The sequence below is a fragment of the Pelodiscus sinensis genome, chromosome 24 (genome assembly GCF_049634645.1).
Source record: "Pelodiscus sinensis isolate JC-2024 chromosome 24, ASM4963464v1, whole genome shotgun sequence".
NCBI classification, from domain to species: Eukaryota; Metazoa; Chordata; order Testudines; family Trionychidae; genus Pelodiscus; species Pelodiscus sinensis.
In genome coordinates, this window is record NC_134734.1 from 5,974,281 (window position 1) to 6,044,502 (window position 70,222).

Here is a 70,222-nt window from a genome sequence, read left to right on the forward strand (position 1 = left end):
TGCCCACTCTGTCAGAAAGGAATTTATCCTTTGGTCAGATTGGCAGAGACCCTAGTTGCTTTGTGGTTTGTTTGCCTTCTTCTGCAGTGCCAGGCAGGGTCATGCGCTGGTTTGGATTAAATGAAGCAAATGGTGGATTCTTTGTAACTGGAAGTCTTTACATCATGATTTCAGGACGTCAGTGGCTCAGCCAGAGGTGAGGGGTCTGGTACAGGAGTGGCTGGGAGAGATTCTGTGCCTAAGATGTGCAGGAGGTCATACTAGATGGCCTCCAAGTCTATGAGCCTAGCAGAGATGGGCAAAGAATGGATGTTTGTGGTTCATTTACAATTCTGAAAAGTCGGGGGGGAAACCTCTTCTGGCTGGACTGAAATGGCTTTTTGTTTGTTTCATTTTTTGGCTCATTGAAAAGTTGAACAAAAATGGCTGGGCCTTGAAATGAATAATTTCACTTGCATTTTGACCATTTATAAATGTTTGGGGATTTTTAAAAAATAAAATAAAAGGAGATTTTGAAATTAAAATGGAAACAATTTGCTTTAAAAACTTGAAGACAAAGCCCTTTGGTTTTGTGCTCCGTTTTTTTTTATGAGCAATTTGGCAAAAACTGACACAAATGTGTGGAATATTTTGTTGTTTTCAATTCCGCGGCTTTGGCCAGGTTCCCTTGGATGCTTTTGACAATTCAACCCTGACAATAGGTAGCTAGAAACGCTGCACACGCGTGTCCAGACTGAGCTACCCAGAGCTGGCAAGTGGCGTGCCTGATTCCCTCACACAGCTCTGCACACATCAGTCCAGGATTCAGCCACACCTATGGCCTGCAATGGTGAGTCCCAGCTGCCTCCAGCATTCTCTGTGGTGGGAATTCCTGGTGCCATCTAACGTGCAGGGACCAATGCAGCTTCCAGGTTGGCTCGCACAAAGTTAGAAGCGCGGCTAGAAGAGAAAACACGTCTGGGCATGAGCTGGGGATGGTGCCCTGGCTGCTCCCTTCTGTGTGCCCTGCCTGGGCAGTCTTAGCACCCTGGCCTGCTCTGCTGCTCCACTCGCCCCCAACTCTTTCTGCCTGCTCATGCCAAGCAGGGGAGGCAAAGGGTCTGGCATTGCTTCCCCCCGTCCCATCCCAGTACTCCACCAGTTAGAGCCAATTAGGGAGGCTGGAGCTCCCAGTTCTTGGCCTAGGTGGTGCTGGCTGGACTGGCCCTGCCCCTGGACCCTCTTTATGAGCTCCCAGGTGCCATATTCTTTTGCCCCCCCCTTCACCCGCCATCTGACCCCTGTGCCCAGCTGCCCCCTTGACACTGGTGCTATCTTGTTGCCCAGCCACTCCTCCTCCTTTGCCCCGTCTCCTGTTTCGTGTGGGGAGCTGCTGAGAACAGCCACTCCCTCCACCCCTCAAATCCCCCAGCCCAGCCCCCCAGGAACAGATGGGAGGGGCATAACCAGGAATGGGAAGGGAAACTCCACTCACATGGCTCAGTTTGAGGGCAGGGCCAGGCCCTGCTAGGTTTTGCGGAGGGCAGTGCACCCTCAGATCTTTCCCATCCGTGTGCAGAACAAATGTGCACGTGCACTGAGGCCTGTGCAATGTGCACCACAAGCAGAAGCATAAACCGAGTTGGGGGTGCTCTGCTAATCAGCCGGGCGGCATTTGGACCTCTCCTGGGCGGCCGCACAAGCGCCCAGCTCACAGGGGATAAAGGGACAGCAGTGCCTTCCAAAGCCAAGCCATCCCATCACCTGCTCGGGGGTCGGGAACCTTTGATCTGCCGCCAGCCATCGAACCACAATGAAACTCTTTCCTGGGGCTCTCTCATTCAAGCTAAAAGCAATGCAAGTTCAGGGACTTTTTGAGAGAGAGAAATACGAGACATTCAATTCACCTGCCCAGGGGTGAAGGGTGGAGGCTCATCTCCCCTCCCCTCCCCACCCCTGCCGCAGGGTGAGCCGGTGCTTATGGCTCCAGCCCTGCGGGGAAGGGTGGTGCGGGAATTTGCTACAAACCGGATGAAATTAATCAACAGGCCGGCTCTGGCCCACAGGCCTGCAGGGTGGGGGAGCAGAGGGCTGTTTGCGACATTTGCTGACAGAGCAGGCTCTGATTGGTTGCCCTTTCCCACTGGGGCAGAGTCCTGAGGGAAAAGGCAGCCCATCAGAGGGGCGAGTGGGGCACATAGTTTTCCCACCGCTCTGGAGAAGGGTGTGAAAACCCAGATTCACTAAGGAGCAAGCCATCAGGTTGGCTGGTCTGGAAGCCAGTGGTATGACTGTGCCTCAGTTTCTCCCTCAGTATGTGGGATGATGCCCTCCTCACTGACGCATTTTGATTATCTATGTGTAGAGTACATTATAGGCGAGTGGGCTGAGGGACTGGCTATAGATCAATTGATCGATTTATCCATCCCCATACACCCCTTCTCTCTCGCTTGCTCTCTCTCGCACTCACACACAACAGCCACTTTCAAAGAACCGTATGGGAGCTAAATCATGTAGTCAAAACTTAGGAATTGCCACACTTAAGGTAGCTTTGTGTAAACTTAATTCAGCCCCCTTTTGCATACGCATTATCTGATGCAGCCGTTACTCTCCTCTCTGGCAGGGGAGGCATCAGTGGGTTGGAGCTGGGACCCAGGGGTTCTGGTCTTGACTCTGGGAGAGGAGTGTGATGTAGAGGTTAGAGCAGGGAGGCAGTGTCTAGGGGTCAGTACTTCCTGGTTTTGCCGCAAGGAGGTGTGGTGGCTCATGGTTAGAGCACACGGGACTAGGAGTTAGGATGCCTGGACTCTAGATCTGGCTCTGGGACAGATGTGAGCTGTAGCAGTTGGAACGGAAGGGGTTGGGGTTCTGTTCTTCTGCAGTTTTGTGCCTCAGTTTCCCACTCAGTACAACTGGGATGATGATACATCCCCTTCTGGCGGCAGCAGGCCGAAGGTCGATGGACTGTCACTACAGGCTGTGCTGGGGGCTCCAGCTATGGTTCTGTTTCCCCAACACTTCCTACTACAAGACCCTACTATGAGTTGCTTAGAACTTTGCCAAACTGAAATTGCCCATGCTGGGCACCTGCCCCAGGCTGGGCACCTGCCCCAGGCAGCTTTGGTTTTGAAAGTTACCCTGAGTCACGACTAAACCAGGTCAGACTTCTCTGACTAAGAAATGAAGGAACAAGTCCTTGGAGTTCCACTGGAATGAGAAATTGTGGAATGAGGTGTAACAGTTAACTCGAACTAAGGACTTAGTTCGAGTTAACATTTGACTGCCGTGTGTAGCTGCGGGCAGTTAGTTCGGACTAAAGGGATTAAAAAATGGCGCCCGGACGGGAAGATGCAAATCAAGCACGGGATATTTAAATCCCGGGCTTCATTTGCAACTCCGAATGCCTACATTAGCCTCCCTAGTTTGAACTAGGGGGCTAGTGTAGACATACCCAATGAAACCAGGTATAATTGTCCATGATTGTGGAATTAAAGACCCTAATACATATACACCAAGGGATTGAATTAAGATTACAAAGGCAACCTTAATGTTGGCATTTCCTAACATTTTGAGGTTATGACTGTGCAAACATAATGTTCGGGGGGAGGGGGGAAGGTTGGAGGCTAAGTGGTGGGGGAAGGTTTGGATGTAAGAGATGCCCTAGGGTAGGCGGGTGTTCTAAAACTGGCTTGAAACTGTGTGTATTTTCTCAGAGTAGGCTGCCTTCTCTGAAGCTTCACAGAAGATTAGTTTTTATTGCCTTTGAGTTTTCTGTAAAGTTTTTGTTTGGTTTCTCTATGTATATTTCTAATTCAAATCCTTTGAAATAGCACTCTTGCTAAACGCTGTCCTGGGGCTCTTTCTTTGTTGATACATCTTTTAAACAAGTTATCGCTCCATGCAAAATTGACCAGTGAGATTTATCTAGAATAGATTTGGGGTAACCAATAAACTGGAGGCGATGGATTTCTGATTGCTTTTAGACATTTTTCATTGAAAAGGGAGCTTCTGAGAACAAGTGGATAGATGTTAAATGCTCATGCATCTGAATGTTACATGCGGTACACATAAGCAGGAGAGGCCCTATGTGCAAAAGCATAATGAGTGTATGCTCGTAAAATGGATAAACTTTGTGTGCAGAAGCATGTGCAATACAAATAACTTAAGCATGATTCATAAATTCAAGGTCTCTTGCAGTCCTGATCTAGTCAGACCTCCTAACTAGCACGGACCACAGAATCTTACCCAGTAATTTCTCCATCTGTCCCATGATGTTTTGTTAGACCAATAGTTTAACTTATAAAAAAGTCTGTAAGTGGTGGATAGTCTGGCCCATCCCTAGGTCATTCTGCTCCCTGTTAAAATGTTAGGCAGGCCTTATTTCTAACCTACATTTGTCTTGCTTCAGGTTCTAGCTCCAGGTTCTAGCTCTGTCTTCTAGAGAAGGTCCTCACAAACCATGACGGAGTCACCTCTTAGCCTTTGTTTGATATATGAGACCGATTCCCTTGCTCAGGAAAGATCATAGAATCATAGGGCTGGAAGAGACCTCAGGAGGTCATCAAGTCCAGCCCCCTGCCCAAGACAGGACCAATCCCAACTAAAGATGAGTTCCAACTGGAGCACAGGATGGCTGGGAGGGTGAGCAGGGGAATGGAGCCTATCTGAGAGTGGAGACACAGAGGGTATGTCTACACTACCCCACTAGTTTGAACTAGCGGGGTAATGTATGCATACCGAACTTGCTAATGAAGCCCGGGATTTGAATTTCCCGGGCTTCATTAGCATAAAGCCGGCGCCGCCATTTTTAAAAGCCTGCTAGCATGAACCCCGTGCCGCGCGGCTACACGCGGCACGGGGTTCGCACTAGCCGGCTTTTAAAAATGGCGGCGCCGGCTTTATGCTAATGAAGCCCGGGAAATTCAAATCCCGGGCTTCATTAGCAAGTTCGGTATGCATACATTACCCCGCTAGTTCAAACTAGCGGGGTAGTGTAGACATACCCAGAGAGCCTAGTTTCTTTAACCCAGGAGGTGAGGGGATATGACTGCCCTCTGTAGATACATCAGGAACTAAACACCTGGGAGGGGCAGGGGCTATTGACGCTAAAGAACAATGTTGGCATGGGGACAAATGTGGATAAAATGGACACGAACAAGTTTTGGAGATTCATCAGTTCCACCTACTCAGAGGCTCAGGGTTCCATGCAGGGAGCTGACTGATTGGGTGGGGCTGATGAATCACTGGTGAAGCTGTGCTGCTCTGCAGCTTACAGGGACACTGCCCAGGAGATCCTGTCCCTGGGTATGTCTACACTACCCCCCTAGTTCGAACTGGGGGGGTAATGTAGTCATACGGAGTTGCAAATGAAGCCCGGGATTTGAATTTCCCGGGCTTCATTTGCATAAAGCCGGCCGGCGCCATTTTTAAATGCCGGCTAGTTCAGACTGCGTGCCGCGCGGCTACACACGGCGCAAACTAGCTAGTTCGAATTAGGCTTCCTAATTGGATTAGGCTTCCACGAGGCGTACAGCTAGTTCAGATTAGGAAGCCTAATCCGAACTAGCTAGTTCGTGCCGCGTGTAGCTGCGCGGCACGGGGTCCGAACTAGCCGGCATTTAAAAATGGCGCTGGCCAGCTTTATGCAAATGAAGCCCGGGAAATTCAAATCCCGGGCTTCATTTGCAACTCCGTATGACTACATTATCCCCCCCCCCCAGTTCGAACTAGGGGGGTAGTGTAGACATACCCCCTGTGTCTCTAGGTATAATGAATTATATGCAAATAAGTTTGAGCAACTATGTGAATGTCTGTCAGGCCAAGATTTTATCCTACAATGGGAAAGAGGTCTGTTGAGGTGCCATTGCTGATGGATAAAATAATCTGTCTTCAGAAGCTCTCCTTCTAAAATTACATTTGAATTTAAATAAAAATTCACAAAAAGAAACACATTGTTTTCAAAAGTTTTCTGGGTCTTGGAATTTTTTTTCAAAGAAGAAATTAAAAAAATATATTTAATTTCAAATGCAAACATTTTGTTTCTTGTTGGTATTTCAAGTAGAAAAAGAATGGAAAAGGGGGAAATTAGTCAAACAGGCAGGGGGAAATTGCCTCCAAATGAAATAACCTTTATGCTAGGGTAATTAAAGCTAGTTAATTTCAAACATTTGCCCCACACTACCCAAATGATTTAAACCAAACCAAAAATTATCCATGGACATTTCTAGTTAGGTCAAAAAGACATTTACAATGAAATGGGTTGGACCTAGTCTCCCTTTCACTCCCTTTATAGATCAGTTCTCACCCCTTGCCCAGACTCTGGCCCATGCTTATGCATTAATAAAAACTTAGGAATTAAGACACAAAAAACTTGTGAAGCAATTAGAGACGATGACCCCAGACGTTAACCCATCAGGTGTATGCAGAGCTGATGTCATGGTGGATTAGAACGAGCAGGTCACTTACCAGCCAGAGAAGTATCTTGCCTTTGTGTGTCAGTCACTGTGGACAGAATCAGAAAAGATGAAGAATCCCCACTGAATGCCCAGCTACTACAGCCTGCTGGTCCCAGGACAGAGTTGTCCCTATACTCTGGCACTGCCCAGGGTTTATACAATCAGCCCAACTCCACACCCCAACTACTGACAATCATTGCTAGGCACTGGCTACCAGCAGCATCAGCAGAGCTACTCACCATCCTAAAAAGTCTCTGGCCTTCCAGACATCAACAACCTCCGCGATGCTCCCCACGACTCGCCCGCTGGGCAGCCGCAGGTCGTCAGAGACGTCGTCGTTGAAGTTCCCGCAGGATGCGCACAGCTTGTTAGCCAGGCTCTCGCCGACCCGCACTGTCACCTGCCCGCCGGGGCTGAACAGCACCTGCACCCCCGGGGCCTGGACCACAGCCACACCACCCTGAGACTCGCTCACAGACACCGCGTCAGAGACCTTTGCCGGGAGTCGCACCGAGCGCCCGTTCACCTGCAAAGGGGGAGGTCAGAGAGCTGGGGATGTGGGAGTGACTGAGATGGAGCAAGAGGACTGAGCTAGAGTCCATGGGGCAGGTTACAAGGCAATGGCTCTAGAGTAGTCCAAGCTGTAGACGAAAGTATGATTTAGTGGATACATCTGCAGGGGACTCCGGGGCATTATTCCAGGTGCAGGGTGGGATCTGATGGTAGCCAGGACTCCTGGGTTCTATTCCCAGCTGTTCAGCTCACTCCCATGTGACCTTAGGCAAGACATTTTATGTGTTTATGCCTCAGTTTCTGCCCCATTTAATGGTCAAAGCAGGTTGACACCATAGCGGACGCACTCCTTGCATTCATCACAAGCAGTAGGGAAAGGTACTTTCTGCCAGAGCTAGAAAGATACAGGGCCCTGTCCTTTCCTTTCAGCAGACCTAGGGGGTCTCTATTTTCTAGAGAGGGAGGGAAATTGTTTCACATCCCATGAAAATAATTAAGATTTTTTACATTTTTTTTGCCATTCTGAAATGGGAAGAAAAGTCAAAATGTTGGAAAAAACCTGCTAATCTGAAAATTGTTTTGGAGCAGATCAATTGAAATGTTTCATTTCCACATTTTTGAAATGATTCATTTTGATTTTTACATTTTTTAAAACTTTTGTTTGTTTAAATTACGTAACATTTCTAAATGAGAAATTGTTTTGAAGTGAAAAAAACAGAACTTGCCATTTAGAATAGGTCAAAATGGGACATTTTAGCAGTTTCTTTGCACATTTTTCAACGTTTTTTTAAATCGGGAAATTTATTGAAATTGATCCTCCCAAACAGATTCAGTTTTGATACATTTATATTTCCTAATGAAAAACATTTTGTCAGAAAATTCCCAACTAACTCTGGTATTTTTTCCCTGCTACCCATTATGTTAGCCTCAGGTAAGGGTTATGGGGATTAATTCATTAATATTTATCAAGGCCTTGGAGACACTAGATCACAGTGAAGAGTTTTCACTCATGCTCTGACTGAGGTAGGAAATGTTTGTCCCCTTGGCTCAGAATGTTCTAACCCAGCCCCGTCTTACCCAGGTTCCCATGTTGTTGTTCACAGTGATGATAGCTTCTCGGAAAAAAACAAAGATGCCCGCACCAGCTGGTATTCCATCACTGGTGCATTCGCTGATGTCTACCACCACCTTGAACCAGGAAGGGGAGCTCTCGTCACAGAGAGAGGCCACTTTGTACATCCCACTGTAGAGGAGTTTCCCTTTGGCACCATCAAAGGTCGTGAAGTAGGCACCTGGAGAGATTATGCACCGGCCTTCCTGCTTCACGCAGCCATGCATCCCATCCCTGAGGACACAGATCTCATCCGCGAGGCAGCTGGTTTTCTCACAGATGAGCCCCCCTGATGGGTGGCAAGTGCATTTCTCTGAGCAGTCACTGGAAATGACACTCTCCTGGGACTGAGGGAAATTCCAAAATAAACAATAAAATAACCAGTGTTCCAAACTTTCAGTCAGGTCCAATATTAACTTCCAAAGACCAACAGCAACTGCAACAATGTCAAAATGCCTAAGGGAAGTCTCCCCAACTGAAGACCAGAATGGGAAATACAAATGATAATGATAATGACCAAAAAGAACAGAAAGACAAAGGTTAAGAGAGGAAGACCCAAGAAACAAGGTGAAGACGATAAAGGACAATGGTGATGATCAAAGAAACAGAAACTTTGAAGGATGATAGTGCCAATCAAAGAGGACACCAATCAAGGAAAGAAAGAAAAGACAAAGGATGCCTGGCAGATCAAGGAAACAATCAACTCCAGGACAACAGGGACAGGGACAGAAAGAAGGAAGAGACGAAGGATGTCAGTGCTGACCCAAGAGAGAAGGAAAAGACAATGGTCATGACCCATGAAACAAGGATAGCCCTTTTTCTATTTATTATGGCAGTGCCATGGGGCCAGTCAAGAATGATGGCACATTGTGCCAGAGACACTCTGCAAACACCTAATGAGACAGTCCATGCCCCAAAGAGCTGAACATCCAACAAGACGAGGCAGGCCAAGTAGACGGGAACATAGAGAGGATAAGAGCAGTGACCAGAGAAAGAAGAAAAGCACAGCGGAAGAAGATTTGATCGATCACAGGCAAGAAGGAAGGTCGGGGTGACAGATCATGATGATGGGACATGGAAATGACTTCTGAAGAGAAGGAAAAACATGAATGAAAATCAAAGACCAGGGGATGAAGATGAAAAAATTAAACCTCGGTCTGTTATACTGACAGGCTGTGTTCTACATGGCGGAATCCCCTGGAAACAATTAGGAAGCTCGTACTTTTGACCAAAAAACAGGACTGTGTAGCACTTTAAAGACTAACAAAATGGTTTAATAGGTGATGAGCTTTTGTGGGCCAGACCCACTTCCTCAGATCAAATAGTGGAAGAAAATTGTCACAACCATATATACCAAAGGATAAAAAATAAATGAACACATATGAAAAGGACAAATCAAATTTCCGAATAGAAGGGAGATTGAGGGGGGGAAGGGAGGGAGGTAAATGTCTGTGAGCTAATGATATTAGAGATGATAATTGGGGAAGCTATCTTTGTAATGGGTAAGATAATTAGCGTCTTTATTCAAATTTGAGTGTAAAGTGTCGAATTTAAGCATGAATGACAGTTCAGAGGATTCTCTTTGAAGTGAAGTCTTAAAAGGTCTTTGAAGCAGGATGCAGGTAATCAAGTCGTTGAGACAATGTCCTTTCTGGTTGCCTCTAATATCATTTGTCCTTTTCATATGTGTTCATTTTTTTTTTATCCTTTGGTATATATGGTTGTGACAATTTTCTTCCACTATTTGATCTGAGGAAGTGGGTCTGGCCCACGAAAGCTCATCACCTATTAAACCATCTTGTTAATCTTTAAAGTGCTACACAGTCCTGTTTTTTGTTTCAGCTGCATCAGACTAACACGGCTACATTTCTACCACTATACTTTTGACCAATTCAACTCTGTTATTTTATTTTAAGAGTCCAGAGGCACTAACTGTATAGAACAGCAAGAACCCACCTTGATGTAGCGTCCACTGTACATGCAGCCACACCCGTCCATGGACACGCACTCCTCCCCATCGAACATGGAGCCGGCATCACACTGGCAGCCCTCAAAGCACTTCCCAGTGCACTGGGCAGGGGCAGACAAGCCAGCACAGGTGAAATCGCAGGACCTGGTGCACAGCTCGTAGTGGCTGTTGGCCGGGCAGGCCAGGGCTGAAGAGAGAGAAGCAAAAGAGAACGAGAATGGAGAAAAGGTTTTTACAATAATTTCCCTTGGAGACATAGTCACATTTTCTGCTGGGCTACGTCTACACTGGCCCCTTTTCCGAAAGGGGCATGGTAATTTCAGAGATCGTAATAGGGAAATCCGCGGGGGATTTTAATATCCCCCGCGGCATTTAAATAAAAATGTCCGCCGCTTTTTTCCGGCTTTTAGAAAAGCCGGAAAAGAGCGTCTACACTGGCCCCGATCCTCCGGAAAAAGCGCCCTTTTCCGGAGGATCTTATTCCACCGTTGATACAGATGACATGGCTACAGTGGGGCCAGAAACACCCCAAGATTTAATAAACCACAAGTTGCCATCAGAAAAAAAAACTTGGTGGGGGGGCTAATGGGCTGGAAATAAAGCCAGTGGGAAGACCAGGACTACAGGTTGCTCTGGGCACTCACGGCAGAAGGAGGCCGTTCTCCAGGCTCTGATCCTGGCTCCGGCAGCTTGGCAGGCGGCCGCGTAGGCCTGCAGGCTCTGGCAGAGGGTCTCTCCCATCCCGTTGGCGGTGCACATGTCATGAAGACAGTTGCTGAAGTACCTGGCAGGGCTGATCGTTGAGTGGCAGTCTCTGAAGGGACCTGAGGTGGCTTTGATCAACCCACAGGAGCTCTCCGCCTGGTACGGCGCCGTCTGGGCTGCATCACACACGGGGCACCTGTCACCGCAGCCATCAGAGCACGTGGCACCCTCAACGGGCACCTTCCAGGCAGCGATAAATTCACTCAGACTTTGCGTGCTCGTTCCATTGGGCAGCAGGAAGTCGTCATTCTTGTCACCATTGAAATTGCCAGCCAGACCACACAGGTGTCCCCTGTAGGTGCTGGGAATGGACACTCGGAGGTAGGTGGCAGAGTCAAAAAAGACTCCCAGGCCAGCAGCAGACTGGAGAATGATGTTGTTCCCCTCCTGGTTGAGCCGAAGTTTCCCATCGTCTGTAGCCAGCGGGAGGGTGTAGAGCTCCCCGCCAACCTGTGCCAAGGAGAGACAAATTCACCCATCACTGGGGGGGGGGACTCAGCAATGTCCTGGTGTTTTTACACACGCGCGCGCGCACTCTCTTGGGGATATCCTTCACCAAAAATATTACAAATCTGCAAAACTTTGCCAGTGTTATTTGTCAATAAATAGCTAAATGTGGAGGCTCCACAGTGCCTGTGCGGAGGTAGGAGATCACTCTGCCTGCCCCGTACATGGACTCAGTGTTAAAGTTGTGCCTGATGCTGACACAGCATAAGGACCAGGACTGCCCCAGAAACACCCCGGGGCCCTGCCCCTCCGTGCCAAGCACACTAGGTGTAGGCAGGCAGGAGCAGACCTGCAGGATCCAAGTGTGAAGGGGCTTAGTAAAGGAAGATCCAGGTAGGAGTGATAGGATTCTGGGTGGGGCAATTTGGGTGCAGGGTGGCTTGGCGGGGGGTGCAGGGGAGAACTAGATGAACAAGGTCTTGTGGGGGTGTTTCTGGGGGTAGACAGAAAAGGTGCAGGTACTCGCTTGGCGGGGTTTGGATCCAGATGCTGGCTTCATAGGGTTCAGTGGGGTGGGTGTCTGGGTGCAGGAGGCTAGTCAGGGTGAACCAGATGCATGTGGGATTGTGGCTGATTCGGGTGGGGTCTGGGTGCAGGAAGGCAGCCTGGGCGGAGGGGTGAAAATGAGATGCAGGGGGTGGGGCTGAGTGCAGGGGTCACTGGATGCGGAAGGTGAGGCTTGCTGGGGTTTGGATTCAGGTGAGGGGGGTCAGTGTGGGGTTCTGGGCGCATGGAATGAAGCTCCACAGGGTATAAAGTGTGCTGGGTGCACAGGGCTTGGGCAGATGGGGGAGTAGTTCCCTGTACAGTGACCTCTCTCCCCCATGGCTGAGGAGACAGGGGACAGGAAGGGGGGTAGGGCGTACACTCTGTGGTCACTCCTTGCAGGGGGAGAGGAAGTCCCACCCTTCACTACCCAGCCAGGATCAGTAGCTGAGCCTGGCACAGGTAGGAGCTAGTGGCCCCTTCCCCATCTCCGCACTGATTTATTACTCTGAAGGGGCCTGAAGCGATGCACAAGCACTAGTAGGGAGCAGCACACGACCGCTCTTGCAGCTTGCCTTTGCTTCTTGATTTGCAAGTCATTTTTCCTGTGGGGAAGCAAAGAAATCTGCAAGGGACATGAATTTGACACATCCACAGGGGTGCAGAATTCCCCCAGGAGTCACACATGCATATGAGCACACGCACACACACACACACAGAGAAGCGTGCACACACAAATATCGGGGTCACAGGTGTTCACTAGATTTCAAGGAGACTAATCTCAAGCAGGGACTTACCGCCACTTTCCACTTTCTCCCCCTTTTCAGGGTGACGGTGTAGCCATGAACAGAGACCACCACCGCCCTTGTCCGAGCCACGCGGCCATTGCCAGTGCTGTCATTCTCCACCACCATGGAGAATTCGGCCAGCCGGGGATCACTGCTGCACACCTTTGTTAAAGTGTAAGCACACGAGCCCTGGACATCAAAGGCCCGTCCATCAAAGGAGACGTAATGAGGGTCACCAGATACTTCGCAGGTTCCGTACTCCATGGCGTGGCAGCCCAGGACTCCGTTCTCCACCCTGCACTCCTCACTGGCTCTGCACGAGGCCTCCTGGCACTCGACAACCCCGCTGTCTTGGCACCGGCACCGCTCCCGGCAGGAGGGGTTGGGGTAGAACTCCTCTCCCCTCCGGTAGTACCTGCCGTGGTGCACGCAGCCGCACTGCGCGACGGGGACGCACTGATCTCCGCTGAGGATGAACCCAGCATCGCAGAAACACCCTTCAGCACAGGGCTCCTCACACCTGTCCGGACCCAAGGGGCTGTGGCAGGTGGCAGGGCAGCCGCTCCCACAGAGCTCGTAGTGAGAGTTGCGGGGGCAGGTGGGGCCTGCAGGAAACAGGATTGAACATGCAGATCTGTCAGCTCCAAAAAGTTTGGGAAAAGAAGCAGTGGCTCCAGCTCTGGGAGGGAAGGGGGGTCTTGCTGGTTAGAGCAGGGGGTTGGGAGCCAGGACTTCCGGGTTGTTTCTCCAGCTCTGGCAGGGAAGTGGGATCTAGCTGGTTAGTGACGGAGGTTTGGGGTCACCCTGCCTGGGCTCTGTTCCCAGCTCTTGGAGCAGAGTCTGATAGAGCAGAGTGCAGTCAATAATAACCATATCAGTTTCCAGACAAAACATGCACATGGAGTCAAGGCTGAGAATACACAGCAGTAATTTAGGGTAAGAAGTGTTACAGAGGTGCTGCAATGATCCTACTACCGGGCACTGTAACCTGAGTTAAAATTAAACCGAAAAGCAATCCAATGGGGGCATAGAAATGAATAACTAGATCTGTTCCCTGTGAGCTGAGCACTCAGGAGTCTACCCAGGTGGCATTCAAGTGCACCTGGCTGATTAGCAGAATGCCAATGTGTTTCTACTGGTAGTGTACATAGGCACGTGAAAAATTATTCCACCCATGGATGGGGGAAAAAAACTGCACATGGACAGAAAAGATTAGAGGGAACATCGACAACTAGGACAACCAAAGTATTTTAACCTGGCCACTTCACAACACCATGACTAGCCAGTTGTTGTCACGGCTGTGGTCTTGTATTAGACATATCTGATTTTGGAAGACAGTCAATGTTTTTTCTAACTCTGGGCAATTTTATGCCCCCAGCAAGAGTCTGAGATTCTGAATTTTGTCCCTTTTTGAAATAGTGCAAAAAGCTGAAAGCGTTGGCATTTTCAGAACCTGTTTTGATGGGGTCCCTTGAAAGATTCTGCTTTGATCATTTCAAAATGTTTCATTTAGATTCTGAACTTTAAAAAAGATTAAACATGTCTCAGTGTAAATCAACTAAGATTTCAGACACAAAAAATCATTTTGACTCAAGAAAATAAGAAAGTTTTGATTTTAAAATGTTAAAACAAGATGTTTTGATAATTTCAGCATTCTGTTTCTTTTCTTTGTCTCAGCTTGTTTGGGGTTTTTTAAATCAATTTTCTAGCAACCAAACTCTTTTTTGGAAAATTCTGGACTAGTTCTATTTTTCACCCTTCTTTTGACGCCATGAGGTAAAGGACTATCAGGAAGAAGATTTTGGTTTTATTGGACTTGGGTTAGCTCTCAACTCACGGCTGAAGGTTTAGATTTAGTCACAAGGTCAAACTGCCATATTGGCAAAAGAGATTAAAGCATTGAGCAAGTCTAAGAATTAAAAGACTTTCTTATAAATAAGTAAAAATTGTTAATTTCAAATTTGTTTTGGATGAAATAGTGTTGTTGTTTTCTCGTAAACCAAAAGCTTTCACAAAAAGTTCTGATTTTTTTTAAGTCTCCAGTTGTTTCATCAAAATTGAAAATGTTAAAAATGAAATGTTTGAATGCAGTCTAAGGAATAATGTCTGGCTCAAGGTCTTTTCCCCCCATTTGTTTTCATTTTTTCCATAGTCCACTTTTCCAAACTTCTTCCACTTTCAACAAATAGAAAAAATGGAATCTGTAACTTGTCAGGTACTGAAATTTTCAAAGTAATAAAAGGAGAAAAAAAGAAAAGTGGACAAGAGAAAAACAACTTGAATATTTTTTTGTTTTATTACCCCATAACAAAAAACAGACTGAAAAAAGGAGATCAAGGCTGTGTCTAGACTGCGGTTTTTTTCTGGAAAAAGGTACGCAAATTGCGAATCACAATTTGCATACTTTTTTCTGCTTCTTTTGTTAGAAGAGGCTTTTCCGACATTTGGCCTGTCTACATGGGGCCAAATGTCAGAAAAACCTCTTTTTTGGCACATTCCTATTTCATGAAGTAAGGTTTACAGAGATGCCAAAAAAATGTGTCTGCTCTTCTGAAAAAAATTTGGAAGAGCAGATACATTCATTGGATGCAGCAGAGTTTTAAAAACTCTGTAGTGTAGACATAGCCCAAAATAGAAGGAAAAATGGAATTTTGAAATGTCCAATGTGCTAATAAAAATCACAAAGAAAATGGGAAAAAACAGAGAATTGTTATGAGCCCTGCAAAATGCAAACAAACATGAATATATTTAGGCTAAATGTCCCCAGGCCTCCTGTTTTTCTGCCTATGACACTTGGGTGAGTAGTTCTGACGGCATTCAGGAGACAGTGCTGATACATGGCCTTGCTGGACGGTTTGTGAGTGTTAGAGCCCTGCAAACCAACAGTTATTTGCTTTATATCTGTGGGTAGCCATAGCCATGGATGTGGCTGTGGATTTCTGTGGCTAATTTTTGGATCTGCACAGAGTTCTACTTACAGCAACATGTTCAGGAAGCGACACTTACTGCAGAAGGAGGCCGATCTCCACTGCCCTGTCGGGATGCCCTGGGCCTGGCAGGCCGTCACGTAGGCGCTGATCGCGCTGCACAGAGTGTCACGGTGACCCTTGTACTGGCAGGTGTCAAAGACGCAGTCGTCGAAGTAGGGGGCGGGGTCGACAGCCCCATGGCACTGACTGAACGGCCCATCCCCTCTGGCAAGGACCCCGCAGTACTGCTCTCCCCTGTAGGTTTGTCTCTGAGCCTCGCTGCAGACTGAGCAGTCCCCGGTGCAGCTAGCCGAGCAGCCTGGGACCTCCCCCACCTTCCAGCTGTCGGCGAACTGAACCTCATCAGCTGTCCGAGTTCCATCCTTCATGGTCAGATCATCACTGGGGTCCTGATTGGCATTGCCGCAGAGCCCGCAGACGGCGCCGGCGTAGCTGCTGGGTATGATGACCCTGGCGTAGCTGTACCAGTCGAAGCTCACTCTCAGGTCAAAGTCAGTCTTGATGAAACCATGGACGCCACTGATGTAGGCCTTGAATTTGTTCTGGTGGGAGAAGGGCAGGTCCACAAAGACACCATCCACCTGGAAAAGACACGGTGAGTCACTGGAGCATAGATGGAGCAGACAGCCTGGCTCCAGAAGTCAGCGTTACAGAAAACTCTGCACAGGGAGGGAGATGGGGATTGATTGTTCTCCATGTCCACTGAAGGTAGGATAGGACACAGTGGGCTTGAACTGCAACACAGGAGATTAGAGCTGGATATAGGAAAAAACTTTCTAACTTGAAGTTGAGCTAAGCTCTGGACCAGGCTTCCAAGGGAGGTCCTGGAGCCCCCTCATTGCAGGCACGACGCTGGCAGATCAGGTGCCAGCTCATGCCAAGGTCCCATGTTGGCATGTAGCTGGAATCAATCTGGCTCTCCAGAGCGTTGGTGTCGGTAATGAGGTATTAAGACTTTAAGGATCTGTTTAGTATCGAGGCTTTATTGACTGCTTGTCATTTGCTGCCTGCCTTAATCCCAGCCATCCAATCCGGATCCCATACTGCAAGGCAATATTTGCAGTGTGAGCCCCTATTATCGTGTAAACCGCCAGACATGAGAGAGAAACTAGCACCTGTGAATGCTGGTTTCCACCTGAAGGTGCAGCCAGCAGGAAGCACCGGGGAGGAAGGAGGCCACGTGGTTCGTGGCTTCTGCCCCCCGGAAGCACCAGGGAGGAGGGGGTCGAGTTGTGCCCACCCCATGGCACCAAAGAGGGGGAGAGAAGGAGGAGGCTAGCAGATGTGGGCGAAGGGGCATCAGGATGCAGCGTGATGTGAGCATGTCACTCTTCCATCCTGCAGGAAATTTTTGTATATATATATATATATAGAAAGAGAGAGAGAGAGAGAGAGAGAGAGAGAAATACTTCCACCCCAAATTTAATAATTTTCGTGCATGTCTCCCACTGAAAATGGATCATTTTTCAACCAAATATGTTTTTACATGAAATTCTTCATCTAGTACAAACTTTACTTGGGGAAGATGGAAACCCCCTGGATTATGTTTCCTGGATATAGACTGGGCAGCCAAATTTCAGCCCTACAAATGATCCCAATCAAGACTCTGCGTCCCTACCTGGATCTTGCGAGGATGCTCCTGGCTCAGGCTGATGGTCACGTTGTAAACCTCTAAGGTCACAGTTTTGGTGAAGGACACGGCCTTGTTGCCCCGATTGTTATTCTCCACCTTGACGTTGAATGGGGTGAGCGTGGGGTCCTGGGAGCAGAGAGCCGCGAACTGATAGATGCAGGTGCCTTGGAAATCATACTTCTTTCCGTCGAAGGTGGTGTAGTGGGGGTCTCCAGTACCTATGCAGGTGGAGTACGTGGTTGCCTTGCAGCGGTAGGCACCATTCACCATGGCACATCTCTCACTGGCCTTGCAGCTGGTCTCCTGGCAAAGCACCATGCCCAGGCTGGGGTCACATCTGCACCGAGAGCGGCAGTTCTCATCGGCCCAGAACTCCTCGCTGGGTTGGTAGTAGTGGCCGTTGTAGTCGCAGCCACAGCTCCCCACGGGGACGCACTGCCCGGCGCTGAGGACGTAACCGGCGTTACACTGGCAGGTCTCCACGCAGGGCTCTGGGCAGGAGGAGGGGGCAGTTCGGTCGGAGCAGCTGGCTGGGCAGGCATCACCGCAGGCCTCGTAGTGGCTGTTCTCAGGGCAGGGCAGGGCTGGGAGGGGCACAGAGAGGGGGGAACTAAATAACCTGCCTAGAGCCAGTGAGAGCTACTGACAGATCCATGCATGTGAGCAGCCCCCAGTGCATTGTGCACCTTGCAGGATGCTGTATGGGCCACCAGGGATGGGCCAGGGAATGAATTCCCAGCTGCAGACAAGGGAAGGCCGGGCACAGTATTCACTGCTCTAGTCTCTGCCTGTCTGCAGCCAGAGCGCTTGGCACTGGAGACCAGGCAGATCTCACAACTAAGGAGAAACAGATTTGGTGTAGGGAAGGGGCTCAGTAGAGGGAGCTAGGGCCACAGGAAACAGTTGTGATAGATTCAGTGGGGGGCAGGGCGTGGGGCAAGGAGCTCAGTAATGGGCACCATGCTGCAGGGATCCAGGCAGAGATTCAGCAGGAGGCGCTGTGCTGCAGGTGGTGGGGCTGAGTTGGGGCTCCATTCTGCAGGGGATGGGGCAGAGGGCTCAGTAGTGTGCAGAGTGCTGCAGGGAGTGGGGCAAGGTGGGGTAGGGGGTGCTGGGCTGTAGGGAGCAGGATGGGGGCTCAGCAGGTGGAGCTGGGCTGCATAGGGCTCAGCAGGGGGTGCTGTGTGTCAGGAAGCAGGTCAGAGGCTCAGCGGGGGCACTGGGCTACAAGGGCAGAGGGCTCAGTAGGGGGCACTGTGTGTCAGGGAGCAGGATAGGCTCAGCAGGGAGTACACCAGGTGGCAGGGTGGTGCCCAGCAGGGGGCGCTGGGCTTTAGAGAGCAGGGGACCTAGCAGGGGGTGCTAGTCTGCAGGGAATAGGGGGCCCAACAGGGGGTGCTGTGCTGCAGGGAGCAGGATGGGGGCCCAGTAAGGGGTGCTGGGAACAGGTTAGGAATTCAGCAGGGCTTGGGTGGGCTGCAGGGGCCAGAGGTCCAGCAGGAGGCACTGGGCCCCAGGTGGCAGGGCAGGGGGTCAACAGGGGGCGCTCTCCCCTCAGAACCAGTGCTGACCCCAACATCCCAGGAGCCTGCTTATTCCCCACTCTGACTCTCATCACTCCCACCCCCATGGACAGGTCTATTGCCTGCTGCAGCAACCAGCTGCCATGCTCACCGCAGCCAGAGGGCGTCCTCCAGTCATAGAGGGTCACCGCGTGCTCCCGGCAGGCATGGGCGTAGGCCCCCAGCGCTTGGCACAGGGTGCCCTTGTCTCCCTCGTTGACACACATGTTGTTGAGGCAGCTGTAGAAGAACTTGTCTGGGCTCACTCGGGGGTGGCACTCTCTGAAGGGGCCTCCCGGCACTTTGCTGATCCCCCCGCAGTACCCCTCGCTCCCGTAGAGCTGCCTTTTGCTCTCCTCACACGCTGGGCATTCCCCACCGCAGGAATCCCAGCAGGAGTCCTCCACTCTCCAGCTTCCAACCCAGGCCTGGAAGGAAGAGGCTCTGGTGCCGTTGGAGAGCATCGCTTCATCCTCAGAGTCACCGTTGAAGTTCCCACACAGCCCACACATGCTCCCAAAATAGCTGCTGGAGAGCGTCACAATCACAGCCCAGTCGCTGTCGAACCACACCTGGAGCCCGAAGGCCGTTTGCAGGACGGGACGTCCCTCGCTGTGGGAGAGCTTGATTTTCCCTGCCTCCAGGATGACTGGCAGGCTGACACTCTTGTCATTTAACTAATGAAAGGGAAGGGGAAAGAAATGGAGCCGTTATTGCTCTTTCCACGACACCCACTCTCCCTGCCACTGTGAGCTCCCTGGGCCTTTGATCATAACGAGTCTCTGCCATAAATATCCCCAAAACCAAATGAGACAGAAAACAAGGGAAACTTCACTGCCAAAAACCTTTGGGTAAGATTGCCCAGCGCTTCCTTGCGCCCTTCCAGAGTCCAGACTGTGGCTAAACGTAAACATCTCAAAACCAGGAAACACAAAGTTAAAGCAATGGTCACTTGCGAATGAGAATGCCTAGTTCTTACATAAGGCGCTTTCATCAGTAGCGCTGCAGGTGCACAGTTCAGGAGTCCAGTATCACAACCGCCATTTTACAGAAGGGAAACCTGGATCGCAGAGCAGAGCAGTGACGTTCTTACTGTGCCAGCAGCAATGGCAGCAATAGCATGAAAGGCTTTTGAAGGCTCTAGCCACTAGGCAACACTTCTCTGCCGCAGGTATGCATGAAAATGTGACACTAGGACAGGCAAAATATGGAGACCAGCCCCATTGTTCTGGAACCTCCCTGCACAGAGCTTGGCCCCATCTCCAGCAAGATATACTGACAGTGGGAAAGGTACAGAGAAGGGAAACAGATGATTTGGGGACACCTTCTACACGAGGCAAGATTAAAGAAGACTGGGAATATTCAGCTCAGAAAAGAGACAACTAAGGGGATATGACAGAGGTGCACAAAACCCTGACCGGTGTGGAGAAAGTGAGTAAGGAAGTGCTGTTAACCCCTTCATATAACTCAAAGGCTGGCGATCACCTGATGGAATTTAGTGGGTTTAATGCAAATACGAGGAGGTACTTCTTCACACAACACAGTCAACCTGTGGAATCTTGCCCTCTAATCTGTTTTGTCCATGTGCGGAATAAATGTTTTATGTGCTCAAAGGCATATGTGAATATGCACTACCCATAGAAACACAAACCTTAGCTGTGGATGGTCTGCTAATCAGTCTGGAGAACACTAGTTGCCAAGGGATCATGTGAAGGCCAAAAGTATAACCAGGTTCACAAGAGAGTGTGATGAGTTTACAGAGGGCAGGTCCATCCATGGCTGCTGGCCATTTTGGTCAGGGATGCAGCCCTACACTCCAGTGTCTGTAACCCTTGAACTTCCAGAAGCGTCTGGCATTGGTCACTGTCAGAGATGCATCTGATGCAGTATGGCCAAATTGAAAGCCACTAGTGACTCGATTAACTATCCAGCCTCTAAGAAGCACATGAATTTTCAAGACAATTGGAGCATGCACGTGGATTCTAGAGTACTTTGAAACATTAGAGAGGGGACATTTCCAAATGTTTGGGAACTTTAATTGCACAAAAACATTTGATATTTTCAACTTCATCCTGATTTGCAATGACAACACACATTGAAACATGCAGGCTACGTCTAGACTGGCCCCTTCTCCGGAAGAGGCATGCTAATTTCTAATTTTGGAATAGGGAAATCCGCGGGGGATTTAAATATCCCCCGCGGGATTTAAATAAACATGTCCGTCGCTTTTTTTCCGGCTTGGGGAAAAGCCGGAAAAAAGCGTCTAGACTGTCGCGATCCTCCGGAATAAAGCCCTTTTCCGGAGGATCTCTTATTCCTACCTGAAGTGACCAATGCCTGAAGTGACCAATGCCTGAAGGTAGGAATAAGAGATCCTCCGGAAAAGGGCTTTATTCCGGAGGATCGCACCAGTCTAGATGCTTTTTTCCGGCTTTTCCCCAAGCCAGAAAAAAAGCGGCGGACATGTTTATTTAAATCCCGCGGGGGATATTTAAATATCCCCCGCGGATTTCCCTATTCCAAAGTTTTAAATTAGCATGCCTCTTCCGGAGAAGGGGCCAGTCTAGACGTAGCCGCAGACTTTCCTCAGGGGACTGGAATGTCTCCTCTTCCACAGGTTTTCACTCCCCTACAGTTCACCTGGAGGGCTCCTTACAGAGCAACACTGTAGAATGGGGAATCACTGGGATGGGTTCTCTCGGGAGGTGGTGGAATCTCCATCCCTAGAGGTTTTCAAGTCCTGGCTTGACACAGCCCTGGCTGGGATGAGTTAGTTGTGGTTGGTCTTACTTTGAGCAGGGGATTGGACTAAATTACCTCACAAGGTCTCTACCAACTCTAGGATTCTATGTAGATTGGGATGAACTTTTCAGTTTGGTGGTGGCTGCAAAAAATTAAAAGAAAAAGTGGTTCCGAATTTGAATTTTGGGGAAATTCCAAGGTCCATTTGGGACCCACTCCAGAGGTAGGATTTGAACACGGGTCTTTTGTTTCCTAGCTGAGTACCCTAAAGAGTGGGATAAAAACTGGCAATGCAGCAACTCCTTTCGCCATTGGCTAAAAGCATCTGAGTCAAATTCACAACTAGTCTTGAAGTGACTGAAACTGCCTTTTTTGTCAAATAAAGTGTATAAGGGTATGTCTACACTACCCTCCTAGTTCGAACTAGCGGGGTAATGTATGCATACCGCACTTGCTAATGAAGCCCGGGATTTGAATTTCCCGGGCTTCATTAGCATAAGCGGGGAGCCGCCATTTTTAAATCCCCGCTGCTTCGAACCCCGTGTAGCGCGGCTACACGGGGCTCGAACTAGGTAGTTCGGACTAGGGTGCCTATTCCGAACTACCGGTACACCTCGTTTCACGAGGAGTAACGGTAGTTCGGAATAGGACCCTAGTCCGAACTACCTAGTTCGAGCCCCGTGTAGCCGTGCTACACGGGGTTCGAAGCAGCGGGGATTTAAAAATGGCGGCTCCCCGCTTATGCTAATGAAGCCCGGGAAATTCAAATCCCGGGCTTCATTAGCAAGTGCGGTATGCATACATTACCCCGCTAGTTCGAACTAGCGGGGTAGTGTAGACATACCCTAAATGTGTCCAGCTCTAATTGTAAATAGAAAAGTGACTAGAATAAAACAACTCACCCTGACTTCTCCATTCTCACCCTTGTAGATGGAAATGTTGTAGCCATAGGCATGGATGGTGGTCACGCCAATGCTAGGACTGGCCTGTTTCTCTATGGAGGTGCTGTTCTCCTCGATGCTGAAGGGCTCCAGGGTGGGGTCATGGCCACAGTACTTGGCGATGGTGTAGGTGCAGGTGTCTTGGACGCCCACGGTCAGGCCATCAAAGGAGTAGTACTGGGAGGCCAGGGACCCCTGGCAGGTTCCCATGTAGTTATGGAAACATATTGCCTGGCCGTCCTTAATCCTGCATGATTCCTTCTCCCGGCAGCTCAGCGCTCTGCAGGGATCTGAAAAAAAACACAATCACCCCCAAGGGATTGTGCTGGGGAGCGAGGCCTGGCCCAGCCCAGAGTTTCACAGGAGGGGCTGCCGTAACAGGTGTTAGGTGAATGTGGAGTCAAAAGGGTGGATGTTAAATAGTGATCTTGCTCCCCGCCTGGTTTTTAGTTTAGACAGGCTGAATGTCAGAGAAAGCACAAGCTGACAGCCCCCCACTCCTCCTCCTGGAAATCTTGAAGATAAGGGGCTAATTGAGCAAGGGGTCACCATTGTAACCAAGGGAAGAAAGGGAGGGGAAGGTGCAAAGAGGAGACACAAAGTCTGCAAGAAAGTGATCATGGCCAGGAGTAACCCAGCTTTTAACCCCTCCCCCCTCCACTGGGTGCAAAACAGGGGCCTCATTTTGTATGTATAGAAGCTTCAGGGGGTAGCCGAGTTAGTCTGTTACAGAAAAAAAACAACAAATGGTCTGGTAGCACTTTATAGACTAACAAAACATGTAGATGGGATCCATGAGCTTTCATGGGCACAGCTCACTTCTTCAGATAACTAGAGAAGTGAGCTGTGCCCATGAAAGCTCATGATCCCATCTACATGTTTTGTTAGTCTATAAAGTGCTACCAGCCCATTTGTTGTTTTGTATGTATAATTGGGATTATTTTTTCCAATGGGTGTTACTTTACATTTACCAACAATAAATTTCATCTGAAATTTTGTTGCCCAATCACTTAATTTGGTGAGATCTTTTTGAAGCTCTTCACAGTCTGCTTTGGTCTTAGCTATCACGAGCAGTTCAGTATCATCTGCAAAATTTGCCACCTCACTGTTTACCCCTTTCTTCAGAACATTTATAAATAAGTTGAATAGTATTGGTCCCAGTATGGACCTTTGGGGGACACCACTAGTTACATTTCCCCATTCTCAAAAATGACCATTTATTCCTACCCTTTTCCCCCTGTCTTAACCAGTTATCAATTCACAGGAGGATCTTCCCTCTTATTCCATGACAATTTAAGAGCCTTTGATGAGGGACCTTGTCAAAGGTTTTCTGGAAATCTAAGTACACTATAGCCACTGGATTCCCCTTGTTCACATTTGTTTGTCCCCCTCAAAGAACTCTAGTAGATTAGTAAGGCATGATTTCCCTTTCCAGAAGCCATGCTGACTTTTCCCCAACAAATTATGTTCATCTATGTATCTGACAATTTTATTCTTTACTATAGTTTTAACTAAGTTGCCCGGTATTGCCGTTAAATGTACTAGTCTGTAATTGCCACGATTGCCTCCAGAGCCCTTTTAAAATGTTGGAGTCATGTTAGCTATCTTCCGGTCATTAGCTACAGATGCTGACTTAAAAGATAAGTTACAAACCATAGTTAATAGTTTCGCAACTTCCATTTGAGTTCTTTCAGAACTCTCGGGCGAATGCCATCTGGTCCCAATGACTTGTTACTCTTCAGTTTATCAGTTTGTTCCAAAACCTCCTCTAATGACACCTCAAACTGAAACAATTCCTGAGATTTGTCACCTAAAAAGAATGGCTCAGGTTTGGGAATCTCCCCAATATCCTCAGCTGAGAAGACCAAAGCAAATAATTGATTTGGTTTCTCTGCAATGGCTTTATAATCTCTGAGTGCTCCTTTAGCATCTCGATTGTCCAGTAGCCCCACTGGTAGCTTCTGAAGTACTTAAAACGTATTTTACTATTTTTGAGTTTTTGTTTAGCTGCTCTTCAAACTCCATTTTGGCTTTTCTTATTATACTAGCCAATTAGCCTGTCATAAGACGGGATTTTCCTCCCTCCCCCTCTCCCTCTTCCCCCTCCCCCTCCCTCTTCCCTTCCCCCGTGCTCGGCTGAGTGTTGACTGCTCAGCTGGGCTGCCGCGAGGGAGGGGGGTGGGGCGGTGACATACAAGGCCAGGAGGGCGGGGCCGTGTACGTCACCGCCCCGCCCCTCCTCCCCCGCGGTGGCCCGGGGGAGGGACGCAGCACTCAGCTAAGCGCCACGGTGGGGGGAAAGGGGGGAGCGGTGACATACATGGTGATGCATGGGGAGCGCGGACCCCAAATGGCTGCTTGCCGCCGCTTGCTCCCCCACCACGGCCCAGCTGAGCTGCACAGCACTCAGCCGAGCTGCCACGGAGGGAGGGGAAGAGGGTGGGGCGGTGACATACATGGCCAGGGGGCGGGGCCGAGTACGTCAGCATTACAGACTCACAGACATTGGGCTACTATATATATGATTTTTACACTTAATTTGACAGAGTTTATGCTCCTTTCCATTTTCCTCACTAGGATTTAACTTCCACTTTTTAAACGATGCCTTTTTACCTCTCATGCCTTCTTCTACTTGTTTGGTAAGCCACAGTGGCATTTTTTTGGTTCTCTTACTGTGTTTTTTAATTTGGGGTATTCATTTAAATTGGGCCCCTATTATGGTGTTTTTGAGAAGTTTCCATGCAGCTTGCAGAGATTTTACTTTTGGCACCGTACCTTTTAATTTTTGTTTAACTAACCTCCTTATTTTTGTGTAGCTCCCCTTTCTGAAATTAATTGCCACAGTGTTGGCCTGCTGAGGTGTTTTTCCTACCATAGGAATGTTACATTTTATTACATTATGGTCACTACTTCCAAGTGGTCTAGTTATATTTACCTCTTGGACGAGATACTGTGCTCCACTTAGACTAAATTGAAAATAGCCTCTCCCATTGTGGGCTCCAGAACCAGCTGCTCCAAGGAGCAGTCATTTACGGTATCAAGAAATTTTATCTCTGCATCCTGTGCTGAGGTGACGTGTACCCAGTCAACTATTACTGAGTTTTTTATTTTGATAACCTTTCTAATCTCCCTTAGCATTTCATTGCCACTATCACTGTCCTCGCCAGGTGATCGGTAATATATCCCTACTGCTATATTCTTATTATTAGAGCATGAAATTACTATCCATAGAGATTCTATGGAATATTTTGGTTCATTTAAGATTTTTACTTCGATTCTACATTTTCTTTTGCGTATAGTGCCACACCTTCACCAGTACGACCTGTTCTGTCCCTCTGATGTATTTTGTACCCTGATGTGACCATTTAGTCTAGTTGAAACCAGCAGGTGCCCCAAACCCCATTCTGCAGGGGAAGTCAATCCCTCCCCACACGCCCTGAGTCTCTGCTATTTTTTCCCGACCCCAAATCTGGTGGCCAATCAGACCCTGAGCAAATGCTGGACACCTGGAGATACATTTGCTGTATTAACTCAGGGCATGTCTACACAGCAGGACAAAAATCAATCTAAGCTATGCAACTTGAGCTATGTCAATTGCGTAGCTGAAGTTGAAATAGCTTAATTCGTCTTTTGGTGCTGTCTACACACTAGGAAGTTGAAGGAAGATCACTCTTCCCCCAACTTCCCTTACACCGGGTGAAAAGAGGTTTCCAGGAGTCAGAGTAAGAAGTTAGTTACTTCAAAGTTATTTTGAAATACTGGGCTTGCTGTGCAGACACACTCTCTGTTATTTTGGAATAACATCAAAACAATGCTGCCGTGTTGACATAGCAAATCTCTCTCACAGCCAGTGATGGGACAATCGATGAGGAGAGCACTGAGGCTATCAGCAGCTGCCAATGGCCAACATGCCATTGTAACAGCTTTATCCCACCTCCATAAATGTACCAAGTTCCGTCTTAAACAAGTTCAGGCTTTCCCCGCTGCTCCCCTTGGGAGGCTGTTCCAGAACTACACTACTCTGAGGGTTAGAAACCTTCATCTAATGCCTGCCCTAACCTTATTCATGGCCAGGTTCTATCCATTTGTTCTTGTGCCAACACTGGGCCTTAAATGACTCCTCTCCCACCATGGTGTGTATCTCTCTGTCGTGTTCACAGAGAACAATCCTGAGGCTGACTCAAGGGAAAGAAGAAAGGTGCTAAGCAGAGGGGTGAGGATTCACAACACTGTACTCACTGCTGGCACAAATGGCTGGGGAGCCAAACGCCTTTTGGTTTCCAATCCCGACGCTCAGCAGGCCAAAGGGGGAGCTGGCATGCTCCATGCTATGGGCCTGGGACCCTTTGCCCAGGCTGTATTCTGCCCAGGAGTATTCTGTGCCTAGAAGTGGCTTCCACAGGACATTGTGCAGTGGTCTCTTATCAATGGTTACCCCTGCAGACTCGGATGTCTTGGCAATGATCAGTGCGTAGTTCTCAAAGTCGTCGAACCCGTAGATGTGATAGGACTGGCAGTAGCTTGAGATGGCCGGGATGGCCATGAAGAATGGATCGTATCTGATGTTTCCTTTGGTCCCGCCATTGGAGAAGAACATGAGTTGGACCCTGGCGTTAGCGGAGAAGAGCAAGGCAGTGGAGCTAGGGATTCCATACAACATAACCTGCTCAGCTGTCAGCGCTCTGCTGATCTTGCTCCTCCCAGATTGAACTTCCACCTGAGTTGTTTGGGAGGTGGCGACGTAGAGGAAATCATGCTGCCTTTCAGAGGACAATGAGGGCACAATGAAGCTGGTCCCCCAGCTGGAGACAGGCAGGAGCTGCTCAGACACATGGTCGCACTGGGTGGCTCTTGTCACACAGGTGTGTCCAACATAGACAGCCACAGGCTTCTGGGAAACAATTCTGGTGCCAGATACATCCACTGGGCTCTGCAACTGGGCAGCCTGATGCTCCTCCAGCTTGATGGTGAGTTTGCTCCCTCTAGCGTGTGTCTTTCCTTGGAAAATGACAGCCCCTTTTAGGTAGACCTCAACTGTGGTGGGGCCCTCCCAGGCCACAATGGCAAACTCTCTATAGCGATCAGTGCCCACTGTCGGCGTGATGACGTAATACTCTGTTCCCAGGCTGTGCACCGGGTAGACTGGGGTGGTGTCAGCTGAGTTGGATTTGGAATTGAACGAAAGGACAGAGATGTCACTATCAGCCCGGACAACAACCGTGTTGTCGAAGACTGTGGACCCTGTCATCTCAGCATAGGGTGGGATCTTCACCGTTACAGTCTGGCCAGCACTCGCCTGGACAGACTTCCTGAGTGCTGGCTTCTTCATGGAGATGGTGATCAATGTGGCTGGGTCATAGGCTGTGATGAGCAGCCGGAAGTCGCTGCTGAGCGTGGGCTGTAAGTCGTTCTGCATGAAGGCCGTGATGAATTCTCTTCCAAGAAGGCTTGGAGGGGAAGACCCTGGAATCTCTCCAGACGCTACAGGGAGAGGAAGGTTAAACATGCCTGGAGAAACAGGTAGAAGAGAAGACAACTGCTGTTAGAGGAGTCACGTTACCAGCCATGGACCCTGGCACTAGGCACTGTGCAATCAGTACAAAAAGGTGAGGTTATGAACTATGTCTAAGACAAGTGATCACAGATGGACACAGACAGATGGGGGAACACAAGGCAGCAACCAGTGAGACAGCAGCGCTCAGCATGGTGAGTTGTCAGATGAACCAGCGGTGTAACCACTGTCCCGTTTTTTGTAGTCCTCGTGTCAAAGGAGAGTTTTGAGGAGGACTGGAAGGTGGAGAATGAGGCGGCTTTGTGAGGGCTGGGGCGGAAGAGGGGGGCACTGTTGCTGACTGTACAGGCAGCGAGGTGAAAGGAACAAAAGGGCTTGTTTGGAAGTTGGTCCGGGAGCCTAACACACGCGTGATGAGACGGATTGTTGTCATTTGCTATCTGTTATTGCTGAGTCTTAGGACAAAAGAAAAATAAGGGCCCTGGACAGGGGCTCAGGTGCTCCAATTCAGCTTGGATCAACACTGACTGCAAGGGAAATGCAACCCCAGATAAGTCCCCCACCCTGCTCCGAGAAGCACAATGACTCCTACAGAGAACCCCCTCACTTCTTGCAGCCCAGTGCCACTCCTGAGCTCCCACCCCACTCCCTGAGCCCCTGCCTGCTGCCCAAAGCACAACTCCTTCTGCTGAGCCCCCTCCACAGTCCCTGCCATCCAGCGCCCCCTGCTGAGCCCCTGGCCCACTCTTCACAGGTCAGCACCCTCCACTGACTCCACTCAGTGCTGCCTGTGGCCCCGCGCCCCGTGAGCATTCCATCCTGCTCCCTGCCATATGATAACCCCGTCAGGGCTCCTGGTTTCTGTCCCAGATCAGGGATGGGAAGGGGGACAAAGTCCTCGGCATTACCCATAGTTAGGTGCTGAACTTCACATGCTGTGAAGAAAGAGGATCACTCACCCCACAGCACGAGCATCCTGGCCCACAGGAGCAGCTTGGCTTTTCTGAGGTCCATGGCTCAGCACGTGGTTCAGCGTCTGGAAGATACATCTGGAATTAATGGTGATCACGTAGCGTGCTGCACGGAAACAGCCCTGGGCCGAGATTCCTGCTGTGGCCCTGGAGGCTGGAAAGAAGTGTCCACCCGTAGTCTGGAGTTTTTTTCGCAGACTTAGGCTATGTCTACACTACAGACTTCTTGTGCAAGCGCGTGTCCACACTGCCAAAGCTCATAAAAAAGCAATGCACTTTCCCAGAAGACAGCATCCAGACTCTGTAGTGTAGACCTAGCCTTAGCTGCCTCTTACAGAGCCAGTGTTGCTTGCTGGGCAGTATGCGGGGCGAAGGGGCATGGGTCCTAGGTTCTATCCCTGCCACTGGTCAGGTGACTTTGGGTATGTCATGCCCTGCCTTGGTCTTCCCATCTCTACAAGGGGGATAGTAATACTGTCCCCCTTGGTAAAGTGCTTTGAGATCCAATAGTGAACAGATGTCAGCTTGCAAATTACATGGCCTTCCATTAGCAAAGCACATCACAATCTCCATGCTACTTACGCTGGGGGTACAGGGAAGTGCTGGGGTCCCCAGCACACAGGGAAAGTACGGCACAGACAGAGGAAGTGATGTTCTCTAGAGTCAACTAGCAATGCAGCCTGGATGAAAACCCAACTGTCCAGTGTCCCAGGCCAGGGGTCCAGATCACTGCCCATGTCTGAGCAATGGACAGCAAATGAAATGGAAAGGGAATAAATACAAGAGTGATTCAAGAGGAATGTTTTCCCCTTAAGGTACAATCAGCCTGTGGAACACACTGCCACATGACCTCATAGGGCAAAACACTGCACAGGCTTGCCAAAGGTTTAGACACGTCTCTTGATAATAATCCCTTTAGCTCATGCTGGGTAGGAATGGGGCCTCGCAGTCCAGGACACCAGCCAGCCTCTCATAACACAGCAGGGGTGTAGTGAGTGGGCGGCAGTTGTCGCTGGGCACCACACTAGGGGGGTGCCAATTTAGTCCTGCTCCATTCCCCCTGTAATCCCTCAGCTTGCCTGTTCCTCCTCTGCCCACCACTGCTGGCTGGAGTCTCCTCCGTGCCTCTCTGCCCCCAGCCCGACCCTCCTCCATCTCTGCCCACGGGTTAGTGTGTGCAGGGACCTGGCCTCAAACTGGAGGGGGCAGGGGAAAATGTGCTATAACCCTAACTCCCCCCCCCCCGGTTTGATCTCAGCCGTGTGCCAGGTTTGGGGCCCTGCTGCGTGGCGGGGGAGGGGAGGCGCAAATTTTGCTTTTGCCCCCGGGGCACATAACCCCCTGGCTACACCTCTGACAGGAGGGAACGTCCTCCCTAAGCAGGTCAGTTTCTGAAGCCCAGTTCCTGAAGCCCAGGTGCTGCTTTACTCAAGATCAGCAGTTGGATGGATTAGTTACAATCAGCCTCTCAGCAAACAGCAGCAGCTGCTGAGCCAGAAAAGGACCCGGCCGGCTCACTCACCTCCAGCCCCTCTGGCTGAGCCAAGATGCAGCAGCTTGGGGAGATGCTCACTTTGTTCTTCTCCTTCTGTCTGTAGCTCTGCTTCTGCTGCCCCTTTATATAGGGACCGTGTGCCAAACCCGTGTGATGAAGAACTGACTGGGGAAGATTTCATTGGCTCCATCCGGACTGGAGTTTCGCCATCCCACACTGACTGGACCCAAATGGGAAGTGAAAGGAGCAACCTCGCCTCTCATTCAGAAAGGCTTTGGCTGACTCATGTTTGGCCATTAACCGGGAGGTGGGTGTGTGGAGGCTGTGGGGAGTGAGGTGGCAATGGGTTTGTTGACTTTTTTCTGGCCACTGCCACCACACAAGCCATGCCAGCAATTTGATCATTAATAAGCCTCTTGCAGAGGATAAGTTAGTTAATGGGTTTGTGATGTTCTTGTAGCCATGTTGGTTCTAGCCCATTGAAGACAATATAGGCAAGGGGATATCTTTTATTGGATCCACCTCTGTTGGTGCAAGAGACAAGCTTTCGAGCTCTCATCCAGCTCTTGAGGTCTGCGACAGCTTGTCTCTTGCACCAACAGTGATGGGTCCAATAAAAGATATGACCTCACCTACCTTGCCTCTCATTTTGGGGGTACCAGGACCCAGACCACATTAATTAGCCCGGCGGTGGCCAAGCTTGTGATTTTCAAATGGACTTACGGAGCTTCCTAGTTTCCTAGATTGAAAACAAGTGAGGAGGTTAGTGGCCAGGAAAAGAAGCAAGGAATTTGCTAACAAGCTAGTCAGAATTTCAGGAATTTGCTCAGGGAACAAGTCAGGATTCCCCTTGCATTTTCAGGGAAAACTGGGTGCGGTTTATCGTCGGGATGGCACAAAGCCAGGACTGTCTGAAGGTTACTTGCCAAAAGGGAATGAAAACAGATGCTGTCCCTAGGGAAAAGCTGAGTCATAGAAACAATAGTAACAGATTTTTAAACATCAGAAAAACAAATGAAAGCAAAGTGGGAAAAGTGGAAAGAAAGAAAAAATAGGGATGGGGAAATAAAAAACACCGAAGTAACAAACAATGAAATAATGATGTTGCAAGAAAGCTGATAGATGATACATTGCTTCTCGCAGCACCGAAGGACTGTCTAGAGCAATGTTTCCCAACGGGTGCTCTGAGGAACCCTGGGGTTCTGCGAAGCGAAAGTAGGGGTTCCACGAAGAGCTGGCACTCCCCTGCCCCTTCTGAAAGATTGAGAGATGGCTAGCTTGTTTCCCGTTCCTCCCTGGCAACGCAGAGGCGTCAGGAGGCAAGGGCAGAGGGAACAGTTGCTCCTAGACAGCACATTAGGGGGGTGCCAGACAGGGGTGACTCCATGTGACCCACAGCGGGAAGGAAAGCACTTCCCCTCCCCAAAAGAGCCGGCATGCACTGCCTGAACAGCTGGGGCTGCGGCACCTGGCAACTTAGTTCCGTCGCCTTTCTGTGTGTGGAGGGGGAGGTCAGGAGACCTGGGGCTGCGCAGCTCTGACTGTGCAGGCAGCGCGCTCTGCCCTGGGACTCACTGTGCCTTCCCTGCTCTGCAGGACAGCATCGTGGAAGTAAGTTGCTGGAGTGCAAGAGCCCCTGCTGCTCAGGCAGCACACACGCCAGCTGTTTGGGGAGGGGAAGTACAGTTGCAGGTGTTGCAGGATTGCCAGGTACTGGTCCCAGCTGCCCCTTATCCTGCCCACACCAGCACTATCCCCAGCACCCAGCAGCACCCTCTCCCTGGCCCCAGCACCCACTAGCACCCTGTCCCCTGCCTGCACCAGCAAAGCTGGGACCACATTAGTGAGGCTTGGGGGGGGGGGTTGTATCTCACTTGTGTAGTCCCAACTGACTTTTCTGTGGGTCAATGACTCAAAACAGGTTCCTCGCCTGTTTAGCAAAGACAATGCTAAAACCTTTTGAGTCTGACATAATATTTTATTTAAAAATGAAGCCTGGCCAACATGCCCTCAATTAAGGCCAATCCCCATCTCACTGCAGCATCATAACACTCCTGCACCACCTGACCCCAAATCTGAGCCTATCATACACTGGACCCCCCTGTCCTGAGCCTCTTACATCCCCAAACTCCTGCATCCCCACATCCTCAGTCTTCTGCCACAACACCATCCACACATGGCAAATCCGTGTCCTGAGCCAGAGCTGGCCCAAGGTACGGGAGAGGCGGGCTCGTGCCCGGGGCGCCACATTGTAGGGGGCACCGTGTGGGGCTGCCAGGCCAGGCGGGAGAGGTACCGCGCATGCACCACACACATGAGGTGGGGCCACGCATGTGCCGGGGGGGGGGGGGGGGTGGGCGGGGCCACGCATGCATCGCACTCCTGGGGGTGGCGCCGCACTCCTGGAGCCTGGGGTGCGCGAATGGGTTGGGACAGCCCTGTCCTGAGCCCATCATACTCCCAACCTCCCTGCCCTGAGCTCCTCACATATCCAACCCTAACTCCTGCACCCTCACATCCACAAGCCTGTGACTTGCTCGGCACCCCAACCTTCCACCTGAGCCCAACACTCCCCAGCCTGGAGCCACCTTCCCGAACCAACATCCCCTTCTCCTGCATCCAAATTCCCTCCCAGAGCTTGCACTTCTCACCCTTTCCCACACTCAAATTCCTCATTCCCACCCCAGAGCCTGCACCTCCTGTCTCAATCCCGTGAGAGTGTGTAAGGGCTGGGGATAGCAAGTGATGGAGAGGAGGGGAACAGAGAGGATGGGGCCTCAAAGGGGTGGGGTCTTGGGGAAGAAATGTGATTTTCTTGTATTGGTGGGTTCCCCTCTTTTCTTTTTTCTTTTTTTTTTTTTGCTTGACAAACCTAGGGGTTCCTTGAAATTCTAAAAAGCTGAAAAGGGTTCCATGGCCAAATAAAATTGGGAAACACTAGTCTAGAGGAATCATGGTTTTGTGCATATAGACTGTTGTGGTTTTATCTCCATATCTGCCTAAGATATATCAAAGATCTTTATGTGACTCAATTTCCCTGTCTGACTAGTGGGAATACTAGTCACCCTGTCTGGGAGGTAGTATGGCCTAATAGATATACACTGGAGTAGGACTCCAAACTTCTACATCTGGGATGTGTCTACACTGGGCCACTTATTCCGGAAAATCAGCTGCTTTTCCGGAATAAGCTGCGAGCTGTCTACACTGGCTCTTGAATTTCCGGAAAAGCAACGACGCTCTACTGTACAAAATCAGCCGCTATTCCGGAAAAACTATTCTGCTCCCGGTCGGGCATAAGTCCTTATTCCGGAACACTGTTCCGGAAAAGGGCCAGTGTAGACAGCCCAGTAGTCTTTTCCGGAAAAAAGCCCCGATCGCGAAAATGGCGATCGGGGCTCTTTTCCGGAAAAGCGCGTCTACATTGGCCACTGACGCTTTTCCGGAAAAGGGGCTTTTTTGGAAAAGCAGCCTGCCAATGAAGACGCTCCTTTTCCGGAAAAACTGAAAACGGAATAGTATTCCATTTTAAGCAGTTCTGGAAATTCATGCCAGTGTAGACACAGACCTGCAGTTGTATGAGGTTACCCTCACTTTCCTCTCACCTTTAATCTGTGTCATTTGTTAAGAGCCTCTGGACCTATCTCTCACTTGGCACAACACTGATAATGGGCCTCTTAAGGAGGTGTCTAAATGACACCCTTCTGCAGACAGAAGGATGTAGATTAGGTACACTGCTAATGCAAATGAAGCAGGGATTTAAATATCCCGTGCTTCATTTGAATAGAAATGGCCGCCGCTTTTTGCCAACGTGTCACTTTGCTGGCAAAAAGCAGCAGACTAGACGGGGATTGGTCGACAAGGAAAGCCTTTTCCAACAGATCCCTTACACCTCGGCAGAAGGGTGTAGTTTAGACACACCCTAACTGCAGGATCTGTAATATACACAGGGAAGTAGGCCACTTTTCTGACCCCCCTCCTCCTCCCCCCATAGAACTCACTCTTTGCTGTAAGGCACAGTGTACAGGTTTTAAAGTCTATATTGTTATGGCAGCACCTGTAGCCCCACTGAGATGATAGCTGTGTGCTGCCGGACATGAGCTCTGCCCCCACCTGCCCCATTGTGCCAGGTGCTGCCAGACACAGCCAGAGACAGGCCTGCCCCAGCTCCAGCTGGAATCAGGGCCCCATTGTGCCAGGCACTGCCAGACACAGCCAAAGACAGGCCCAGCCCCAGCTGGAATCAGGGCCCCATTGTGCCAGGCACTGCCAGACACAGCCAGAGACAGGCCCAGCCCCAGCTGGAATCAGGGCCCCATTGTGCCAGGTGCTGCCAGACACAGCCAGAGACAGGCCTGCCCCAGCTCCAGCTGGAATCAGGGCCCCATTGTGCCAGGCACTGCCAGACACAGCCAGAGACAGGCCCAGCCCCAGCTGGAATCAGGGCCCCATTGTGCCAGGCACTGCCAGACACAGCCAGAGACAGGCCCAGCCCCAGCTGGAATCAGGGCCCCATTGTGCCAGGCACTGCCAGACACAGCCAGAGACAGGCCCAGCCCCAGCTGGAATCAGGGCCCCATTGTGCCAGGCACTGCCAGACACAGCCAGAGGCAGGCCTGCCCCAGCTGGAATCAGGGCCCTATTGTGCCAGGCACTGCCAGACTCAGCCAGAGGCAGGCCTGCCCCAGCTGGAATCAGGGCCCAGTTGTGCCAGGTGCTGCACACTCACAGTTGAGGATGGCCCCTGCCCTATACAGCAGGGGTGGGAAACCTCAGGCCCATGTGTTGATGCAGTCCCTGGCTTGCATGGATCCGCCCAGCTCCCCCAGACTCAGGGCTCTCCCTCAGCATTGGAAAACCTGTGCCTAATTCAGGACTGGAGCACACAAAATCTACTAGCTTAGGCCCTACGAGGCTCTGGTGGGAATGTGGGGAGTGTCTTTTTTCCTTCTCAGTTAGGGGCCACGTCAGTGTGGGTTTCTTTGTTTGTTTTGGGTTCTCACTTGTGTTTGGCTCCTGACTGATTTTTCTGTGGGTCAGTGGCCCCTGACTCAAAAGTTTCCCCATCCTTACTATAAAGCTTACACTCTAACTAAGCTACATCAACTATCCATGCCAAAGGCAACGCATGTGTCATGGTTTGACAGGGTCTGGTCTGTCTCCCAACCTGGAATGAATCTCCCCGGAGTAGGCCTCACCCCCAGGAGCTGCACGTCCCCACAAGCCAGCACAGCTCTGAGACTGGGCCTTTGGCATGAGCGAGCCCCATCCTTCTCTGCAGCCCCTGCAGTAACCCAGGCATGGCAGGCTCCCATGAGAACCGTGTGAGCCCTTGAGGGAGCAAAGCTCTCGGCACATTAACAGGGGCACCAGCAGCCTTTGCAAAACTAGCGGCTCCTTGACTAGCTGCCATACAGAAGCTGAACGGCTTTAGGGCAGCACAGGGAATGAAGATTAAAGCCCAGCTCTGTGACCTCCTGGGTGAGACCCCAGGTAAAAGCCCCCAGCTGCTTCCTCAGACTGCCCTCTCCCACATGCCCAGCCCTCAAGCTCCGTTGGGGTGGGAAATCACCTCTGGGTGGGGTCTTGGCTGTTAACAGCAGGGGGCAGCTGCCCTCCTGGCTCACAGGGGGTGCAGCATCAGGACCCTGAGACTGACAGTTCCTATAGCCAATGGGGTGAGTCCATCATTCCAGGTCAGCCTTATTGACAAGGCAGGCAGGCCAATGAGGGAGTCATAGGCCAGGGGTCCTGTCCTCCATGTGAGCGGGAGATGCCTGGCCCAGGACCCTGGGCTGAGCTGGGCGTAGGGCCACTGGCCAGAGCCAGAGTGGCCAGAGGAGCAGCCAGGGGAGCAGGTCAGTGCTGGGGTAGGGGCAGGAGCAGGAGTTGGGGCTGGAGCACTCTGGAGCCAAGCGGCTGGGGAGCGGGGATGTTCTGGGCAGAGGGCCCAGCATGGGGATGCCCCCAGCCAAGAGGCCTTGCAGGTCTGATGTGGCGGGGGGAGGGTCATGGTCCTGACATGGCGGGCTGACTCTGGGAAGAAGGGTCCCCACCTAGCACCTGAGGGTGCGTGGCTGCCACCAGAGCTAGTGTCCAACCTGCGGCATCCCTGCAGCCCAGCCAGGTCTGGGCTGAGTGAGGGACTGGCTGGGAGCTGCCTGACGTCCCAGGGATGCTGTGTGCTATGTGCCTGAGCCCAGAGCAGGGTGACTGTTTCCTTTCAACTCTCCCATGTTTTCCTTTTTTTTAAAATCATCTGCAGTCCAGCGTTTGCTAGTCAGGGTTACAAGGCCTCTGTCACCCGGGGCAGTGGGAGGGGAGCCCCCGAGGCGAGGCAGGGCTCTGAGTAAAGGCAGCCGGAGCCCTCTCACTAGCCTGTCGTTAGCCCATGTCACTGGGGCAGTGCAGAGGCCAGGAAAGTTCCCTGCAATGGCGGGACCATCCCACTCACAGTAGGTGTTTGTGGCCAGATGACTGGTTTCTCCCTTCTCCTTTGGATTTTCCATTGATAGAAGGTCGGTCTTGGCCAGGCCTTTCCAATGAGCCCTTCAGGCTCCACTAAAATATTGGGTGGGCCTGGCCACATCACCTCTGGGTGTGAAGAGGCCACGTCCCTAAGCTGCAGGGTTCTGACAGTTTAGCTCCAGGTGCAGACAGCACTAGTGTCGGTGCCAGAACCAAGGGGCCAGGGAGGACCAAGCTGCCACTTTTTAACAAAAGCCTTAGGGTGGGCGAGGGGGGGTGTGCTGCATCGTCAGGCCCTGCTCAGCTGGGGCTGCCTCCTACCTGCACGTCATGGGCAGCTCTTTGCCAGGCTGCGGTTCCCCACACCAGCTCTGCAGGCCACAGCTGTATCTGGATGGGGGGGGGGGGGGGTGGCTGCAGTGTCACGTGACAGGGAGGGGATGCACCTGCTCCCAAGGACCCATCTTTGTTCATGCTGCTTCTTCTGGTCCTGTTCCTCCGCAGCCCAGCAGATTCTTGCGCCACCCAGCTGCTGGCTCTGCAGTGCTGCCAGAGGGGGGCAGTGCTCTTCCCCGGGCAACGCTGGGGCTGCAGCTGCTCTGGCATCTTCTCCCGTCTGTGGCCAGGACAGGACTTTGCAGACTGTGGCTGCTGCATTGCAGAATGCAGGGGCTGGAGTGCAGTGAGCAGGTCCTGGGGCTTCCGGCAGCTTCCACCCCACATCCCTCTGTGCCTCTGAGAGGCAAAGTAGGTCTTATTGGACCCATCACTGTTGGAGAAAGAGACAAGCTGTCCCAGATCTGAAGAAGAGTGGGTGTGAGCTTGAAAGCTTGTCTCTTGCACCAATAATAAATAACCCTTGTCCACCTTACCTCTCTCCAATCCTGGGACCAATGAGGTTACCAGAACTCTGCAAACCCAATCAACAACGTATTGTCTGCAAGAGGCCTATTAATGATCAGATTGCTGGCATGGCTTTTGTGGTGGAAGTGGCCAGTTCTTCTGGACTTCTGAAGAAAGTCAACAAACCCATTTCTTTCCCTCTGTTTAATTATAGCTGGCTCCTGATGGCCAATTGTAAGTCAGTCAAAACCTCTGCGAAGTGGGAAAGCCCTGAGGAAGAGCTCTGGATAGGTTGGAAAACTTGCCTCTCTCACCTACTGGGGCTTGTCATATAAAAGACCTCACTGTGACACTCTGTACCTGAGAGCAGCACCCTGGAACTCTCATATTCACCACTGTCATCACATTATGATTGTTTTGAACACAGTATGGCTTGTGAGGTAGCATTTTAAAAAAATCTCGATATGCTGAACATTAATATCCTGTTGGATTCTATGTGCTAGCATTGTATGGGTGAGTATGAAGTTTTACTGTATGTGCTACTGAAATATATTCTGAGGGTGAGAACACCCCGAGCCAGCCTTTCAGTTTCAACAAATGAGGGCCAGATAGTCCCAGAGACTTCTTAGAGAAGGCATGTAGAGACAGCTTAGAGAACCCAACAGAGACGGCTTGACAAATGGGGACTGCCTGACCCCCAGGTCACATCAAGGATCCTTCTAGCCACTAGGAGAAGTTTGGAAAAGAGAGATGGTGACATCATTACTTGGCCTCTGTTTCCCTCCTCCCATGCTCCATCCCGTCTCAACACCTGGAAGCACATCTGGAAGACACAAACTTTGAACTGGGGAAGTTTGTTCCCAGACAGTCACAGGTTTAGGGATATCCAGAGCATGGGGCTGGGACCCTGATCCTCTTGGCTAATAGCCTTTGATGGCCCTATCCTGCATGAACTTATCTAATTCTTTTTTGAACCTTGATCTAGTCTTGACCTTCACAGTATCTCTGGGCAACACGACAGGTTGAGAATGCGTGGTGGTGTGTAGAGAACGACTTCCTTTTGTTTGTTTTAATGCTGGTGCCTATTAAATTCATCAGATGACCCCCAGGTCTTGTGTTATGAGAAGGAATCAACAACACATCCTTATTTACATTTTCCATACTCGTCTTGATTTTAAGGACCTCTATCCTATCTCCACTTAGTTATCTCTTTTTCATGCAGAGAAGTCCCAGTTCCATAAATTTCTCATCAGATGGAAGTTGTTCCTTACCTCTCATCATTTTTGTTGTCCTTCTCTGTACTTTTTCCAAATCCAATATATCTTTTTTGAGAGAGGGTCTGCACTCAGTATTCAAGATGTGGGTGTGCCATGGATTTTTAAAGAGGCAATATGATATCTATCTATCTATCTGTCTGTCTGTCTGTCTGTCTGTCTATCTAAGAACTAGGGGTCACCAAATGAAATTACTAGGCAGCAGGTTTAAAACAAACAAAAGGAAGTTTTTCTTCACACAGTACACAGTCAGCCTGTGGAACTCCTTGCAAGAGGAGGTTGTGAAGAGCAGGAGTTTAACGGAGTTTAAGAAAGAATGAGATAAATTCATGGAGATTAGGTCCATCAGTAGCTATTAGCTAGGATGGGTAGGAATGGTGTCCCTACCCTCTGTCAGAGGCTGGGAATGGGTGATGGGAGAGGGATTGCTTGAAGATTTCCTGTTGTATTCATTCCCTCTGGGGTATGTGGTATTGGCTACTCTGGGAAGACAGGACACTGGGCCAGATGGACCTTTGGTCTGACCCAGTATGGCCGTTCTTATGTTCTTATCCCTTTCCCAAGGATTCCCAACATTCTGTTAACTTGTTTAACATTGAATGGCTGTTTTCAGAGAACTCTCCACGGTGCCGCTAAGCTCTCTTTCTTGAGTGGTAACCATTAATTTAGATTCCAACATTTTATATGGGGAGCTGGGATTGTGTTTCCCAATACGCATTACTTGGCATTTGTCAACATTGAATTTCATCTGCCATTTTGTTGCCCAGTTACCCTGTTGTGTGAGATCCGTTTGTAGCTCGTCACGTTCTGCTTTGGACCCACTGATTTCATGGACAGAGGCCTTTGTGATAATGTACTCTGACCTCCTCTGTAACATAGCCCACAGATCTTCCCCAAAAATTCCTAGAGCAGATCTGTTAGAAAAACATCAATCTTGATTTTAAAATGACCAGTGATGGAAAATCCATCCAATAGCTAAATACTCTCACTGTTAAACTTTACATCATATTTCCAGTCTGAAATTGGTTAGCTTCAGCTTCTTGGCATTGGATCATGTTGTACCTTTCTCTGCTAGATTGAAGAGCCATTAAATATTTGTTCCCCATGTAGATCCTTATAGACTGGGATTAAGTCACCCTTTAACCTTCTCTTTGTTCAACTAAGCAGACAGCTGCAGGAGTTTCTCTCTATAAAAGCATGTTTTCTATTCCTTTAATCATTCTTGTGTCTTTCTTCTGAACCCTCTCTGATCTCTCAACATCCTTCTTGAACTGCAGACAATGAAAGTGAGGACAATATTACAGCTGTGGCTGCATCTGTGCCAAATAAAGGCAAAATAATCTCGTAAATTTTTCTTTGCTGAAGATTAAGTTCCATAAATCTTGCTCCACCGTCTCTGTTCTTCAGACATCATTGTAGCTCTTTGCTGAAGCCTCTCCAACTCTGCCCCGGGGATGTATCCAGCTTGTTAACATCTGCATTTATGTTATTCAGCCCTTCTCTCTCCCTCCCTGCTCCCAGGCCAGTGTAGCAACCAAGTGTCTTACACAGAAATAGTAAATAGCATGGGGAATGCAAATGAAGGTATTCTCTTTGAGAAACAGACTTTTCTACCTCTTGGGCTAAAGCTTTACTCTCACTGGTGAGTTTTACTAGCAGGATGCATTATAATTATTATTAACACTTGGTATTTTGTTTGCACTGGGGAGCCCTGTCATGCACCAGCACAGCATTGTGCTAGATACTGTACAGACACAGAAAGCAACCCCTGACTTGTGCTCTTCCACTGAATCAGAAAATTACATTGAAATAGAAACAGGCAGCTCCAATAAAATCACTCAGTGAGGTTTGCAAAGGTGACTTGATTGGTTCCCAATCATGTCTGCAGGTTTATTTGTTTTTATTGACTATCAAAATAAAGATTTTCCCATTAGATGCCCTAGAAGACACAAGCAGTCACAAGGGCTATAGCAACGGTACTGAGAGCAATCCCTAGCGAAGATGGCAGCGGGTCCACTCCAGGGTTTCAGCAGCCAGATTTTGTTTAGATGTCACTAGAGGACAAAAGCAGGAGTAGAGTTAGTAATAGAGAGGTAGCCGGGTTAGTCTGATCTGTCAAAAACAAAAGGAAAAACTATGAAGCATTTTAAAGACTAACAAGATGGTTTAATAGGTGAATCAAAATACAGGACTACGTAGCACTTTAAAGACTAAGAAGATGGTTTATTAGATGATGAGCTTTCGTGGGCCAGACCCACTTCCTCAGATCAGATAGTGGAAGAAAATAGTCACAACCATATATACCAAAGGATACAGTTAAAAAAATGAACACATGAAAAAGACAAATCAAATTTCAGAAATTTGATTTGTTCTTTTCATATGTGTTCATTTTTTTAAACTATATCCTTTGGTATATATGGTTGTGACTATTTTCTTCCACTATCTGATCTGAGGAAGTGGGTCTGGCCCACGAAAGCTCATCATCTAATAAACCATCTTCTTAGTCTTTAAAGTGCTACATAGTCCTGTATTTTGTTTCAGCTACACCAGACTAACATGGCTACATTTCTACCACTGTTTAATAGGTGATGAGCTTTCGTGGGCCAGGCACAATTCTTTTCTAGAATATGATCTGAGGAAGTGAGTCTGGCCCACGAAAGCTCATCACCTATTAAACCATCTTGTTAGTCTTTAAATTGCTACATAGTTTTTCCTTTTGTTTTGTAGGAGAGGAGTTAGTCAGCCTCCTTCAGGCTGGGAAGAGGTCTCTGAAAGAATCCTTTGCCCTTAACCTATTCAGGTTAAGACCAGAAGGAGTATTTGGGTATCAAGGGTACATCTAGACTGCGTTGCTCTTTTGGGATACTGGAAATATCCCAAAATAGCAATGCCGCACTTTTAAAATCTCCTGCTATTACCTGAAATAGAAAGCAAGCTATTCTGGCATCCCAGTTAAGGGATTTTTTCGGAATAGTGCCTTATTTTGAAATTTGGCACTGTGTAGACAGAGCTAAATTTCAAAATAAGCTCTTTGGACTTAAACTAAGAATAAACTAAGCAAACTGCGTAGCTTATTCCGACACAAGGGTGCTGTCTAGATGCATCCTTATTCTGACTTGCTGCAGAGCACATGCCAGAGAATTACAACCACACTTTCCTGTAGTGTGGAAAGAACTCCACTGTGCTGCAGCGGAAGGGGATGCTTTCACAAACAGTAGCTTGTAGTTGGATTGCAGTGTATCTTTTAGATCAGTGTTTGTTAAACAGAGTTCAACATGGCAACTTTTCTTTTTTTTGCTCAATAACTTTCCCCCAACCCCTCCCCCCAACGTTTTTTTCCTCAACAAAAAATCCTTGGTGTTCCTCATTAAAAAAATATATATTGTTTGATGTTCTTCGGTCTTAAAAAGTTGAAGAAACATTGTTTTAGATGATTACATAGTCATGATATAAAGAGCAGCAAGTGATGGTGAATCTACTGCACTTCTTGGTGAGTTCTCCCATGTTTAATCATTCTCGCTGCATTTTATTTATCATTTCTAATGGCATCTTCCAGATACTGGGACCTGCTCTGCCTTTGTCTGCTAGATTAAGGAGCCCTCTGCTATCAGAAGTCTTCTTCCCATGGAGAACCAATGGGTCATCAGACAGGCAGCGTCTGCAGAGCCACTCACCACCCAGAGAAATCTCCAGCCTTCCAGGCATTGACGACCTCAGTGATGTTCCTTGCAACCCCCCCATCAGGCAGCTGCAGGTCATCAGCAACATCGTCGTTGAAGTTCCCGCAGGATGCGCACAGCTTGTTAGCCAGGCTCTCGCCGACTCGCACCGTCACCTGCCCACTGGGGCTGAACAGAACCTGCACCCCCGAGGCCTGGACCACGGCCACACCGCCCTGAGACTCGCTCACCGACACCACGTCGGAGACCTTTGCTGGGAGCCACACCGAGCGCCCGTTCACCTGGGACACACAGATATAGGTCAGAGGAGAGCCAGGGAACATGAGGGTGAATGAAATGGGGGCCAGAGCTGAGCTGGAGTTCACAGGCCACATTACACGGTAGCAGGATCTAGAGCCTACAGGCCCCATTACAACACTAGATCTAGAATTCATGAGCCTCAATACCAGGAAATGGGATCTAGAGTCTCTGGGCCACATTAAAGAGCTACAGAGTTAGGCTGGGAGGTGCAGAAAACACTCTGAGGAGCCAATCAATGACCAGTGCTCTGGAGAGCAAACTGTTCTGATTTGCTAAGTACCCAATAAAGGTGCAGTGATTTGAAACTTGATTCGCCAAAGTCCCTCCTGCCCTCAGTGGTATGTCTCTCAGAGGGAAAAGTAAAGAACTCTAGAGATGTGATACAAATAATGTAATGCCATAATTTACATATTTGGTCAATGGTATGTGCACTTATTTTTATAATGACAGTGGCCAATTAAGAGAGGGATAAAAAGGGGGAGGTCATATATTCTGTGAGAACAACTTCTGTTGGTGGCAGCACAAGCTCTAAGGTTGCACAGAGCTCTTCTCCAGGCCTGCCTAGCTCACAGACAGTGTCCCTGCCTCTCCTCCTCCAATCTTCAAGGTGAGACACAGTGAGGGAGGGGCGGGGGCTGGGAGGCAGGACTCCTGGTTGGCATCCCCAGCTCTGGAAGGGGAGTGGGCTCTGGAGGGCTAGAACAGGGGGAAGTCAGGACTCCTGGGTTCTAATTCATTCTTTGCTACTGAATAATTGTTCATCCACCGCTCGCCACCCCCAGAGCCTGTACCCCACATCCTGTCAGCACAGGGGGTTCGTGAGGCTCATGAACTGGTCACCGAGCTGCCCAGATGGGCCTCGGTTATGAGGGTCAACATTCCTGTAATGTTCATCAATTCACTGGCCGCTGAATGAGCTGCCTGCCCCTTGGCCTGAGGCTGTTCTGACACGGGCCCCTCTTACCCAGGTCTCCTTGCTCCTTTTCACAGCTATGAAGGCATCTTGGAAGAAAATGTAGGCGGTCGTCCCAGCCGTGCGTCCCTCATCACCACAGGCCCTGACCTCCACCACCAGCCTGAACCAGGAGGGGGTGCTGCTGTTGCAGAGAGACGCCAGCTCGTACGCTCCACTGGGGAGATCTCCACCAGAGGCGCCGTCGAAGGAGGTGAGCTGGCCTCCCGGGAACAGGATGCACCGGCCCTTCTGCTTCACACAGCTGCGCACCCCCTCCTGTAGCGCACAGATCTCCTGGACAAGGCATCTGTGTGGCTTGCAGACGAGCCCGCCTGAGGCCTGGCAGGTGCATTTCTCTGAGCAAGTGCTGGAGATGACACTCTCCCCGGCCTGCAGGGAAATTCCCAACAAATTTGTTACAGCAAAGCAGTGTGAGAAAAATCCTGGGATTGGGACTTTTCAACTCAAAGCTCCCTTTGATTGTTTAAATTGTGGGAGGCTGTGGAGGTCGGGGGCTTACCTATCCATTGCACTGGGGGCTTACCTATCAATAGTGAGTGAGCAGAGTTATTTCGGGGGATCTTTCTTCTGTGCAGGTAGCTTAGCCCAGGTGTGAACAGCCAAAGTGCAAAATCCTACTCAAATTACTGTATCCCCCTCCTCCATAGTGCTGAGCTCTGCCATGTGTGCCACTGGGACCTCTAGGGGCATATGCCATGGTGCTTTGTGCTGCAATAATCTGAGCAGCTCCAGAGGTGATCAAAGTGGGAATTTTAGTAATATTTGATGAGGTCTATGACCGCCTCAGTGTCCCTTGGTGCATTGTAGTGCTGTGCACTGAGTGTAAAGGGGAGGGGGTGAGGTGTCATCCTCATTTATACTCATGTAGTTGCCTGGTTGGATGCTGGGGTCAGTAACAAATGGAGTAAAGTCCAGACCTGTGAATGGAGGGGCTGGAAGAGACAGTGGAAACGGCAAAGCCCGGGACATTCACCAGCACTGACTGACCACTCAGAGAGAATTTAACTGCAAGAAAGCAGAGCAAAGGCCCTGATCTGGAGAAGGGGAAAGGTGCCAGTGGCTGGGTGGAGAGCCAAGCTCATGGGGGCTCTTCTTTCTGCCTTTCTCTTTCTTCCTCTCTCTGTCTTTCCCTCTCTGGGCTAACCCAAGACCTTTCAGATGCTGTAGCTAGGGGATTAACAACCTGTTACCTTGAATACTTGTAACACACACACTTTCTGGGGGTATGTCTACACTACCCCCCTAGTTCGAACTAGGGGGGTAATGTATGCATACCGAACTTGCTAATGAAGCCCGGGATTTGAATTTCCTGGGCTTCATTAGCATAAAGCCGGCGCCGCCATTTTTAAAAGCTATCCACGAGGCGTACAGATAGTTAGGAATAGCTTGCTAGTCCGAACTATCTAGCCCGTGCCGCGTGTAGCCGCGCGGCACGGGGTTCGCACTAGCCGGCTTTTAAAAATGGCGGCGCCGGCTTTATGCTAATGAAGCCCGGGAAATTCAAATCCCGGGCTTCATTAGCAAGTTCGGTATGCATACATTACCCCCCTAGTTCGAACTAGGGGGGTAGTGTAGACATACCCTGGGTGTGGTGGACTGTCCCACTCAGTGGCACCAAGACCACTTTCAGAGAGTATGAGTCTACTCTTCAGCCTTAGCTGAGAGCCAGCTGGCTTTCAGCCCATGCAGTAGAGTCTCATGTTCTAAGCTTAAGAAATCCCAGGTTTTATTCCACCTGCTGGAGTTACATACTCACTGAGGGCATGTCGACACTAGCCCCCTAGTTGGAACTAGGGAGGCTAATGTAGGCATTTGAAGTTGCAAATGAAGCCCAGGATTTAGATATCCCGGGCTTCATTTGCATCTTCCCATCCGGTCGCCATTTTGAAATTTCACTAGTCCGGACTAACTGCCCGCGGCTACACGCGGCAGGGAGCCGGTAGTTCGAATTAAAGCCCCTAATTCGAACTACTTGTTATTCCTCCTGCAAGGAGGCTTAACAGCAGTTTGAATTAGGGGCTTTAATTCGAACTACCAGCTCCCTGCCACGTGTAGTCGCGGGCAGTTAGTCCGGACTAGTGAAATTTCAAAATGGCAACCGGACGGGACGATGCAAATGAAGCCTGGGATATTTAAATATCTCGGGCTTCATTTGCAACTTCGAATCCCTACATTAGCCTCCCTAGTTTGAACTAGGGGGCTAGTGAAGACATACCCTGAGGGCTTTGCATCCTGAAGAGGTAGGAGCAAGCCCATGGTGATGAGATGTCTTCTATCAGTACCCGTTGCAATAGAACCATGGAGTGCTTGGGTTGGAAGAGGCCTCAGGAGGCATCAAGTTCAGCCCCCTGCCCAAAGCAGGACTAACCCAACTCCATCATCCCAGCCAGGGCTTGGTCAAGCTGGGACTTAAAAACCTCTAGGGATGGAGATTTCACCCCCTCCATAGGGAACCCATCCCAGTGCTTCTCCACCCTCCTAGGGAAGGTGAATTACTAATATCCAACCTAGACCTTCCCCCACTGTAACTACCTCCCACCCTCAGTCCTGATTTTTCAAATTTGCTGTCTGATCATCCTAAATGAGTCTTCCACGGGAACAGCTTGTCTGGACTCACTGCAGGGTACCATGGATGAGACAAGAGATCTCTGGCGCCCAAAGAGCCATTTTGCGGACTCATGAGGCAAGAGGCTAGTGTGGGTCTTTGAGACCTGGAACATTAAAAGGGTCCTCCTCCAAGAAACTAGTTACAGACTGCAGCAGAGACCAGCCCCTGAGAATCCATGACACTGGAATTCTTTCCCAGTGAATTGTGGGAGAAGGTGTCTGTCCTTTTGGGCACAGGCAGGCTGTCAGTGCTTTAGCCCGTTTCCATGGCAAAGTGGGTCTTACCACCCTGAGGCTATGTCTATACTGGCAGCTTCTTGCGCAAGAAACTCTTTTGTGGAAGAGTTCTTGTGCAAAAACTCTTCCAGAAGAGAGTGTCTACACTGCCATGTGCTTTTGCGCAAAAGATATGCTTTTACACAAGAGCATCCATGGCAGTGTAGACGTTCTCTTCTGCAAGAACGCTCTGATGGCCATTTTAACCATACGGGCTTCTTACACAAGAAATTCATGTTCCCTGTCTACACTGCCCTCTTCTGGAAGAACTCTTGCACAAGAGGGCTTATTCCTCATGGAGAGAGGAATAACTCTTCCGGAAGAAGCCATGTTTTACAACGCTGTACTGTAAATTTACTTCTGGAAGAACACTCATGCAGTGTAGACAGCCGGCAAGTTTTTGTGGAAGAACGGCTGTTCTTCCGCAAGAAGCTGCCAGTGTAGACGTAGCCTGAGTGTATACAGCACCCTCGTGGGGAAGGGCTCCCTATCCCATTCTCCATCCACTCCCATGGATTTTCTGTGATGGGCCCAGGCCATGGCATACGGTTTCATTTCCAGGTGCCAGGATCAGGCAGGGCAGGTGTTTGAAGCTCTTCTAGCCCAATGCTCTAGATGGCAGCGGATGGCAGGGGGGTGACTGAAGGCAGGGCAGCTCTAGGACACAGACACAGTCACTGGAACTCCCGCTGGGAAGCTGGGACAGTCCCAAAGTTACACAGGCAGCCAATGCAAAAAGCCTCAAGGCCGACAGCCTCCTGATACCCCAGCACCCACCTTGAGGTAGCGCCCGTCATGCAGGCAGCCGCATCCTTCCATGGACACGCACGTTTCCCCATTGAATGCGTAGCCAGCGTTGCACTGGCAGCCCTCAAAGCACTTCGCAGTGCACTGGGCAGGGGAGAACAAGCCGGCGCATGTGAAATCGCAGGACCTTGTGCACAGCTCGTAGTGACTGTTGGCTGGGCAGGTGAAAGCTGAAGAGACAGAAGCAAATGAGAGAGAGGCTTGTAAAACTGATCCCACCATGGACTATTACAGCCGTGTGGATAATAGATCTGGGCAAAATATTTTAGTGACAGAATTTTTTCTGAAAAATTCACTTTTCATTTGGGTCAAATTCAACAAATATTTTCTGCAGGAAAAAGCCTGTTGCTTTTTAAAATAAATAGTTAAAATATTTTTTTAAACTTTTTATTTCAAAACTGAATTTTGTCTCCAAATCTGGCCAATTAAAAACAAAACCACAGGCATGCACACAAAAGAGTGAAAGCCACCCCAAAATAGTGGAGTTGAAACAAAAAAAGTGGACAAAAAACTATTTTAAGGCAAAATGTTTTGGTCAATTTGAAATTAGTTTTTTTCCAATTAAAAGACAACATTGGAAAAAACGGTTTGGGTTCTAGTCAAACCAAATTTTGGGAAGGGATTGTCCAGGTCAGCCTCTGAAAACAATAATTTTTTAAACATTCACTTGTGGTGAATAACCAATTTTCTGTTCTCTAGCTAAGTTGAAATTGAAACAAAAGCATTTGTATTTTATTTTTTCAGGGTATTTTTAACCTTTAAAAAACCTTGAAAAAGTCATTTCAAATTTCAAAAAATCAAATTGCTTCAGTTTTTCCAGAATGATTATTTCTAACCAAAAGAATTCAGCAAATTTGACAGAAATTCTCCCAACATTTCAGTCAATCTAAATAGGTATATTGACACCCTGCTCTTGTAGTTCATACTTGCTGGTTTAGATCTTATTTCAGCACTAGAAGAGAGATTTTTCTGACTATAGCTGGAGGTTGGGTCTCTATACCCTTCAATGGCACGGCGCCCTCTAGCCCAGCCATGGAGGATACATTGGTGCAAGAATTGCCTCACAGAGAAGAGTGCCTTCCACTAAGTCATTCGCCCCGCTTGTAGCAATTCAGCACTGCCTAGCACTGCCTTGGTACCCAGGGTCCACACTGACTGAGGAGGAGACTGTCAATGACAGAGGCTGTGTGTGCACTACAGCAGCTATTGTGGTATAGCTGCAGCACTGCTGTTATACTCCCACACATCCCCTGAGCATGCAGTCTGCCAGCTCCTCACCTCTCGTAAGAGCTTTAGCTTGGAGCTCTGACAAGCAGAGAGTCTCTGATACTCTGCCATTAACTGGACACACAGCTATGGCGTGGCAGCTATGCTGCTGGGGCACCCTGCTGTAGATGCTTCCTGCATCTACAGAAGGGGTTCTCCCATTGGTGCAGTTAATCTGCCTCTTTGAGAGACGGTGGCTCAGTGGCTGGGAGAATTCTTCCATGGACACAGCTGTGTGGACAGCAGACTGAGGGCGACCTAGCTACCTCGCACCGGGGGTGGAATTTCTCACGGCCTGGAGCGATGTGGCTAGGCCAATCGGATTTCTAGGAGTAGTGTAGACCAGGCCTGCCTCACCCGGCCCATCCCCTGCAGTCACTCCTAAAGAGCCACTGACCCCTCAGAACGCTTGGAGAGGGGCTGTGACAGCGACACTAACTGCGCATTCAGAGGAAAACAAACTTACGGCAGAAAGAGGCCGTTCTCCAGGCTCTGACTGTGCCTCCAGCTGCCTGGCATGCGGCCACGTAGGCCTGCAGGCTCTGGCAGAGGATTTCCCTGGCTCCGTTGGCCGCACACATGTCATAGAGGCAATGGCTGAAATATTCGGCAGGGCTGACGAGCGAGTGACAGTCTTTAAAGGGACCGGCTGGAGCTTTGATCAACCCACAGGAGCTCTCAGCCTGGTACGGCACCATCTTTGCTGCATCGCAGATGGGGCACCTGTCCCCACAACCATGGGAGCACGTGACGCCCTCCACGGGCACCTTCCAGGCAGCCCCAAACTCATCCGCGTTCTGGGCGCTCTTCCCACTGGGCAGCAGGAAGTCGTCGTTCTTGTCACCGTTGAAGTTGCCACACAAGCCGCACACGTGTCCCTGGTAGGAGCTGGGGACGGAGACTAGGACATAATAGGAGGTGTCGTAAAGGACTTTCGGGCCAGAAGCAGACTGGACAATGATGTTGTTCCCCTCCTGGTTGATCCAAAGTTTCCCATCATCGGTAGCCAGTGGGAGAGTGTAGAATTCCCCATCCACCTGTGCCAATGAGTGAGAAATGACTTCGTCATCAGTGGGGACTCAGAAGCTGTGTTATGGACACACACACACACACACACACACACACACACACACACACACACACACGTCACTCTAGGCTACAATGAGCGTAATCTCAGACAGGACTTACCGTGACTTTCCATTTCCTTCCCCTCTCCATGGTGACAGTGTAGCCATGAACAGAGACGCTCACCGTCCGTGTCACTGACACTTGGCTCTCATTTTCTACTACCACAGAGAAGTTGGCCAGCCCAGTGTCACTACTGCAGACCCTGGCTAAGCTGTAAGTGCAAGTGCCCTGGAAATCAAAGGCCCGTCCATCGAAGGTCAGATAGTGGGGATCTCCAGAAGCGATGCATTTGCCACAGCCATTGGCGTGGCAGCCCAGGACTCCGTTCTCCACCCTGCACTGCTCGCTGGCTCTGCACGAGGCCTCCTGGCACTCGACGGCCCCGTTATCCTGGCACCGGCACCGCTCCTGGCAGGAGGCACTGGGGTAGAACTCCTCTCCCCTCCGGTAGTACCTGCCATGGTGCACGCAGCCGCACCGGGCGATGGGGACACACTGGTCACCACTCAGAAGGAACCCAGCGTCGCAGAAACACCCTTCGGCACAGGGGGCATTGCAGCTGTCCGGTGCCGAGAGGCTGTGGCAGGTGGCAGGGCAACCGTTCCCACAGAGCTCGTAGTGGGAATTGCGGGGGCAGGTGGGGCCTGCAAGAGAGCAGAAGGATAAAGAAGAAATGTGAAGGTAACTGGAGACAAATCTTTCCCCGTTCGTATCATGTACAATAGGGCCTGGTATGGTTGGGAACCAGGACTCCGAGGATTTATTCCTAACTCTGGGAGTGGTGTGGGGCCTAATGATTAAAGCAAGGGGCCTGAGAGTCAGGTCTCTTGGGTTGTAACCCAGATGTGGAAGGGTGGTGGGATTCACAGGATTAGAGAAGTGCAGATGGGTGTCAATTGTCCTGGATATTATTTCTGACTCTTGGAGGGGAAACAAGGACTGTGGAGAAGGGGAAATGTTCCAACAGCTGTTCTGAATTAGGACAATGGGTTGTTTTGTACTGTTTCGTGGTGTGAATCAGGACTCTTGGGTTCTACCACTGGCTTTTCTACCACTGGCTTCTCCTGGGAGAGAGGTGCTGGCAAGCATACCAAAATACAGCAACATAAAATTAAAGCAGAGGTGAGGAGGGGTGCATTAGGAAGAGCATTACCACCAGATCTAGGAAAATGATTGTTTAGGGTAACCTCCTAAATGATTGTTTAGGGAAAATGATTGTTTAGGGACATTCCTGAGAGTGTATCTGTATCAGTATCTATCCACTCACGTTGTATACATGTGTTAGTACTGTATAACACATTAACACAACGTGAGTGCGTAGATACAGATACTGATAAAGATACACTCCCTCTCAGAAGTGTCCTCTTTTTTGAAAGTTCAATTACAGTAACCCTAATTATTCCCCTTTATTTGGCATCCAATTCTGGGCCCCCATTGCATAAAGGATGTGGACGCATTGGAGAGGGTCAAACAAAGGACAAAAAAATGATGAGGGGGCTGGAGCACATGACTTATGAGGAGAGGCTGAGGGAGTTGGGTCTGTTTTGTCTGCAGAAGAGAAGAGTGAGGGGGGATGTGATAAAAGCTTTCAACTATCTGAAGAGAGGCTCCAAAGAGGATGGAGAAAGGCTGTTGTTAGTGGTGACAGATGGTAGAACAAGGAGCAATGGTCTAAAGTTGCAGTGGGGGAGGTCTAGATTGGATATTAGGAAAAACTGGGATGGGTTCCCTAGGGAGGGAGTGGGATCTCCATCCCTACAGATCTTTAAGTTCCAGCTTGACAAAGTATTGGCTGGGATGATTTATTTGGGGTTCATCCTGCTTTAGGCAGGAGGTAAGACTTGATGACCTCTTCTGTGATTCTGACTTCCAGTCAATGACACTGGAGGAAGGCTGGTGGAAGATAGTAGCTCTATAGTGGCACTAACACATGGGTCACCCATTCCAATCCTACCCTGTAGAGGGTGGGGATATGCACATCAGCCAGTTCATGAAGGGGAGTCAATTGGTGACACTCACTGCAGAAGAAACATTGGCTGGCTGGGTGCACTGATCTGCTGTGAGCACCAGCCAGTGGGAGCTAGCAAGTCATTGCTGGATGTCTTGCAATCAGGTTTTCTGGGTTTTGTTGCCAGGGCTGGAAAGGGATTAGGGCCTAGCTGGCTAGCCAAAGAAGGGCTGGGATTCCAGAGTCCAGATTTCTCTTTTGGCCTTTGGTGTAGTGATAAGAGCTGAAGACAAGGGGACATCTTCCAAGTTGAGTCCCATGCTCTGGCAGTGGGCTACTGTGCAAAGTTTAGTGCTGGAGGCCTGATAGTCAGGACTCGTGGTTTCTGCCACTGGCTTCCTGTGTGACTTGGAGCAACTCCCTTTAGTTCTGCCTCCATTTTCAAGCACCCTGCTGGGAAGGATGACCAGTGTGTGCAAAGTATTTCCAACACCCGGCAGGTGGGTGTCAGTAATGACCCAGGATTCTGTGGCTACAGCACAAACTTACAGCAAAACGGAGTCGGTGACCTTTACAGTCAGCCACACTGGCTGTTTAGGGCCTATGAGACACGGCTGGGCCGTTCTGAGCCTCGTGAAGAGGGCACCGCACGTGCAGGCTACCAAGTAAAGCAGACTGTAGTAGGTGACACTTACTGCAGAAGGAGGCCGATCTCCACGGCCCCAACGGGATGCCCCGGGCCTGGCAGGCCGTCACGTAGGTGCTGATCGCGCTGCACAGGGCGTCACGGTGACCCTTGTACTGGCAGGTGTCCAAGACGCAGTCGTCAAAGAAGGGGGCGGGGTCGATGACTCTGTGGCACTCTCTGAAGGGCCCGTCCCCTGTGGTGAGGAGCCCACAGAACCGAGGGCCTTTGTAGGGTTGTGTCTCAGCTTCGCTGCAGAGAGGGCAGTTCCCGGTGCAGATGTCCGAGCACCCTGGGCTCTCCTCCACCTTCCAGCTCTCTGCGAACTGGACGGCGTTGGCCGCCCGTCTCCCGTCCCTCATGGTCAGGTCGTCACTGGCGGTTTGGTTGTTGTCGCCGCACAGGCCGCAGAGGGCGTTGACATAGGTGCTGGGCACGGTGACCCGGACCAGGCTGTTCCAGTCAAAGGTCACCCTCAGGTCGAAGGCGGTCTTGATGAGGACGTGGGCTCCGCTGACATAGGCCTGAAGCTTCTCCTCATGGTAGAAAGGCAGATCCACAAAGACTCCGTCCACCTGGAAGAGACACGGCCGTACTGGGCTCACTTGTGAGCGAACACTGTGAGGAGAGGGAGAGAGCCAGGACTCCTGGGTTGCATCCCCGGCTCTGGGAGAGGAGGAGAAGGCAGAGGCATGGGGCGGGAGGCTGGGCTTGGGGCATAGTAGCTGAGAGCAGGGCGGCGGGGGGAGGGAGAGCTGGGAGAGCTGGCTGCTGATCCCAGTTGTGTAGGGAAAATGCGGTCCGGTGAGCTAGAGCAGCGGGGAATTGGAATGAAGATCTCTAGGTGGTATCCTCAACTCTGGCAGGACAATGGGGTGCAGTGGTTGGCACGCTGGAGCTGGGGCTCCCGGGCTTTATCCCCGGCTCCGGTTCGGCAGTGGGTCTGGCAATGGGAGTAGCGCAGCAGGGCAGGTTCACCGAGAAGCTGCCCATCTGGGACACACGTGGTGCAGATGGTTTGACTCTCAGTTACGCTAGGGTCTGCTCTACACACTAGTAATGAGGTCAGTACCATTGTCACTCAGGGGTGTGAAAACTCCACACCCCTGACAGGTGCAGTGGAACTGACCTAACAGCTGCTGCAGAGCTTGCCGGATCGACAGGAGGATTCCCCGGCACGCTAGCTAGCGCCTCTTGTGGAGGAGGCTTACCTATGCCCGGGGAGAATGTCTCCTCTGGGCTTTGTTAGCACCTTCACTGGCGCACTAAAGCGCTGCAGCTGTTCCCTTGTGCCACATTGGCGGTTTCCTTGAGGACAGCCCTTGGACTTTCACCCCTCTGGGGCAGAGTGAATGCAATTGACTCCAGATTTCCACTGTCAGATTCCTGGAAGGATGTGAACAACCTAGAAGTTGGGCTCAAGGATGCCAGTGGAGGAGGTTATTGGCCTTTGCTCCTTTGGACTAAATAGGCCAGTTCCTCAGCTGGTGGATATTGGCTGTAACTCCATTGAAGGTAATGGGACAAGATCTCCAGCTGGAGGAGGGAGCTACCCTGGCTCAGCTGCACACAGTGGGAGAAGAAAAGCCTGCTGCAGAGCTTCACAAAGAGGCCCTCCGTTACTTCCCCTACAGCAGCACTAGCATGCAATGGAAGCAGGACTCGTCACTGCAGTGGGGAGGGAAATCAGGGGCACCGGTTCCAGAGCAAGAGTTCCTGCTCCCAGCTCCCCAAGCAGCCCTGCGGCTCTCCGCCCCTACCTTGATCTTGCGGGGATGCTGCTGGCTGAGAGTGATGTTTCTGCCATACACCTCCAAGGTCACCGCCTTGGTGAAGGACACGGTCTTGCTTCCCCGGTTGTTATTCTCCACCTTGATGCTGAACGGGGTGAGCGTGGGGTCCTGGGAGCAGACCCTCGCCAGCTGGTAGATGCAGGTGCCCATGAAGTCGTACTTCTTCCCGTCGAAGGTGGTGTAGTGAGGGTCCCCGGAGGCCGTGCAGGTGGAGTAGCTGATTGGCTGGCAGCCCCGGACCCCATTGACCACGGCGCATCTCTCACTGGCCTTGCAGCTGGTCTCCTGGCAAAGCACCATGCCCAGGCTGGGGTCACACCTGCACCGAGAGCGGCAGTTCTCATCGGCCCAGAACTCCTCGCTGGGTTGGTAGTAGCGGCCGTTGTAGTTGCAGCCACAGCTCCCCACGGGGACGCACTGCCCGGCGCTGAGGACGTAACCGGCGTTACACTGGCAGGTCTCCACGCAGGGCTCTGGGCAGGAGGCGTTGGCAGTGCGGTCGGAGCAGCTGGCCGGGCAGGCATCCCCGCAGGCCTCGTAGTGGCTGTTGTCAGGGCAGGGCAGGGCTGGGAGGGGGACAGAGAGGGGGAGATGTAACACCACAGGAAATGGACTTAAAACACCGTCTTAGGTGCAGCAGGAGCCAGAGACAAATTCTAATGAACAATCAGCATCGTCTATTGGTTCAGAGGATGTACAATCAGGCCCGGTGTACAGTATCAAGAAATCACAGGCCTGATGTACAATTGGCCGCAGTAAGGCCGTGTCTGGAGCACAGCACAGGCACGAAGATTGCTAGCTGGGACAGTGCCCCCTTCCTCTAGAAAATCCAAAGAGATCGGCAAGGTGCTCCCAGAGCAGATTAGACCTCACTTGTGGGGCTTCATCTAAAAGCCCCACCTACTCCAAATGCCTGGGACTCAGCACCCAGACCACGGAAGTGGAAATGCTAAATGGATCCTGCTGGGCTGTGATCCTGCATTTCCACGTACCATATCAGATGGGGCTCATCTTTCCACCGCTTTCTGCTCCGTCCCTCTCTTCCATCCAGGCCACCCACCAAATCCATCCCTCTCCTCTGGTCATCAGTTACATCCTCCCTACGCAATGCTGATGACCCCTTATTGGAAGTCATTCATTCTCACCACCTCCTTACGTGTACCAGCAAGAGCAACAAATGCATCCATGCTAACCAACGGGCTACACAGTCACTCTGCGGATGTGTTTCTGCAAGTTGACCGAGAATACTTGGATTGCAGTGCACAGGAAGAGCAGGATTCAAGTGCACAGGGAGGGGAGGACTTGAGATTGTCTTTTCTTGACATAGTGGTAAAATCCATTTCATTCATCCATCCATCCATAAGTCTAGCATCTATTCCTCTCATGTTTCCCCCAATCCATGTTTTCTCCCTGTGCATCCAATCCATCTCTCCCCTGATTTAATCCATTTAATCTTTCTATCCATTTAATCCATTTAGCCTTCATTAAATATATTTCACATCCCTAAATAATCTTATCCCTCTCAATCCGTGTGTTCATCTAGAGAATGCATTTAATCTCCCTATGCATCTAATCCATACCCTAATAATATATTGACTCTCTCCCTTTCACTGATCTCTTGCGTGGAAGCCAGGTGTCCATCCCTTGTCAATCTAGCCGGGGACCTTTCATGCCCACATCCCCAGGATGTCCAGACGCCAGGGTGCCTGACGTCTGCCCCTCCTGTTCAGCCCACTCAGCATCTCCTCAAGCAGTTGAGTAAACAGCCTGGCTAGTGTAATTGCTGCCTTTGTCAATAAAGAAACCAAACCCCAGAGCTCACCACAGCCGGACGGTGTCCTCCAGTCATAGACGGTGAGGCCATGTTTCTTGCAGATGGCAGCGTAGGCCCCCAGCGCCTGGCACAGGATTATCCTGGCTCCCCCGTTCAGACACACGTCGTAGACGCAGCTGTCAAAAATGTCCTCAGGGCTCACTCTAGGGTGACACTCTCTGAAGGGCCCTCCCGGTGCTTTGCTGATCAAACCGCAGTATTCGTCGCCCCCGTAGATCTCCTGCTTGCCCTCCTCGCAGGCTGGGCATTTCCCTTTGCAGTCATCCCAGCAGAAGGGGTCCTGGTCTGTGACTTTCCAGCTCCTGGCCCACTCCACGATGGAGGAGACCCTGGTGCCGGTGGGTGACGTCATTTCATCTCCATGGTTTTGGTTGAAGTTCCCACAAAGGCCGCACGTGGCCCCATAATAGCTGCTGGGGAGGGTGATGATCAGGTGCCAATTCCAGTCATAGGAAACCTGCAGACCGAAGTCTGTCTGCAAGACAGCACTGAGACCGCTCTGGTAGAGCTTGATTTTACCATCTTCCAGGGTCACTGGCACGCTGCTGCTCATGTCATTGATCTAGAGGTAGGAGGAAAGAGCCAACTGTTATTTCTCTTTCCCTCTCCCCCCTCACAAGTGGCACACTGCTCTGGGACAGTACAGAGGAGAGGGCCCAGAATGAGCGCTTGAGAGCTAAGGGACAAAACGTTCTGTCTCCAAGGGACCTGGGTCTGGAGTGAATTTCCGGTGCTGGTTGGATAAATCTAGAGTCTGGCCAACTGTAGGAAATACTGCAAGATCCTTGCCTTTAATAAAGTTTCTCCCCTATTGCTTGAAACCCCTTTCCCTCACTCCAAAATCCATTGACAATGAATTTCACCAGAAAGATTAGCATTGAGAAAGGTAAAGGACGGCTGAATACCACGATGACAGCCAGCTGTAGGAAACCCAAAAGTAGAGATTGTGAAAGAGAGCAAGAGACCGAGAGAGCTGGTCAAAATGCTTCAAAATGAACAAGTTTAGTTTTTTGGTTGTATGGTTTTTAAAAAATGTTTTACTTCTTCATTGTTGTTTGTCCTCGTAATTAGTTGATTTCGCTCCAGATATTCGTTGTTGGGGTGGAAGCCGCAGCGGGGTCAGTTAGCCTGTGAGGTCTGGAGGGACCTGCTGTCCTGGGGAGAATGGGGGAACGGGAGCTCTCTGAGACCCTGAGGTATCTTGTTTGAACCATGGAGACAAGATTGCCCACGTGATTTGTGAGGGCCAAAGACCTGCTTTTAAATTGGTTCACTTCGGGACTGATTAGTTCTCTTTGGGAATGTCGATGTTTTGGATCTTTCTTCTTTACATGGCCTCCTTGTGACTGCAGAAAGGGGGCAGTCCTGAAAATGACAGTCCTGAAAATGTTCTCTAAGATTTCATTTAAAAAAGAATTCTCTCTCTCAAAATAAAAGATCTGATTCACCAGAAATCCTTGAAAAAGAAACAAAGACCAAGAGTGGCGCATGGAGTGGATGAAAAAACACATTATTTTCCAAAAAAGATTTGGTCTTGAGCCAGCAGAGATAGATAACTAAGTATGGGGAGGGTAGATGGTAACACTGAAAAAGAGAGGTGTGTATGGGGATGGACTGAGAGCGAAGGATGGACCTGTATAGAGATGGACGCTTGGCAAGAGAAACAGAAGCGTATGAAGATGCACGGTTCGATAGATGGGAAGTTAGATGTGACTACGGATGGCTGGGGTGGATGGAGAGAAAGAGAGATATGCATGGGTCAGACAGAGGGGTGTCTAAATGCGAATCGTGATGGATGGAGAAGGTTTTATCCCAAATGTGACTTTTCCAACCATGTGTGCATTTTGGACTCACTCTGATTTTTCCAACTTCATTCTTGTGGATGGAGATGTTGTGCCCGTAGACGTAGATGTTGGTCAGACGCACGTAGGACACAGCCTGGTTGCCCCCCCTGTTGTCATTCTTTTCATCTATAGTAAAGGGCACCAGGGAGGGGTCGCTCCCGCAGTACTTGGCCAGGGTGTAGGTGCAGGTGCCCTGGAAGTTGAAGTTCAGCCCATCGAAGGTGTGATAGTGCGGGTCTCCCCAGCCCCAGCAGGTCCCAGAGTAGTTGGGCACACACATTGCAAGGCTGTCCTTGACCTTGCACGTCTCCTTCTCCCGGCACTTCACCTCTTTGCAGGGATCTGCAAGGAAAGAAATGGCAGTAGTCCATGAGTGAGGGCTAAGTGGCAGGAGAATGTGGGTCAGTACAGGCCCAGTTGTCCTCCAGAACCTGCTGGCCCACCAAAGCCAGTCAGAAGTGGGGCCAGCAGAGAGGAGTCAATGGGAGCTGGTTTCCCAGAGGCAGAAACCAGGTCCCTTTCATCCCTGCACATTGGACGATTAAAAAGAAAATTCCTTGGCTTCTGAAGAAGCTCTGCACGAGTAGGATTAAGGAAATAGGTAGCGGTAGGACCTCAACAGTTGACCTTGGAGCTGATCTTGCCTGTGAAGAGGGAGGCAAACCTCTCCCCCCCCCAAAAAAAAACCATTGTGTACTTCAGCTTTTCCACAGTATCTATCACTAGCTTGCACCCCCCATTCAGTAAGGGTCTCCCACTTTTCCTGACCACCATGCCTGTAGAAAACTTTCTTGTTACTCTTCACATTCCTTGCTACCTGTAATTCCAATTGCGCTTTGGCCTTCCTGGTTACACCCCTGGACGCTCGAGCAATAGATTTCTACTCCTCCCTAGTCAACTATCCAGGTGTCCACTTCTTGGGAGCTTCATTGTTTGGTTTAAGCTCGCCAAGGGTTTTGCTTCTAAGCGCGGCTGGTCGCCTGCCCTATTTGCTTTTCTTACGGCACATCGGGATGGTTTGTTCCTGCACCTGTCATTTGGTGTCTTTAAAATACAGCCATCATTTGTTGCTTTTTCTGTACAGACTAACTTGGCTACATCCTGAAGCTTTCCCCCTCATGTTAGCATCCTCGGGGATTCTCCCCATCACTTCCCTGAGGGAGTCAAAGTCTGATTTTTCTGAAGTCCAGGGTGTGTATTTTGGCACTCTCCTTTTTTTCCGTTGGTCAGGATCCTTAACTCAGCCATCCCGTGATCACTGCTGCCCAGGTTGCCAGCCACATCTCCTTCCGCTACCAATTCCTCCCTGTTTGTGAGCAGCAGGTCGAGCTGACCAAGGCCCCGGTTGGTTCCTGCAGCACGAGTACCAGGAAGTTGTCCCCAGTGTTCTCCAAAACCACCCTGGATTGTCTGGGCACTGCTGTATCGGTCTCCCAGCAGACACCAGTGGGATTGAGGTCCCCTATGGGAAGCAGGGCCTGGATCTGAAAGGTTCTGCTCGTGGTCTCAAGAAAGCCTTGCCCACCTATTAGCATAACCCACGGACACTCTACAAGCTCTAATGGCACTCTGAGGAATCACGCAGCTCTCTTACCTACAGTGCGACGCACTCCTCTCCCTGAGCCCCACCCATTTTCCTCCCGACTGCCCTTCCTGAATAATTTATACCCTTCCACGACAGTGCACCGCTCACGTGAACAGACACATCCAGCCTCTCTGCTTCTGAACTCCAAACCACAGAGCCTCCTTCCCAACCTTCTCTCACTCCACCCAGAGCTGGGAGTAGAACCCAGAAGTGCTGGCTCACATCCCACCCCCCTCTAACAACTAGACTGCACTCTCTCCCTTCGCCTAAGGATGGAACCTGGACAGTGGGTCCGATCCTCAGCAGTCCTGAGCGCCCCCTGGAAATGGCACGGTGTCTCTACGTTCCCCTCCCTTCTTGTGTAACTCTCGGGCTCTCTTTCACCTCTGTTGGTGCATTGCATGACTCCGTCTCTTATCTGACAGGCCTCGTCGCTGGCGCAGCTGTGGGCTTCACAGGTCATCCCTTGGGCCGGAAGGCAGGTGCAGCTTTGCTGGCACACGTCAGTCAGGACTGTCTCGTTAGGCTGTGTGAAAAGAGGAAAAGTAACACAAGCTACCCCGTGAATGGAGGTTTTCTGTGTGAAGATGTTCAGTTCCCTGGGGCCATTCCTGGGAATAGAGTTTCTCACGTTCTAGCCCTCCCCTGCTCTACTCCAGACGAGACCACTGCCTTCCCAGAGCTAGGGAGAGGATGCAGGAGTCCTGATTCCCAGGCCCCTGCTGTAATCACTGTCGCTTGCTGCCCTCCCAGAGCCAGGGCCCATGCAACCAGTCTTGCCCCATGAGCGCCTTTTGCTGTCCCACTGAGATTCGGGCATTGGCCAATGGCAAGTCACAACAGTCTGGTCCCACGTGGCTGATGGGAGCAGGGCATGGAGGAGGCGAGCGGGTGGGTGTTAACACCCCCGAAGGGGGTGGTACCTTGTAATATTTCCCATTGCTGAAGCACCCACAGCCCTGCAGGGCCACGCAGTCCTGGCCATCGAAGAGGAAGCCATCGTCACACTGGCAGCCTTCGGCGCAGGTGTCTGGGCACTTCCTGGTGTCGGTGAGCCTGGTGCAGGTGGTGCTGCACAGGTCGGCGCACACCTCGTAGTGACTGTGGGCCGGGCAGCGCAGAGCTGAAACAGAGAGAGAAGCACTGGATGGGGGGAGAGATCTCACCCCATGGGCTGTAGGTACAGACATCCAGGAGAGGAGACGGGACGAGAGACCCAGGGCCCTCTTAGAGCAGCACATGAAGTTGCTGGTTCCCACCCAAAGGCGTCTCAGAAGTAGCCCAGTGGCCTGACGTGAGATGCCCAGTATTGCCGCACTTCCCCTCCCCCTTGTGGGAGAGACGGGCCTTGTGTCACACCGGCATCCTGGCACTTACGGCAGAAGGAGGCGCTCCTCCAGGGCTGGATGGAGGCCCCAGCCTCCTGGCAGGCCGTCACGTAGCTGTGGATGCTCTGGCACAGGACCGGGGAGTCCCCGTTGGCCAGGCACACGTCATAGAGGCAGTTGTTGAAATACATGCTGGGGCTGACCGTGCCGTGGCAGGCGGCGAAGGGGCCGTTGGGGTCTGTGAGCACCCCGCAGTAGTGGCGCTGTTTGAAGACGTCCTTCTTCCTCTCCTCACAAACCGGGCAGCTGTTCCTGCTGCATCCGTCCTCGCAGGCCGCCCCCGGGACCGGGACTTTCCAGGCCGACCCGAACGCTGCCATGTTGGGGGCCAGATTGCTGTCAGGGAGCAGAAATTCATCGTCCTGGCGCCCATTGTAGTTCCCACACAAGCCACACGTCTGCCCCTGGTAGTTCCCTGGAACAGTGACTCTGGCCTGGTAAACCAGGTCGTAGCTCACGGTGAGGCCGAAGTCCGTTTGCACCAGCACGTTCCCGCCGTGCTGATATGCTTGGAGCTGCCCCTCAGCCACAACCACAGGCAGGTTGTGGGAGACCCCGTCCACCTGGGAGAGACAGAGTGTTCCCTTGAGCAGGGGTAGGGGTGCTGCAGGGCTGGGTTATGGGCACAAGGGAGGGTCTCAGTGACGGCTGGGCAAATCTGTAGTGACTCCACTGAACTCAGTTATGTTAGGGCAGAGTCTGATCTCTTAGGGTGTGTCTAGACTACAGGATTTTGTCGACAAAACTATACCTGCATCCACAGTGCCTTAGAGTTATGTCGACATAACATCGACAAAACTCAGGAGTTTTGTTGACGTATGTAAACCTCATTCTACGAGGAATAACGCCTTTTGTTCACAGAGTTCTGTCAATAGAAGGCATTATTGCATCTATACTGTCCTTTGCGTCCACACTGTTATGTCGACAAAGCGGCTTTGTCCACAGACCTGGATGTAGTCTAGACAAAACCCTGTAGTCTAGACATACCCCTAGAGTCCAAGGTAAATCCTGAGTCATTTTGCTCAGTGTAAGGGGCTCAGGGCAGGATTCTGATCTCAGCTTTCTGGGGTTAATGTTAAATCATCCACTGGCTGCACTGGGGTGGGTGCTGGATTCTGGTCTCACTTTACCAGGGAAACCCAAAGGCCTCTGGTGTCAGCATGGTCACCATCAGACCCTGAGTCCTACTGAGAATTATTTTGAATAAATGACCTGTGGGACAAGTGGCCCTTGCATTGCCATGGCAGGGTTCGGCCCCATCGTTGGCAGAACTTACCATGACGAGCCCCTTCCGGTTCTGCAGCAGGGTGAGCGTGAGCCTGTAGACCTCCACGGACACCAGCCTGGTGACGGACACCCTGCCGTTGCCCCAGGGCACGTTCTCCACCTTCACGGCGAAGGAGGTCAGGTTCCCGGTGTCCGCGCAGGTCTTGGCCAGGATGTAGGTGCAGGTGCCTTGGAAGTCGAAGGCGACCCCGTCGAAGGAGACGTAGTGGGGGTCTCCGGCAGCAGTACACGTTGCGGATCCGACAGGGCGGCATTTCCGGACGCCGTTCGCCAGCTTGCACTCCTCATTAGGGTGGCAGGAAAGCCCCGTGCACACAACGTCTCCGCCGGCCCAGCACACACACTGCTCCTGGCAGGTCGGGTGGAAGGTCTCCCCAGCCTTATAATAACGTCCCTGGTGCAGGCACCCACACTGGGACATAGGGACGCACTCGTCGCCACTCAGCACAAAGCCCTCGTCGCACACGCAGCCCTCCCAGCACTGAGCCGAGCACTGAACCGGGGCCAAGAGGCAGGTCGACTGGCAGCCCCGGGCGCAGACCTCGTAGTGGCTGTTTGGTGTGCAGGAGACACCTGGCAGTGGAACAACCGGCGTTAGCATCCCACACAGAGGAAAGGAGACGGGGCTGGGAAACGCCACCGGGCACTGGCTGGAGGAGAGGAGCTGGGGGGGGGGGGCAGTGTGGGACGCGTCCTGCTGTGCCCAGCCAATGTGCCCTTGCCGGCCCCTTGGCACAGGGGAGCCCCGTCTCCACGGCCCGCTCAGCTCTTGAGCTCGGGTGAGTTCCAGTGATTGGCCTGAGCTCTGGGATGGGCTTACTTCCCAGTGAGGACCTTCACCAGACCCACCCCCTAGGAAATCCTGGCCCATTTCCCATTCCCTGAGCCAGCCGCACCGAGTCAACTTCTCGCCCCCGCAGAGCCTGGGTTGGAATTCACACCCTCCAGGGGACAGACTCTGTAGTCCAGTCGCCCGCCCCTGAGCCAGCTAGTTCCCCTGTCTTAGGGCCATGTCACAGCTGATGTCCCCTGGAAAGGAGAAGCCCCACAGCCTCTCCTATGCCCACCCCGAACCTGCCAGTCCCCCCTCCCTGGGCTGGGTTGGAGCCTGTTACTGCTATGGCAGAAACATCTCAAATCCCCTTCCCAGACCACCCACCAGCTCATCTTTGCCCCAACCACACACGCCGCTTTTTCTCCCTTCAGCCCTGCAGGCGGTGCCAAGCTGCTCGCACTTACTGCAGAAGGAGCTGTTCCTCCAGGCAGAGACAGCCGCCCCGGCGGCCTGGCAGGCTGCGGCGTAGCTGGTGAGAAGCTGGCATGTCACAGCTTGTCGGCCTTGGAAGAAGCAATAGTCGTACACGCAGTCTTGGAAGTAGCCCTGCGGGTCGACTTTGCTGTGACACTCTCGGAAGGGGCCGCTCTTGTCTAGGAGGAGCCCGCACTCCTGACTTACTCCTCGCTGGCGTCTCTCCACAGCTGCTAGATCTGAGCACTCGTCCTTGGCAACCTCCACACAGCCTGGGATATCCGCCACCTTCCAGCTCTGCCCAAAGGCCGTTGGGTTTGGGGCCAACCTGCCGCCCTTCATGGTCAAGTCATCTCCCTTGTCCCCATTCAAGTTCCCGCAGAGTCCGCACAGGGCGCCGGCGTAGCTGCTTGGCGCAGAGACGGTGATCCGGCTCTGCCAGTCAAAGGTGACTGTGAGACCGAAGTCGCTCTGGATCACTGCTTCCTGCCCCCTCCGGTACATGGAGATCTTGCTGCTCTTGTGGCTGTACGGTAGGTTGGTCAGCACGCCATTCACCTGGGAGTAGGGGCCAATGGGTCAGTGAGAACTGTTTGACACTGAGCAAGGAACTTTGAAAGCACAATAGTTAGATACAGTGATTGTAAGCAAAATCCAAGTCGTGGATTTTGAATTAATTTTTTTTGTTCATTTTTATACTTTTTTAATAAAACCTGATTAATTATGTTTCAGTTTCCCTTTAGCAGAGTAAGTAGTTTTCAAAAATATTATTTTATCAATTTCAAAACCAATTTTTTTCAATTTAGGAAACTTTCTGAATCACAAAAATATTCCACCTGTTTATCATCAGGTAATCTATTAAAATTGCAAATAGAAACCTCCTTCCATATAAATCCGATGTACAATAACCAATGACTGAAGACAGAAGAATAAAAGATAGAGTTACAATGACAATGTCAAAGTAAGAAAATTATGGGAACTAACTTCAAAAAGAGAAAATACATATAAGCTCAGAAAAAGAATTAAGCGAATGAATCTTGGGAGAAATAATTTTCAATTCATGTTGGTTAGGATTGTCCAGAAGAATTATTTTTGCAGCTGAAAATGCAGCTTCTGAAAATTTGCTAGCAGAAAAATATGAGTTTGCTGAACATTTTCTGTTTTCCTTACTAAGGACAAATGCAGAGTACTCCACTTAGGAAGGAACAATCAGTTTCACACATACAGAATGGGAAGTGACTTTCTAGGAAGGAGTACTGCAGAAAGGGATCTAAGGGTCATAGTGGACCAAAATCTAAATATGAGTCAACAGTGTGTTGCTGTTGCAAAAAAAACAAACATGATTCTGGAATGTATTAACAGGAATGTTGTGAACAAGTCACAAGAAGTCATTCTTCTGCTCTACTCTGCACTGATTAGGCCTCAGTTGGAGTATTGTGGCCAGTGCTGAGCACCACATTTCAAGAAAGGTGTGGAGAAATTGGAGAAGGTCCAGAGAAGAGCAACAAGAATGATTAAAGGTCTAGAAAACATGAGCTATGAGAGAAGACTGAAGAACTGGGCTTGTATAGTTTGGAAAGGAGAAGACGGAGAGGGGACATGATAGCAGTTTTCAGGTATCTAAAAGGGTGTCACAAGGAGAAGGGAGAAATATTGTTCTCTTTGGCCTCTGAGGATAGGACAAGAAACAATGGGCTTAAATTGCAGCAAGGGAGGTTTATGTTGTATATTAGGAAAAACTTCCTAACTTTCAGGGTGGTTACACACTGGAATAAATTGCCTAGGGAAGTTGTGGACTCTATCTCTGGAGATATTTAAGAGCAGGATAGATAGACATCTATCAGGGATGGTCTAGACAGTACTGGGTCCTGCTGTGAGGGCAGGTGACCGGACTTGATGACCTCTCGAGGTCCCTTCCAGTTCCAGTCTTCTATAATTCTATAACTTGAACATATTAAAATATAGTGATAGAAATGTAGCCGTGTTAGTCTGGTGTAGCTGAAACAAAATGCAGAACTATGTAGCACTTTAAAGACTAACAAGATGGTTTATTAGATGATGAGCTTTCGTGGGCCAGACCCACTTCCTCAGATCATTCCAAATTTGGAAATGGATAAACTGTCTGTGAGGCACCCATTCCACACTTCCCTTTGCTCTGCTTGCCATGCCAATGTACACAGGCAAGGACTTATTTGTGTAACAGCAAAGTGGGAAGTAAGAAAATAAGGTTCCGCTGATTATCTACATAAATTACATCTGAACTGGAGGAACTGAGGAAGAGACCTGTTTGTGTACACGTAGATACTAGGTGAAACATACATGTACAATTTACAATTTTGATAGTTTTAAACATTTAATGTTGAAATTAAAAGTCATTTCAAAATTATTTTTAAATGTAAAAATGGACCATTTGATTGTTTGGGAGTTATTTTTAGGATTTCTTTCCAATGGAAACTATGTGGTTAAATGAACACAAATTTGCCAAATATTTTGGTGTAACTGAACTGAATTCTTAACAAAAAAAGCTTTTGTATGAACATTCTCAGCCAGCTAAAGTCCAAATCTCCATTAGGCTTTTGACTTTATTATGAAGCACAAAAAAGGAAGCTTACAGAAAGTGGAAACTTGGACAAATGACTAGGGAGGAGCTTAAATGTATAGTTCGAGAATGCCGGGGGGTTATCAGGAAGGCGAAAGCGCAAATGGAGTTGCGACTGGCTAAGGATGTGAAGGATAACAAGAAAGGTTTCTACAGGCATGTCAACAAGAAGAAGGTGATCAGAGAGGGTGTGCAGTCCCTAATGGATGAAGGAGGTAACCTAGTGACAGAGGATGTGGGGAAAGCTGAAGTACTCAATGCTTTCTTTGCCTCTGTATTCACGGACAAGGTCGGCTCCTGGACTTCTGTGCTAAGCGACGCAAGATGGGAAGAAGATGGACAGCCCTTGGTGGGTAAAGAACAGGTTAGGAACTATTTAGAAAAACTAAACGTACACAAATCCATGGGTCCAGACTTAATGCACCCAAGGGTACTGAAGGAGTTGGCAAATGTCATTGAGGAGCCTTTGGCCATTATCTTTGAAAAGTCGTGGAGATCGGGCGAAATCCCGGATGATTGGAAAAAGGCAAATGTAGTGCCCATCTTCAAAAAAGGGAAGAAGGATGATCCAGGGAACTATAGATCAGTCAGTCTTACGTTGGTTCCTGGAAAAATCATGGAAGGGATCCTAAAGGAATCCATTTTGAGACACTTGAATGAGAGGAAAGTGATCAGGAATAGTCAGCATGGATTCACAAAGGGCAAGTCGTGCTTGACCAATCTGATTAGCTTCTATGATGAGGTAACTGGCTCAGTGGACATGGGAAAGTCAGTGGATGTTATATACCTTGACTTTAGCAAGGCTTTTGATACTGTCTCCCACAATATTCTTGCCAGCAAGTTAAGGGAATGCGGATTGGATAAATGGACGGTAAGATGGATAGAAAGATGGCTAGAAGGCCGGGCCCAGCGGGTAGTGATCAACGGTTCGATGTCAGGATGGCGGTCGGTTTCTAGTGGAGTGCCCCAAGGTTCGGTTCTAGGACCGGTTTTGTTCAATATCTTTATTAATGACCTGGATGAGGGGATAGATTGCACCCTCAGCAAGTTTGCAGATGACACTAAGCTAGGGGGAGAGGTAGATACGCTTAAGGGCAGAGATAGGGTCCAGAGTGACTTAGACAAATTGGAGGATTGGGCCACTAGAAATCTCATGAGATTCAACAAAGACAAGTGTAGAGTCCTGCACTTGGGACGGAAGAATCCCAAGCATAGTTACAGGCTGGGGACCAACCAGTTAAGTAGTAGTTCTGCAGAAAAGGACCTGGGGGTTACAGTGGATGAGAAGCTAGATATGAGTCAACAGTGTGCCCTTGTAGCCAAGAAGGCTAATGGCATATTAGGATGCATTAAGAGGAGCATTGCCAGCAGATCCAGAGATGTCATTATTCCCCTTTATTCGGCTTTGGTGAGGCCACATCTGGAGTACTGTGTCCAGTTCTGGGCCCCCCACTACAAAAAGGATGCGGACGCATTGGAGAGGGTCCAGCGGAGGGCAACCAAAATGATTAGGGGTCTGGAGCATATGACCTACGAGGAGAGGCTGAGGGACTTGGGTCTGTTTAGTCTGCAGAAGCGAAGAGTGAGGGGGGACTTGATAGCAGCCTTCAACTTCCTGAAGGGAGGTTCCAAAGAGGATGGAGAGAGGCTGTTCTCAGTAGTGACAGATGGCAGAACAAGGAGCAATGGTCTCAAGTTGTGGTGGGAGAGGTCCAGATTGGATATTAGGAAAAACTATTTTACTAGGAGGGTAGTGAAGCATTGGAATGGGTTACCTAGGGAAGTAGTGGAGTCTCCATCCCTAGAGGTGTTTAAGTCTCGGCTTGACAAAGCCCTGGCCGGGTTGATTTAGATGGGATTGGTCCTGCCTAGAGCGGAGGGCTGGACTTGATGACCTTCTGAGGTCTCTTCCAGTTCTGATTCTATGATAAGGGGATGGTTGGATGAAATAACATGATCTTGGTAACTAATTGACCATTCATTTCCAGTTGGAAATAGGTCAATGGAGGGATGATAGGAGTTGCTATAGGGAACTTTCTGGGTGTCTGGCTGGTGAGTCTTGCCCACATGCTCAGGGTTTAGCTGATCGCCATATTTGGGGTCAGGAAGGAATTTTCCTCCAGGGTAGATTGGCAGAGGCCCTGGAGGTTTTTTGCCTTCCTCTGTAGCATTGGGCACAGATCACAGCTGAAGGACTCTCTGCATGTTGGGGCCTTCAAAGTATTGGAAGGCTTCAATATCTGAGACATAGGTGAGAGGATTATTCTAAGAGGGGTGGGCGAGATTCTGTGGCCTGCACTGTGCAGGGGGTCAGACTAGATGATCATAATGGTCCCTTCTGACCTTAAAGTCTATGAGTCTATGAAACCTTCCCGAGTGTGTGAAAATGCAGTTCAATTAAATGTCTAATCCTAGAGCCCTGGGGGAGAGGAAAAGGTAAAATGAGCAAACTCAGGGAAGAAGAAAAGAATGATGATTGAACGCAGAAGAGAAAAAAGGGCACGGTGACTGAACATGGCAAAGGAAGACAGGTCTGAAGACCAACCAGGAAAGGGAAGAATGGTTTGATAAACTCACCAGGACTCTGCCGGGGTTTTCCCTGCTGATCACAATGTCGACCTCATAGATTTTGACTTGCACGACTTTGGTGAAGGACACGACGCGGCTTCCCCGATGGTCGTTCTGAACAAGGACCTGGAAATCCACCAGGTCCTGGCTTTTGTTGCACAGCCCAGCGAACTGATACAGGCAGGTGCCCTGGAAGTCAAACTTCTTCCCATCAAAGCTGATGTAGTGGGGGTCCCCCGAAGCTGAGCAGGTTCCATAGCTTGTGGGGTAGCAGTCCCGGATGCCGTTCTGCACCTGGCACTGCTCCCCGGCCCGGCACCCTGCGACCTGGCAGCTCGCCCGCCTGGTTTGCGGGTCACAGACACAGCGTCTCGTGCAGGTACCATCTCCCCAGAACTGCTCCCCGGGCGCGTAGAGGCGGCCCTCAAACTCACACCCACATCCGGTCTGGAGGATGCACCTCTCAGCATCCAGCACGAAACCCTCGTGGCACTGGCAGGTCTCCACGCAGGGCAGGGAGCAGTTCTTAGGGGCCACTCGGTCATTGCAGGTGGCAGGACACGCAGAGCCACAAGCATTATACTGGCTGTTCTCAGGGCAGGGCAGAGCTGTCAGAAGGACAGAAGGACACTGAGGTCACTGGGAATAGTGCTCCCTAGTAGCATGAAACCATTTGGTACAGGTCTGGGAGGCAGTAGGAAATTCTGCATCAGAGCAGCCTCTTGCGGTATTCCTGGATCTGCAGAGAGCTCTGACCCATAGAACAGGGGATGTCACAGCCCCGATCCAGGGCTTGGCCCAATCTCCCTTTACAAGACAGAGGAAATGGGGCTCCGCCCCTCCACCGGAGAAGGTGATTCTGCAGGCTGACAGACCTCATCATTTTCCTTTCCCTTCACCATCTCCCGTTACACGTCACTGGGACTCGTGTGAACATTCCCACCCTGCGTCTCACCTCTGAACTTCTGAGCGGCTTCTCTGTCCACTGCTTCTGCCTGCTCTGCATGCTCAAGGCATAGAGCTATAGCAGCAAACGCCGCGTGGGACACTGCTCATACCAGCAAATGAGTTCCTATGTGGATCTAGCACCCGCCATTTCCCCAGTGCGTTAAGCTGTGATGGCAAAAGGGCTTTGCTGTGTCCAGCTGGGGTCACCCATGTTCAAGAAAGATCAACTCAGCCTGGGGCAGGAGCAGAGAGGGGCTTATAGGATGGCAGGGGAACGGAGAGCCTGCTGTAAGAGGGTAGACTAAAAGAGCTTGGCTCATTTAATGTAGCAACTGGAGGGGATGTGATCGCTCTCCATAAATGCATAGATGAGAGAAAAGAAGCATTTAAAGGAAAGTGATACATCGGCATAACAACAAAGGAGGCTAACCTGGCTGTGAGTGTCGGAAGAAA

At 50.3% G+C, this 70,222-nt stretch overlaps 2 protein-coding genes across 3 annotated transcripts; both read right to left on the bottom strand.

The window, feature by feature from the left end:
- Positions 1–617: 617 nt before the first annotated feature.
- LOC102449441 (IgGFc-binding protein-like) lies at positions 618–30,592 on the bottom strand. Of its 2 annotated transcripts, XM_075907490.1 has the most exons (14): positions 30,447–30,591; positions 28,913–28,989; positions 26,681–27,949; positions 22,403–22,731; positions 18,871–19,435; positions 17,182–17,780; positions 15,580–16,144; positions 12,583–13,178; positions 10,672–11,242; positions 10,015–10,214; positions 8,025–8,405; positions 6,674–6,960; positions 6,445–6,480; positions 618–939 (listed from the first exon to the last, which is right to left on the bottom strand). In XM_075907490.1, exons 2-13 carry the CDS (start codon positions 28,965–28,967, stop codon positions 6,474–6,476), a joined length of 5,424 nt encoding a protein of 1,807 aa, XP_075763605.1. In that variant the 5' UTR covers positions 28,968–28,989; positions 30,447–30,591; the 3' UTR covers positions 618–939; positions 6,445–6,473. The 2 variants fall into 2 exon arrangements, with proteins under 2 accessions (XP_075763605.1, XP_075763604.1); XM_075907489.1 differs by lacking the exon at positions 6,445–6,480 and having other exon boundaries at positions 30,447–30,592.
- Positions 30,593–43,031: 12,439 nt separating this feature from the next.
- LOC102461322 (IgGFc-binding protein) lies at positions 43,032–63,464 on the bottom strand. Its single transcript, XM_075908265.1, has 12 exons — positions 62,249–63,464; positions 61,090–61,730; positions 60,654–60,853; positions 60,115–60,256; positions 58,156–58,487; positions 56,290–56,863; positions 54,435–55,033; positions 52,591–53,249; positions 50,102–50,831; positions 49,380–49,950; positions 47,618–47,817; positions 43,032–44,326 (listed from the first exon to the last, which is right to left on the bottom strand). The coding sequence occupies exons 1-12, from the start codon at positions 63,274–63,276 to the stop codon at positions 43,880–43,882; spliced, it is 6,123 nt and encodes a 2,040-aa protein (XP_075764380.1). The 5' UTR covers positions 63,277–63,464; the 3' UTR covers positions 43,032–43,879.
- Positions 63,465–70,222: the final 6,758 nt, after the last annotated feature.

What these genes read in the sequence shown, in the direction of transcription:
- LOC102449441 (XM_075907489.1), bottom strand. Translation starts at nt 28,967, where the DNA reads ATGGACCTCAGAAAAGCCAAGCTGCTCCTGTGGGCCAGGATGCTCGTG. An exon ending in GAGATCGGCCTCCTTCTGCA is followed by an intron (nt 13,179 to 15,579) that starts GTAAGTGTCGCT and finishes TGTTTCCTGCAG; the next exon opens with GCCCCACCTGCCCCCGCAAC. An exon ending in GGAGAAAGTGGAAAGTGGCG is followed by an intron (nt 11,243 to 12,582) that starts GTAAGTCCCTGC and finishes TCCTTGGCACAG; the next exon opens with GTTGGCGGGGAGCTCTACAC.
- LOC102461322 (XM_075908265.1), bottom strand. Translation starts at nt 63,276, where the DNA reads ATGGGCCAGGATTTCCTAGGGGGTGGGTCTGGTGAAGGTCCTCACTGG. An exon ending in GAGGCCTTTGGGTTTCCCTG is followed by an intron (nt 61,731 to 62,248) that starts GTAAAGTGAGAC and finishes CCCATAACCCAG; the next exon opens with CCCTGCAGCACCCCTACCCC. An exon ending in GGCCCAGCCGTGTCTCATAG is followed by an intron (nt 50,832 to 52,590) that starts GCCCTAAACAGC and finishes TTTAATCATTAG; the next exon opens with GCCCCACACCACTCCCAGAG.